The sequence below is a fragment of the Amblyomma americanum genome, chromosome 5, assembly GCF_052857255.1.
Source record: "Amblyomma americanum isolate KBUSLIRL-KWMA chromosome 5, ASM5285725v1, whole genome shotgun sequence".
In the NCBI taxonomy this organism is placed as follows: Eukaryota; Metazoa; Arthropoda; class Arachnida; order Ixodida; family Ixodidae; genus Amblyomma; species Amblyomma americanum.
Window position 1 is genome coordinate 84,034,165 of NC_135501.1, and position 71,879 is coordinate 84,106,043.

A 71,879-nucleotide genomic window follows, 5' to 3' on the forward strand; every position below is an offset into this window, starting at 1 on the left:
CACTTGGTTTTCTCAAGCACCATCTCCGCCTTGCCCTTCAACACATAAAATTACTCGCATATAAATCGCTCATCAGACCAAAATTAGAATATGCCTCTACATATGGAGCCCGCACCAAATTTATTTAATTAATGCATTAGAAGCTGTCCAAAACCGTGCCACTCGATTCATCCACTCTTCATACTCATATGACGTCAGCATTTCTTCATTGAAAGCATTATCAGGACTACCGCCCCTTTCGTTCCGTCGTCGCATTTCAAGTCTCACCCTTTATCACAAATTATTTCATTCTTCCCTCAATCGGTCACCGTACATCACAACTGCCGCACGCATATATTACCGCACCAGTCATCCCCTACAAGTTGCCCGGCCGCCATCGCATACTGCCACCTTTTCTGCTTCATTTTTATTTCGAGCAGCAACGGACTGGAGCGGCCTACCCCATGACATCGTCAACATCGCTTCATCCTCTACTTTTCAAGAACATGTAACCGATCACCTTCAGTGCTAAATAATATTCGCTGTTTTGTTTGCTCATTTCATTAAAATCCCACCCCTTATTAATACCCCCGATACAAGGGGGCCTTTAAGGCAAATAAACTGAATTGAACTGAACTGAACTGATTGCAAAGAAAGATCGGTGGGAGAAGAAAAATTACACAATTGCTTCAAGTACAGCAGTAATCATTTAATTAGACAAAACATGGGTAAAAACATTGAAATATATATTAGCAAAATACTGAACATGATTTCACCAGAATACAGCGTCGGTATTTTACTTATAAAAACTTATTTTTAAGCTTGCAGCTGATATCTTCAATGCAATGGCAGAAGCGTAATCACAGATAATCTACCAAAAGTCTTTTTTAGATTCGGCCCCGCTTTGAAAAAGAAGTTAAATTATTGGTTTGTCGAACGAAATGAATAGAAAAAAGCACATAACGGTAATGGGGTGTTACACAATCTACTTTACAATTACGTGGCGTGAGAAATGACGTACTGTCAAGGTCATGGAAGAGTGTAGCGCATCGATCTGTTGGTATCACTGTCCGTTAGAACGCGAAGGTGTCTTTATTGCAATAATATTATGTGATTAGGATATGTAAAATATATTATTCCGCATCTTCCAACTCTCTAACTGATATGACCATGAAAGGAAACAGTAAAATTTTTATTGCACGAATTAAGATGAATTATAGAGCTTTAATAGCACATTACAAGGGTGAGTCATCTACAAGGGTGAGTCATCTGAGTTATCTGAAGAATAAAACTGAAAGCTGGGAAAGTTAAACCAGGCAAACGCGTTGATTGACCCTTTCAAGGAAATTTGCACGAATCTGTAGGTGAACCACAAAGTAAACAGACAATTATAACGAGTGCTGCATTCATAAAATACCAACACAAAGTTAAAATAAATTAAACATCACAATCCAAAGTCTGTAGCTCATTTCGTTGGTCACACAATGAACAGCCAAATATTTCAGTGCAAGTGCACAAAATGAAGACCCGGCACCACAAATGACCACATTCAAGTGAATGTTCGAACCACTCAAGATAAATGTGTGGAACCTGAAGTTCGCATATATTCATGAGATTAAAATTTTAAGGATACGTCACCATAGACTTAAAAGCGGAATTTTAGCTTTTCGCCTTATCGCGGTGACTGCGAAAGGGCGCATGTCTTGTGAAAGCTGTCTCGGCGTCTGGACAGCTCAGCTAGCAAACATCACTAATTTAATATAGTTCTTATTCGGGCGACTTGGTTTAACACTGCAGTAAATTGCAGGCGCTGCATAGTTTTACAACAGGAGAGAAACCAGAGAAGACATTCAACACGGTCAGGCGCACGGTCTGGCGTTCCTCGGCCTTCCAGCAAAAAATTCGGTATTTCTTTAGTGTAACCAGATGTCGTCGCATCTGTTGACAATTCATTTCAGTTCAAAAGTCACCTTCAGCAGTTGAACATTTTTTTTTTAGAATAAGCAGCGACTTCAACAAATTTCGAATTATTTGTACTTGCCAACGAGTCGTGCCTGTAGTCCCTTTCGCAAACCAACTGCCTGGTACTTCTCATGTGGAACAGCTCTCCTTACAAAGAGATGGGAAAATGATGAACTTCAATGACACAGAGGTGACAGACGGATGGGCAGAACTTGAAATTTGTCACCGCAGCAAAGCTAGGTAACCGGGCTATATATAGTAACAAGGCAATGGTCACTTAGCCATCATTGAGCAGAGAATCCTCGCAGCTGCCGACTGAGCCGCACATGATATTGGCTGTCAAGATAACACGTGTTATCGTTCCGAACCTAGTGGAGTCACCCTTGCACGCAATCGTGATGATCAGAGAGCACACTGCAGTCACGTCATGCGAACATGGTCAAGAAAACACCAGCCACACAACTGCCAAAAATAAGAAAAATCTTAAACAGCACAAAAAATCACAGCATTCATTAAAAGAACATCAGAATGCGGCGATCACAATGAAAAAAAAAACTTCAACTGTGGGAATTCAAAGAAGGTCCCAGCAATGAACGTGTCTTATCGCCGCTTAACTTTGAATACTTATAAGTTTCGTACACCTTGAAGAACGGCGAAAAAATTACAACAGTCGATTAGATATAACCTTTCGATGATGATACTGAGTGCATACAGAGAGAAAAGGTGCCTCTACTCTCTGAAACGCGGAAAGCAAAAGTTTAGTTTAGGGCGGACCAAATCGAAGAAAGGCGACGGAGAGTTGCAACATCCGTCAGTTTCAGCGATATCGGTCGTACAAGGTCGAGAGCAGATTGGCTTCTTTCGTGTGAGTGCGAGGTTTAAAAAGCAAGCTATAAAAGTTACTCTGAAAAAGGCACAGAGAAAACAGATACGAGAGAACTATACTATCAGACAAATGCAAGCGAGGTCTTCCATGGAGGAAAAGAAACCCAACTTGAGTGCCATTCAACGAGGGCCAAGTTTTTAGGGCCATGGCCTTCTTTTCCATGAGCACAGAGGGCCCCAAAGTGCTAGTTAAATATTTATAAACCATCCACTTTAGCGCAAGCGGGAAGTCCGGACTGACTTCAAGATTTTGCTACTGGATTTCTGCCCGCCGCAGTGGCTCACTGGCTTTGGCGTTCGGCTTCTGATCAGATGGTCGCAGAATCGAATCCCCGCCGCAATTCGATGGAGGCTAAATGCAAAAATTCCCGTCAGCTGTGGAAGGACAGCGTATGCTGAAGAACCACAGGTGCCCTAAATTAATCCGGAGCCCTCCGCTACGCCGTCCCTCAAAGTCCATATGAGCCGCTTCAGCAGACCGTTTTGCGCGCGCAATGTTCCCGCTCTCGGAAGACAACTCGATTCTGCTTTTATTATTGATGCTAAATTTATCATCCATCTCGAACATGCCCGTCCAGATGGTCCTATCAGGGAGCAACCGAAGGGTAAGTACTTCTTTTTCTGCGTTATGTGGCTGGTGGTATTTTTTCGCCGTAATGCGCGCTTTGCGCGCTCCAGTTAACTCTTCCCACGCCATAGGGGAAACTAGATGCAATACTGATGCGGAAAAGATAAATTTGAGTTTCGGTGCAGGGGCACATATGGAGATATTACTGTACAAATATTACGAGGAATCGCGATTCGTTATCACAAGGAAAGCACTTTCATCTGCTTGCGCAGCGTTAGTCGACTTGGAGAGAATATTATCAGTTTTTCCCGCCGTACAGATCACTATTTCATAACTATGCAAAGTACAGTTTGAACGAATCGCACGTATTTCGTGTGAAAAAAAAAGGCTGAAAATATAAACGTTTAGCCAGAGTACAGGCGAGAATTATCATCAGCAGCGACACATCTCAATTATTTATTTCAAATGCAATTGTGCACTTGGCTTGAAACTTTGCTTGAGAATGTTATTGCGAAAACTGTCTTTTTAATTCAGCATTGCGATAGCTTTATTTGCCAGAGAAGAGGTCCCTACTTCTGCCTAACGCAGAGATCAAAACTCCTTGAGCAACTCCACAATCAGGAGCTTGATTTCAAGCATCACTTCAGGATCACTCAAGACTCCTTCCGAGAACTGGTGAATCTGCTATGGACCGAGCAACCTACAAGGACCCACGGATGGAGTAGAGAGGCCCACCTCCTGGTCTTCCTGCTCTGGCTCGCGTGCGGAGCCTCCTATCGTGTGGTGGGGTTTCTTTTAAAGTTCCAAGGGCCACCACTTTCCGAATGGTCACCTCTGAATTCAACCTAATGACCAGGCAGCTGGACAGAATGGTCTACTTTTCAAAACAAAACGAACTCACAAAATCTGAAGCGGGATTCAAAGCCCTTTCTAGGAATCACCGGTTTGATAGCTTTGTGGGATTAATTTATGGCTGGCATGCGAGGGTTGAAGCTCCTGAATCAATGCACCAAGATTATTTCTGCCGGAAACAGATTTATTCTGTTCAACTACAAGCTGTGTGAGACCATCGTGGCCTACTCTTAGATATAATCACTGGGTACCCTGGCAGTGTCCATGACGCCACAGTATTCAGGAAAAGTCAGATATACATTGGCAGCCTTTATCCACCTTTGGGATACACGCCCTTAGGGGACTCCGGTTATCCAAATTTAACTCTACCAATCACTATCACCACAGCCTACAAAGACACACGCTGAGCAATTGAGATCCGCTTCAAAAAGGCTCACGCAAAAGCGCGCAGTATTGTTGAGCGAGCTTGTGGTTTAATGAAGAGTCACTGGAGGTCACTATTAACTAAATCTCTTGAAGTCTCGGTGCGCCAGACGTTGTGACTGCTTGCGCTGCAATACACAATCTGTGCATGAAAACGCACGATGAAGCTGCTGAGGAGCTCTCAGACGATGATATAGATCCTGACACCTCTGAAGACGATATAGAACAAACGTACAAGCCATGAACAGCATGCCTTACTATTTAGAAATGACCTAGCTGCCAGGCTTTCCTGTCCAACAGCAGCTGGCGATCACGGCTATTACGTTGTGATTTAAGTCAGATTATTCCCCCTAATTGGTTTGTTCCGCCACGACAAAACGGTAGCTCTTAAAACTCAAATGTAGAAAACCAAAGTAATGTTCAACAGCGTCGCAAGGGAAGAGCAGTTCACAGTTGGTAGCGAGGTGCTGGAAGTGGGAAACGGCTGGTAGTGGCAGCTGATCCGGATCATGAAAGGGAAATAACTGGAAGAATAAGAATAGGTGCAGCGCATATGGCAGGTTCTCTCAGATCATGAATGGCAGTTTACCAATATCCCTCAAGAGGAAAGTGTACAACAGCTGCATCTTACCGGTACTCACCTACAGGGCAGAAACGTGCAGGCCAACGAAAAGAGTTCAGCTTAGGTTAAGTACAACGCAGCGAGCTATGGAAAGAAAAATTGTAGGTGTAACGTTAAGAGACCGGAAACGCGCAGAGTGGGTCAGGGAATAAGCATAATGAAATCCTAGTCGAAATCAAGAGGAACAAATGGGCTTGGGCAGAGCATGTACAGCGAAGGCAAGATAACCGATGGTCCTTAAGGGTAACGGCGTGGACTCCAAGAGAAAGTAATTAGTGTAGCAGGGGGCGGCAGGAAGTAAGGCGGGTGGATGAGATTGAGAAATATGCGGGGATGCGGTGGCCGTAGCTGGCAAAGGATAGGGTGAATTGGAGACATGAGAGAGGTATTTGCAAACAAGGAAAGAGCAGAGGCTAATTGGTGCTTAATACTAAGGAAATCACGCTAAGTGGAACAGAATGACGTGAACACCTGCGCGCTTCATCTGTCTGTGTTAGCGTCTTTCTGTACCAATTAACGCGACCCTCAGTAAGAGTTATTTGCCCTGCAGTGGGCATAGTAAGGCTGATGATAATTCACATTGCACACAAAACCCATTCAAATGTTTCATTTTCTTTTTTCAAGATTCAGAAATGAAGCTATTGCAGATTTGAAAGCAGCGAAAAAAGGAGTATTACAAACATTCATATCACTCCCTGCGCAATATATAGACGAACGAAGTGGTAGCTTTCCATAAAATTAATATCGGGACATTAACAGCAGTAAAACCACCAATAGGGTAGCACTGGACAGACTTATGCATAATTAGTTGCAGGATTTCTTTTAGCAGTACGGTGGTCGGCGACATTTAATAAGCATTTTAAAAGGTACTAATCAACGGTAGCTATAGTGAATGTAAAATATTGGGTGTAGACCGTAAATAGCAGGACACTGCTCATCTATGAAAAGCACAATTCTGTAATGGCACAATGCTCTCCTTGACACATCGCAATATGGAGCACGTGGTTTGTTTTCTCGGCTCAACTATTGCACAACGATCTTAGGGACCTCTACAACATTTTCAACAATTTATAATAGAACAGGGTACTACAAATATTTGACAATTACTGTATTTGCTCACACAATTTGCACACAAACATACAATATCTTTAGTATTTAGTAAAACAGCTCAACTTTGCATTTCAGGTGCCTTTCACCTGACGCCTCACACTGTGTCTTCAAATCTAGAGCTGGTACACACCAGAATAGGACAACATGAGAATGAAATTCTGACAGCGATTCCTAATCATCATGATTAGCAGCAGCCTGACTACACCCACTGCACGGCAAAGGCCTCTCACACGTCTCTCCAATTAATCCTGTATTTTGCCAGCTGCGCCAACCCTATGCCTGCAAACTTCCTCATCTAATTTGCCCACCTAACCTTCTGCCACCCCCCAGCTGCGCTTGCCTTCTCTTGGAATCCACTCCGTTAGCCCTAAGGACCAGCGGTTGTTTTGTTTTAGAATTACATGCCCTGCCCAAGCCCATTTCTCCCTCTTGATTTCGATTAGGATGTCATTAACCCGCGTTTTTTTCCTCACTCACTGCCCGCTTCCGGTCTCATAACATTACACCATTCTTAATAAACAGCATCAATTATGATATAGCTTTTTTGCTGTAGTGTGCATGTGTATTTACTCCTTCTTTCTTACCTTTCTTAGTCGTTTCAGCTTTTTACCTTATGGCTCCGATTTAAGTGTTGCTGCAATTCTTTTGTTATGCTTCACCCCTTCTGCACATTATCCAGCTGTGGCCCACCTAAAGTAAAACTAGGCCTGTGTGCCAAACTGCATTTCAGAGGTCATATCATTAGCCTACAGATGCGTCTCAAGCCTTCGATAATTTGTGCTGCAGTGCATTACAGGTGTTTGTAGTCCTGGATTAATAAGAAAATAAAGCGAACCAAAGTCATATACCTGTCACATGAAGCAATCTCAATGCTGACTGAGTCAAATGCCATCGAAATTTTTAGCGGCGATCCAGATGCAACGATGACAATTTCAATGATCACTGAGTAGTGATCTTTGCACATCGTCGACCCACTACCGCTGTCTGTAACTTGTGTCGAACTGTGAAGCATTTTAACAATTTTTTTCCGAGCATACTACCAAAATAGCATTTACTTCAATGTTCGTTTCGTTTTATTACTGCTTCGCTTCGTATTTTTACTCACCGCTACCTCTAGTGCCATCTGTCAGATCCCGAGCTCATTACTCAACGATCATTGGTGCAATATATCAGATCCGGAACTCATTACTCAACGATCATTGAAATTCGCCGTACGGAAGCGGTGCATGTGGATAGCACTCAAAAATTTAGACCGCCACTGACTCAATGAGCACGGAGGTTCTCTATGTCACAGGGCATTACATCTGTAAGACTGGCTTTTGGCTTTGGAATCTTCAGAGGCTGGCGCTTAACGAAGAAGACGATGAGAAGCGCCGAACGCTCCGAAGCTCGAGCGCCGAACGCTCCGTTCCTCACGCGTGCTCTGGACTGACGGCTGCCTCTGGTCTGTGCCTGGACTGTATCGCTAGTGGTTCGCGACGCTGTGCTTTGCAAGACGTTCCTTATTACACATTCTATAAAAATTTCAAGAATTCTTGGACATGAAAAAGTCACATTTTTCTACATTATTTCAGTCTGCCGTTCCGTGTTGCTGATACATCTGATTATTGGCAGCGCGTTTTTTCGTGGATTGCTCCCCACATGGTGGTGGCTCAAGAGCCTTGGCATAACAAAAAAAAGAAGCCACAAACCTTCATTAAGTTCAGAAGAGGCAGCCAGACAGGTGATGACCAGTGCAGGCGTTCCACCAGAACTTGGATGTACACTGCAGATATTCTCTGCACTGCAGACATTCATTGTAGGCTTTGATGGGGCGTGCAGGAATTCTAAAGCTTTGAAGAGGTAGGCTAAGTAACCAAAGCAACCACAGATATCCATTGGACAGCCGACGTAGATCCGTTTCGGATGTTCCGGACGTCCGCTGAGCATCCGCGAATAGCCAGCGGACGTCCTATAGGAGTCCAAAGGTATACATTTGACTCGCCGATGGACGTCCAAATGCGGTCGTTTGTTGCCGGACCTTTCACAGATATTCGCATATATGGCGTACATGCCTTTATCGTTCCCGCGTCACAGTGTATTGAAAAAAACAACTGAATGTGGAAAACATATTGTCACGGACTAGAAGACGACAAAGTGGGCAGTGGCGCGGCACGGAGGCGCTCTCGCTAAGCCCACCACCATTAAATCATTCCATCGCCGTCTGTCATGTAGTCCTGCTTTCACCTGCTTGCCGTCACGTAACATTTGCTGTGAGGTGCGGAGTGCATCCCTATCCTGGTCCTGGAGCTTCGGCGTCCTGCTTGTGCCAGGTCGTCGGTCGTATGTTGCTCTGCGCACCGTCCGGCAGTGCCCCAGCCCACCAGACCAGAACCGGCCACGCCATTCACCCCAGCCCCGTCCCCCGCCCCGACCGGAAAACACGACGACAGGACGATGCCGCCGTAACTGGAACCTATGAAGCCACCGACCCCAGAAGCCGCCAACATATTCGAACACAGCCCATGCCGTTCGGCGTGTTCATGGGCCTCGGCCGTCGGCTCAAGGTGGCCTACGCACGGCCCGGAAGCTTCCTGGACCAGCGCTCATCTGATCATGATCTGCTCCTCTCTTTCATCGTGACGGCAAGCCCTACATCTTCCCCTCTTCTGTGTTCATTCCTCCTGTCACGCCCGTCATCACGTCCTACGTTTCGTCTTCACGGCCGTTCTTCTCGTTCGCACGATCGGGACGATCGCTCGGTGGCCTCGGGTAGTGTCACAAACTAGAAGACGACAAAGTGGGCAGTGGCGCGGCACGGAGCGCTCGCGCTACGCCCACCGCCATTAAATCATTCCATCGCCATCTGTCATGTAGTAGTGCTTTCAACTGCTTGCCGTCACGCAACAATATTTTATTGTGGTTGATATACATCAGAACTGGACTGGGTTAGGTATGATTTCTGAATCTGGCTTCAAATATGACGGGAAATCTTGGGATGCACATTCATCTTCCCGCTTCCATAAAGGAGTGGCAGAAAGGGCCTTTTAAAAAAATCGAATAATGATTAGTTGTGAAGCCTACACCAGTATGCAGCCGATCTTTAAATTCACAAATGCTTTGCAACTTTGTCATGTACATACATACCCACTCACCCCAGTAGTCCCGCAAGGGCACCTTGATTCTGCAGGTGATAGTGCTTGGCGCCACCACGTACCCTTAGCCCCCATACCCAAGCTGTAATCCGGACCGAAGGTGAAGGGTAGAAACCATGAACGGTGGCAGTTGGAGCCATGGTCAAGCCCCGGCCAACGGGCTCCCCATCTGTATACCAGGTGGGGTCTCCAGGACTTTCTTGTGTCTATAAGGGTGAAGCACAGGTGACAGAATAGGAACCTTTAATCCATACATGCCGCATGAATTCTCACTTTGCAATTCTCAAAACAAAAAACGATCGGAACCGGTAACGGTTCCGCACCGAAGGAATCAAAGTTCCAAATCCGAAATCTGCTGAAAATTTCCCACAGTTCCTGATAGTGCACGCTGTTGAGCAAAACGCTCCAGTGGCCGCGCAATCAGTGTTTGTAATACAAAAGTGGCTAGTGGCTAACATAGGCGAGGAATATGAAGCAAAAAAACTATCCTAAATCTTCTTTTACCGGTCAAGTCCAAAAAGCAGAGTGACGCATTACTCAAACAAGAGAAACTTGCCGACCTTGACATTACTGCAACACCTCACAAAAGCCTGAACAGCGTTCAGGGAGTAATTTCTGAGCAGCTGCTAATGACAGAGGACGAAAAAGAGCTCCTCGAGAATTTGCGTGACCAAGGCGTAACGTCCCTTCGCAGTATCACTATAAGGCGTAAAGGAGAGGAAAGAACGACGCCTCACATCGTGCTAACATTAAGCAGCACCCATTTGCCCAAGTCTAACCGTAGGAGATGTTTCAAATGCCAAAGCTACGGTCATGGCAGTAAGACATGCAGAGGCAAGGAGACTTCTGGCAATTGTGCCGAAAGCGAACACGATACAGACAACTGCCAAGCAACTGAAACAAAATGTGCAAATTGCAAAGGTCCACACGGAGCCTACTCGCAAACCTGTGAAGTATTCAAAAAGAAAAACAAAGCATCAATCTGAAACTACGAGAAAACATATCTTGCCCTGAGGCAAGAAAAAAGTTCAATGAAGAGACATCCAGGCCATATGTTGACATCACACGCAGGGGGGCCGAGCGGCGCCTGGTGACAGTGGGCACACAGTACACCATTGTTGATGTGTGCCTGCCTCGTCCCCCACTCGAACGGCACTCCGGTGTCGGCACCATTGACATCCCAGAGGTGCACCTGACGGTGGCCTCTGGCACAACCAACGTTGCCGGGAGTAGTGATACTGCACTCCAAATTAAGGCCACTAACCAGGCAGGGCCATTCACACTTATGACAGGTGCAGCCAAGGCTGCCCTGCCATCTCAAAAGAAAGGTCCGCTGGCCCGCAGACCCGGCAGGCCGCACGGCCTCCCCCATCGGGAGAAGCCACAAACGCGTAGCGCCGCGGGTTCCCCGCGGAAATCCATCGTCTCACGGGAGGCGATGGATATAAGCAGTAGCCCGCCTTCGCAGGAGCGGCGGCACAACTCCCTTGAAATCAAAAAGGCTGGAAGAATTGCAATAACAGGCCACACAAAACCGGGAGCATAGTTTTTAAGTACATCACCAAAAGGCATCAGATATGGAATTCCTAATTCACTGAAGCTGTTGAGGCGTATTAAAAAACTACAGTGACGAAAAAGATATTCTTGCTTTATATTGCCCGATCATTTTGTGTCTCTAGGAGAGCAAATTGGCATCAAAACATAAAAATATTTTACGTAAATAAAAGTATTTCGCCACGACCGAGAGCGCACAAATAGGCTGTCTGGAGGTACTGCTATAGTTGTTCAAAGTGTTGTGGCCACTCGTGAAGTCAAGCTTCAGACTACTTTTGAAGCCGTTGCGGTATCTATGGTTCATTTTAAAACAACTACAGTATGTTCTGTATATCTTGAACCACACCTGACAGTAACACTCCATGACTTAGAAGACCTTTTAAAACAGTTACCATAGCCATATCTGTTAGTCGGCGATTTTAATGCTCACTCCAATTTGGGGAAAAGCGAACAAACGTACACTAGAGGCCGTTTTTTAGAAGATTTTACTCTGTGCAATAATATATGCCTGCTCAACAAGGTCAAACAAACATACTGCTCTCCAAGCTCAGAAAAATGGAGTTACATAAATTTGTCTCTTACATCGCCTTCTGTTTTTACTGCTTTTAAATGGGATGTATTGGACAACCCATATGGTAACGATCATCTACCCATTCTTATCAACCTAACATCTTCTCCGCAAATTATTTCTGCAAAACCACGACGTTGGAAGCTCCATTTGGCCGACTGGGCGCTGTTTCAAGAAAATGCCAGCCAAGAAAAAATAGTCCCACATAACTTATGTATTGATGAACTTAATGAAATTGTCACAAACTGCATTATTTCCGCTGCGCGCTTGGCTATACCTCAATCTTCTGGAGTGGTGAAACAACACTACAAAACCTGGTGTACAAAATAATGTAGAGTAGCAAAAAAGAAACACAAGAAAGTATGGGAAACTTTCGGAGGTGCCCCAGGCAGAAAAATTTCATAAACTTTAAAAAGGCAAGAGCAGAAGCCCGATATATCCGCCGTAGTGCCGAAGAAACTTCGTGGCAAAGTTACGTGACATCCATAAATAGCTCAACCACATCAAAATAAATGTGGGAGAAGGTACGAAAGCTGAATGGTAAATACTCCACATTCACACTTCCCCTTCTAACAGCCAGTGATATAGACAAACATCGAAGAACAGGCAGACATTTTAGGTGAATATTTTTCGGCAGTTTCCAGCTCATCACATTATACAGAATCTTTTCTAAAGTACAAAAACATAGCCGAGAAACAAAGGCTCCCTACAAGTGTGTTATTCCACGTACGCCTCGGTTCAACCCTCTCGAGAATTTTCATTTAGGAAAATGGAGTGCCTCAAGGTGGTGTTTTGAGCACGACCCTCTTTGTTGTTAAATTGAATTCAATTGGTAAAATAATTCCAAGGTACATTCTGTATTCAGTGTATGCCGACGATCTTCAGATAGCTTGCACGTCCTCAAACATATCAACATGCGAAAGAAAAGTGCAGTTAACAATAAACTTTCAACATGCGCTGACCAAAATGGTTTCCGGTTCTCCCCACAGAAAACAGTGGCTATTCTTGCCTCACTCAAACGTGGCCTACAGAGAGATCCTAGACTACACCTTAACGAAACCGAATTGCCGGTAAAGAGTGACCACGAATTTCTGGGCATAATTTCTGACAAAAAAACTGACCTTGTTCCACATAAAGAACCTGAAGAAGAAAGCGTCTCGATCAATAAATATCTTAAAGTTGCTTTGACATAAACTCCGGGGGTCTGATAGGACCTACCTTTTATACATCTACAGCAGCATAGTTCGCTCTAGCCTAGATTATGGGTGCACGTCCTACCTGAAGCAATTAGATCCAGTACATAACTCAGGTCTGCGCCTTGCAAGTGGGGCATACAGGACATCACCCATGAACAGTCTATATGTAGAATGTAACGAACCAGCCCTCGCAGATAAAAGAGTCATGCTCACATGTACATACGTCCTAAAAACCCGTTCACTACCAAAACATCTCTGCTACTCCATAGTTACGAAGTGCCCACCTAAGCAGCTTTTTATTAACGAACCCTACGCAACGAGGCCCCTTATCCTCGGTTTTGAAGAAATTTGCCAGGAATTAGGTATTCTGGACATACTACCTGGTGTTGCCCAGAGAGCCGAACCACTGTCACTTTGGTACACCTTTCTGCTGTAGGGGACTACAAACTGATAGAATTTCAGAAAAAGCACTCTCCACGCGAACACATATTACTAGAATTTTTGGCGCTAGACAAAAAGTACAAAGAATACACAGCATTTTATACAGACGGTTCTAAAACAGCACTTTACGTCGGGAGTGCTGTTGTGCAAGATAAATGGGAAAAGTAGTTAGGTTGCCTCAGTGCACGTCAATTTTCACAGCCGAATGTTATGTCATTCCGGTGGCTGTATCAAAAATAGTCAAAAAGAACATTGAACACAGCATTATCTACACGGACTCGCTGAGTGTAATCACTGCACTTAATGCGAGAACTGTAAGAGAACCTTTAATAGGAGATATTATGCGTAACATAATAACTGCTGACACACAAGGACTTGAAATTAAGCTCTGTTGGATACCAAGCAATCTCGGCATTCGTGGCAACGAGAGAGCTGACACGTGCGCTGCTCAAGCTCGCCATAAGGAAGTCAGGACCGTAAATATACCGTACGAAGATTGCATAAAGTTATTAAAAAAATACATTTAAAGAAAAATGGCAGTCTACAAGGAATACTGAAGAAAATAACAAACTATATTTAGTAAAACCGATTCTGGGTGAATAGAGGTAGAGCAGGCATCGGGAACGTTTTATAGAAGTAATTTTATGCAACCTGTGCATCGGACACGCACGCCGAACACATAACTTTCTACTGAAAAAACAAGACAGACCTTTATGTGAGAAATGTGAAGATGAGCTCACAGTAAATCGCATCCCATTCTCGTGCACAGAACTCGAACGGCTAAGGAAAAAAATTTACTCTATTTTACAATGAACGCATTTCCTTCCACCCCAATTTACTTTTAGAAGATAATCCACTCATAGGTACTTAACCTGTTTTTAGTTTCCTGAAAGAAGCGGCGATCTTAAGCAAAATATAATATCACAGAGCCATAAATTCTAAAAATTCTTGCCCTGTCCTTTGGCGCATTTTGCGATGCACCTCATCCATTTTCTCAGGTCTGAAAAGAAGGCCGAGGTCTACATTTGATTTGTTGGACTCCTCGGTGTCCTTGTCCGGACAAGGACTTTCGCTGAGGACACCCAATTTTTGAACTAAATTATACCGTGTGTTTGGCGCACGATAGCCTCAGTAGCTTATGCGCCAAGAAACCCAATACAATAACATTCACCCCACTAGTACTCACGTTAATGAATCCAACAACGGCACGACGAGGTGCGAGACGTGGCACGTGCAGCATATGCACCCCAATATATATTCATCCTTGACATGAGCACATCTACATTTTTGAAACAGCTGAGCCCAGGCGTACCTGAAACGAGCGGTTAGACAAGAAGTCTTTTATGGAGTTCAACATCCTGCCACGGATGCCAAGCTCGGCAAGGTATTGAAGAATCCTGAACGTTCATGTTGTGTCACAGGCCTTTTCTAAATCGAAAAAGACTGCAAGACAGTGTTGTTTGTGTACAAAACCTTCCCTAACGGTATTTTCTAGACGAACTAAGTGATATGTAGTAGAACATCCCTTTTTAAAACCACACTGGTTGATATTGTCACCGGCAAACGTAGCAGAACGTAGGAAGCACCGCCGTTTACTGGGGCCAGGCTTGCCGAACATCCGCGCTCATTCAATACAAAGAAGTCGTTCGGACACGCGCTGGGAGACAGGTTCGGCTACCAGGTGGCGCCGGCAGAATGTCAGCAGTGTCGCATTGCCCCCCTCTCTTCCAAGAGGCATCGACTCGATGCCACACGAGAGGGGGAAAAGTATACGTAAGGCGGAAACAACGGCACGAGTGTCTTCGTGGAAAGGGGCCAACGAGAGTAATACGGCTTCATTTGCGCCACGTGGACTACTTCGGACGTTGGTTGTCGAGACGACCGGACAGTTCCTTGAGGGAGCACCCCGTAGGTAACCGCGCTGAGGCGGCGTAACACCTGGTATGAACCAAAGTAATGGCGAAGAAGCTTCTCAGAGCGCCCTCGCAAACGGATCGGACTACATACCCAGACTTGGTCACCGGGTTTGTAAATCACCTCCCTGCGGCGAAAGGTTGTAGCGCTCGGCGTCGCGTTGTTGTTGGCACCGGATTCGCTATCGAGCAACTTGGCGAGCGGCTTCAGCGTCAGAAACAAATTGTTCAGCGTCCACGACAAAAGAGGAAGTAGGATCCGGAAGAAGCATGACGTCCAGCATGGTGAAGGCTTTGCGACCGTGCACCAAATAGAACGGAGTGAAGCGCGTCGTTTCATGAAGCGCAGTGTTGTACGTGAACGTGATGTAAGGCAGTATCCGGTCCGAGTTCGCATGGTCATCGTCGACATACATAGAAAGCATATCGGCAGTTGTCTTCTTAAGCCACTCAGTCAGTCCGTTTGTTTGCGGATGGTAAGCTGTAGTCTTGCGATGGCTGGTGCCACTGAGTCGAAGTACCTCGCTCGTAAGTGCCCACGTAAACGCGGTTCCCCTGTCAGTTAATACGACGGTTGGGGCTCCGTGGCGAAGCACAATGTTGTGAATGAAAAAAATGTGCGACTTCGGCGGCGGTACCACGGGGAAGGGCACAAGTCTCACAGTAGCGGCTAAGATAATCAGTGGCAACAGAAATATACCGGTTGCCCATGGATGACGCCAGAAATGGGCCGACTAAGTCCATGCCGACCTGCTGAAATGGGAGGTGCTGGGGATCAATAAGCTGCAGGAGCCCGGCTGGTTTAGTCGGCGGCGTCTTCCTTCGCTGACACTCACGGCAGGTTCGCACGTAACGGTGGACAACCGCAGCAAGCCTGGGCCAGTAGTACTTGTGGCGTATATGCGCGCCAACGTGCGGGAAAGGCCGAGGTGGCCCGAAGGAAGGTCGTTGTCGGCACTGTAAGCAGATAGACATTGTCCGTTGGGCCGTAGTTCTTTATGTAGAGGACACTATCGCGCAAGCAAAACGATGAAATTCCGAGCTTGTAGAGTCGAGGTGGAGATGGAGCGGTTCCTTCGAGATAGTAGATGAGGGGCAGCAGTTCAGAGTCGTCGCTCTGTTGGTGGGCAATGGTGGAATGGATATGGTGACAGCACCGAGAAAAGCGGAATCGTCGTCGGACTCGTCCCTGGGGCAAGGAATAGGAGCGCGGGAGAGGCACTCAGCATCACTGTGTTTCTGGCCGGACTTGTGCACGATGGTGACATTAAATTCTTGCAAGCGAAGGCTCCATCAAGCAAGCCGCCCCGAGGGATCCTTCAGCTTCGCCAGCCTACACAGTGAATGATGATCGCTCACGACCCGATACGGGCGGCCATACAAGTACGGTCGAAATTTTGTAACTGCCCACAGCACAGCTAGACATTCCTTTTCCGTGGTGGAATAATTGACTTCGGATCGGGATAAAGGGCGACAGGCGTAAGCAATCACGCGTTCCAGACCATCCTGCCGCTGAACAACGACCGCACCGAGACCAACGTTACTGGCATCGCTGTGCAGTTCCGCGTCGGCCTCTTCGTCGAAGTTGTTGTTGTTGTTGTTTGGTTTTATGGCGCATAGAAAACTAAGGCCATCATGCGCCAAGTTCGAGGTATAGGAGAAATCTCTGGATGATTTTATAGAAATGTGAAAATCGTCGGTGGTGCAGAGTGCTTAAATAGTTAAAATTACCTCATGATGATGCAAGAAAAAGATGCTAGAAATGGGTACTATTAAAAACATACAAAGGAGGTCGGGTCACCTCAGCGGCCATCCTTACCATGGGAAGGATCTTGAGGCTTCAAACCAATCAAATACAGACTTCACTCTATTTCTCAAGAATGAGAAATGGCTGAGGTATATTAGGCGAAGTACTGGATCATGATTTACATATTTTTAAGAAAACCAGCTTCTGTTAAAAATTTAAAAACGCAAGACATGTCCACAATTGCATTATTACTCAAGAGCAGTGCTGGATGAAAAGAGATGTATTGGTTATAAAACGGAGAAAAACACTTTTTCTGTAGCCTTTACAGTTTAGAACATGAAATTAAAATGTGATTGACTATAAGTTCATCTCCGCATGTACAAAATGGTGTCTTTTTTTAGCAGAAAGTTATGTGTAAATGTGTGTGACCTATCTGCAGACGGCAGATAATGACCCCCTTGAAACGTTTCTGGTGCACACATGACTTCCATTCACATAGGACTGGTTTTATTAACCGTAGTTTGTTATTTAGTTCCTGTTCCAAGTGGACTGCCATTTTTTCCTTGCATTACTATGTAGTAAGTCCATGCAATCTCTATAGGGCATATTATGTTTTTAATTTGCTTGTCACAAGCTTGAGCAGCGCACAAATCTGCTCTTTCATTTCCCTTTATGCCGAGATGACTTGGTACACAGCAGAGTCTTATGTTTTGTCCTTGAGCTAAGGCATTTGTGATGTGTATGAGGTCGCCAAGCAGCGGAGTTATTGCATTTCTAGAATTAAGGGCTGTGAGCACACTTAGCGAGTCTGTGTAAATAATACTGTTGGGGAGGTTCTCATTCACTATTCTTTCTATGGCTACACAGATGGCGTAACGTTCCGCAGTGAAGATGGAAGCGCACTGTGGAAGTCTTACTATTTTATTCCAATTTCCCTGTAAAACTGCGCTTCCAACGTATGCATCTGATTTTGAACCGTCGGTATAAAATGCTGTGAAAGTAGTGTACTTTTTCTCGAGTGTGAGGAATTGTTGTATTATATGTTGTTGCGGAATTTGTTTCCTACGGAACTGTGTAACAGTGAAATCACAGATTTCAGAAAAATTGTGCCATGGCGGCAGTGGACCTCGCCTTTGGGCGATGTTTGGCAATACGTCTAATATGCTAAGGTTCCGGCACATCTCTTCAAATCGCAAGAGGAGAGGCCGAGTAGCTTGCGGCTTGCTCTTGAAGAGTATTCTAGAAAGGCACTTTGTGGCGATAGGGTAACATAGATGTTTATGCAGTGAACGAATTTTTAGAATGTATGAGCATGTGAGTACGGCTCTTCTATCTGTAAGCGATAGTTCATTGGTTTCTACATGGAGACTGTTTATGGGTGATCTCCTATATGCACCAGTGGAGAGACGCAAACCTAAATTATGTACTGGATCTAGCCGTTTGAGGTACGATGGTCCCTCTGACCCATTCACTATGCATCCGTAATACAGGGTAGAGCGTACTACAGAGCGGTATATTTGTAAGAGACATCTCCTATCGGCTCCCCAGTGTTTTCTCGACAGCACTTTGAGTATTTGCAGGGATTGAGAAGCCTTCTTTTTCAACGCATTTACGTGAAGCAGGAAGGTGAGCTTTCTGTCGAATGTTATACCTAGAAATGTATGTTCTTATTTCACGGGTAAGTCTATTTCGTTCAGGTGTAGGGTGGGATCTATCTGCATGCCTCGTCTGAGTGAGAAAAGAATGGCCACCGATTTCTGTGGAGAAAAACTGAAGCCATTTTGGTCTGCCCATATTGCCAGTTTATTTATTGTTAGCTATATCTGTCGTTCGCATGTTGATGTATTCGAGGATGTGTAAGCTATCTGGAGATCATCTACATAGACAGAATACATAACGAACCATGGGATTATTTTCCTGATAGAATTCATTTTTACAATAAAGAGTGTTGTGCTCAAAATACATACCTGAGGTACTCCGTTTTCTTGGATAAATTTCCTTGAAAGGGTTGAGCCTAGGCGGACGTGAAATGTATGGTTAGACAAAAAGTCTAAGGCAGTTCAACATCCTGCCGCGGATGCCCAGTTCAGCCAGGCCCTGAATAATTCCAGATCTCCACGTTGTGTCATACGCCTTCTCTAAATCGAAGAAGACAGCGACACAATGGAGTCTGTGTATAAAAGCCTCACATAAAGTGTTTTCAAGACGAACCAGGTGGTTGGTGGTGGAGCAAGCCTTTTTAAAACCGCATTGATGGACATCCAGAAGCTCCCGGTCTTCTAACACGAATGAGTCTGATATTCAATACACTTTCCAAAAGATTTAGCTAGACAGCTAGTCAGAGCTATGGGCATATAGCTGCTAGGAAGGGTAGAGGGTTTTCCGGGTTTTAATAGAGGAACAATAATGACCATCTTTCAGGCTTCGGGAAGTTTCCCCGATACCCAAACTTTGTTAAAAAAAAATTTCGAAGTGCCTCCACAGCCAGTTCAGAGAGATGAGCCAGCATTTGATAATGTATTTCATCTGGGCCAGGGGCTGTTTGCTTACCAGCGGACAGTATTTTATTATTTCTTGGATTGTAAGTAGGTTATTATAGGGTTCATTTGAACTGCCACTTGTCGGCAGTCTGTTTTTCAGCTGCGTTTTTGTATTTGATAATTGATCCTCTGTAGTGAGATGAACTGGAAACTTCAGAAAAATATTCACCCAAAATATCTGCCTGTTCTTCTAAATTTGTATGCCAAGGATTGATAGAAACGGAACTGTAAATGCGGAGTAGCTGCCATTTATCTTTTTATCATCTCCCACATTTGTTTTGACGTAATTGAGCTGTTTATTGAGGACATGTAACCTTGCCATGAAGTTTTTTCTGCATAAAGGCGAATATATCGAGCTTTCGCTTTTGCCTTTTTAAAGCTTATTAAATTCTGCGTTGGGTACCTACGAAAAATTCCCCAAGCTTTGTTTTGCTTCTTTTTTGCATTTCGGCATTCTTGTGTATACCAAATCTTGTGTTTCTGCTTTACTACTCCAGATGACCAAGGAATTGCTAAGCGTGCAGCGGGTAAAATACAGTTTGTGATAGCTTCATTCAGTTCGTCAATGCTCAGATCATCTGAAACTATTTTATCCAAGCTTGCCCTTTCTCTAAAAAGTGCCCAGTCGGCTAAATGTTACTTCCACCGTCGTGGTTTCGTTGGGGTGACTTGCGGTGGGGATGTTAGGCTTACTAATACAGGGAGGTGGTCGCTGCCGTATGGGTTATCGATGACATTCCATTTAAAATCACAAAAGAGAGAGGGTGAACTAAAAGACAAATCTATGGAACTCATTTTTCCCGTGCTCTGAGAGCAATATATATGTATCTTTGCCGGCGTTTAGAAGGTAAACATTATTACTTAGAATAAAATCTTCTAAAATACGACCTCTTGCATCAGTGTGTGCACTTCCCCAAAAACCGCAGTGGACATTAAAATCACCAACTAGCAGATATGGCTCCATAACTGTTCTAAAAGGGATTCTAAATCATGAAGTGTTACTGTTAGGTGTGGTTCAAGATATAAGGTACATATTGTGAGTGTTTTAAAATGAAGGATGGTGGCTGCGACAGCTTCGTATTTGGTTTTAAGTTTGATCTCGCGGGTTGCTACACCATTCTGGATGACAATAGCAACACCTCCAGACAGTTTGCTAGCTTGCTCTCGGTCACACCGAAAGACATTGTACTTGTTTAAAATATTTTTTTGTTTTGGACCGAAGTTGATCTCGTGTAAGCATAAAGCCACCGGGGACATTGTGTTTAAAAGCTCTTTCAGGTCACCGTAGTTATTGATTAGTCCTCGGCAGTTCCACTGTACAAGGAACGCCATGTTTCATGAGTAGTTAAAACTTAGGATACCGGTTTTTGGGGTGTCAATACTGGGGTCTTTTTTTCTTTTTCGCTCCAGGGAGCTGTGCCTCTGCTGCAGCAAAGGCGAGTTCTGAGTAGTGTCCATCGTCTCACTAGAGGCTCTGGACTTCCGCGGTGAACCCGCGGGTGTACAGTTTGTAGGCTTCTCCCGACTGGGGGAAGCCTTGCGGGCGGCCGACTGAGGGGCCGGCGGGCCCTTGTTCAGAGGTGGCAGGGCAGCCTTCGCTGCGTCTGCCCGGGGCGGGGGTGGCCCTGCCTCAGACTTTGCCTGGGCAGTGGCCAAAGCCTGGTGTGGTGTGAAGCCCCTGCGCACCACATCGGCGAAATTTGTTTTTGCCGTGAACTGGAAGGCTGAGAGGAGTCTTTTTCGTTCTTCCTGATAAGTAATGTTTTCCTTTGTCTTTATTGTTATTATTTCCTTCTCTCTCTTCCAGGTCTGGCACGACCTTGAGGTTTGCGCACAGTGGTGCAGCATTGCAGTCCACGGATTCATGATTGTTTGACGAACATATGGCACATGTTTGGCGGCCACGACAGCTCTGTGAGCCATGGCCAAATCTTTGACATTTGAAGCAGTGTCTGGGGTTTGGGATGTATGGTCTTACATTTACTTTAAGATATCCTACTTCTATGGTTTCAGGCAGTTGGCTGGAGGCAAAGGTCAGGACTATGTGTTTTGTTGGTATTTCCTTGTAGTCTTTTCGGATTTTGATACGATGGACTTCTGTGACGTTCTGGTCTTTCAGACCCTCCAACATCTCTTCTTCAGAAAGGTTCAGGAAGTCATGCTCAGATATTACTCCTTTGGCTGTGTTCAGTGATCGGTGGGTAGTTACGGTTACAATGATGTCTCCGAAGGACACTAAGGTTGGGAGTTCTGAGTATTGTGCTTTGTCGCGGATTTGGAGGAGGAGGTCACCACTGGCTAACTTCGTCACCTTGTAGCCAAGGCGCAGGGCGTCAGTAAGAGATTTGGAAACAATGAATGGAGAGATTTTTCTAGCTGGTTGCTCTGCATCTTCACTATGTACAACATGATACCTAGGGAAATGTTCTTTTGTTTTTTTAGAAACACTTGGCTGTTATGTCTTCGGTCCGCACTCTTTTTAGGGCGCGATCATTTTGTGAGGGAGGGGGAGCCATAAAGTGTGTTTATTTTTCGGTCATGATGCCAGCCACCGACCATGGAGCCCAACTTGGGGACGGGACAGGAACTTGCAAGTAAGTCTTGCCCACGCCATCTGTACACCCCAACTATAACCCAATATGACACAACTCAGGGTAGTTGGTCACACAAGGTTAACGCTTCTCGGCAGGAAGAAGGAAAAAGTAATTAAGAGAGGAGAGGACAGGAGCGTTGTGTTAAAGAAGATAGGAAAGTGAAAGATAAAGGGGAGGACAGGAAAAGGCGACTGCCGATTTCCCCCGGTCGGGTCAGGCAGGAGGTGCCGTCTACAGGAAGCTAGGGCCAAAGTGATGTGTTGCCTCCGCCGAGGGGCCTTAAAGGTTCAAACGCTCGGCATCGGCTCAACCACCAGGATTCCCTTTTCTCCGGACACGGCGATGCCACGAACGGCTAGGCGCGGTTGCTCGGGCGCGTGGAGATGCACTATTCATCATCATCCCCCTGCGGGGATGTCCCTGCGGATGCTCAAGAACCCGTGGTGTCGCCACTCACCAACGCCTGCAAGCTGCAGGCGCCCCCCTGCGGGGCCCTAAAACTTTCATATATATCTTGTAATATACGTTGGTGACGCTTATCGGCCGATAAGAGCCCACCAACGAGCGCTTCTCCGGATCATCTGTTTTGGGTATCAGGACGATGTGTGAAGTAGTAAAAGACAGTGGAACTTTTTTTCCGCTCATTCCTCTGACACTAATGGGCATCTCAAGGCGCACCTTCACTTCATCCTCGAGTCTTGGCAATAGGGGCAAAAAATGAACCAGAAATCCTTCTGCCATCTCACGCTTATGACCGAGAAAGCCGTTGAAGTGGTGCATTATAACCTTCTAGATAACTTTCGTACCGCTAGAAACTTCAGCCCCATGCCTTATCTGCGTGATTTCTTTCTGGCGAATGTAACGTTTCTTGTCGGACAATGCTCGTTTAGTCGGCGTTTCACCGGTCCACAATTTCTCGGACCTAGAGCGAATGACGGCTGCTTTGTATCTGTGTCTATTTGGTCAAGATGGCTTTTTAATTCCCTCAATTCTTTCAACAAATGACCGGGCTCACAACTTTCCATCCAGGTCAGGAATTTTAACTGCTCATTCAATTCCTTTTCATTCTCTTTATGCCTCTTAAGACAACTCTTTTCTATTACTTTACGTTTCACCCATTCTATGAAATCCTCCCACTGAACAGCCAAGCTCTCAGGCTGTGTCTCTAGCAGTCTGTGCAGTTCGTTTGTAGTTTCATTTATGAAATCTTCGTCTTCCAATAGCTTAGCAATAAATTTCCACAAGTGTCAGTTAAAGGACGTATGTTTTTTTGGCGCCGAAGGTTGAGACTACAAGGCAGTAATAACTAAATGCCTCAGGTTGAACTTCATAGTTCATGCAGAGATGCACGAGTTCCGTAGATACATACAGCCTATCCAACCTAGCATGACTGTCACGCTGGAAGTGTGTATATTGAGGGCTATTACCGTAAGTAAACATTTTACCAATGTCTTCTAAACAATGTTCACGTACAATACTATTCCATAATTGAGCACTTTTTTCGCGCACCGGCAAGCGCTTCATACGGTCCGCCGCAACACACAGTTGAAATCACCCAGCACCAGCAAGGTTCTGTCCCAAACAAAATAATATTCAAGACGATTGAAGAACTCTTGGCGTTCAGATTCTACGTTTGATGCATACACACAGATAACTCGCCAACACAGATTAGAAAAGGAGAAATCAACGACAAGAAGATGTCCACTGGTACAAGCGAAAACAGACTCTACAATAATGCCTAGGTTGTTGCGCATAAAAATAGCGCACCCACCCGAGGTGCCAAAAGAATGACAAACACAAACACTGAACACTGTACTAAAGTGGGACATCATATGATCAGTAGCTTCCTCACTTTCTATTTTCGTCTCCTGGACAGCCACTATGCCAAGCACGTTGTCAGAAAGTAGGCAATTCAGCTGACATTGGCGCCTCCTTGCACAAAGGCCTCTGACGTTCAAAATAGCTACGCGCAGAGCTGTATCTAGTTAAATCGCCATGCACTTGGAATGAAAGGCCTTTGACACACACAGTCCACTCTACAAAATCGTGAAACATTTTTTAACTCATAGTGTGCAGTGTACATAGTCGCTGATCCAGGAATCCGAGTGCTGGAGTCTGGAAACCACACGGATATCCCTCGCCATCCTTTCCGGACCAAGGCACACTGTCTGCTGGGTGTTTCCCACGACAACAAAGGTAAAAACAAAAAAACACGAAACCTCATTCGGCAGCTACGGAGTCGGTTTCCCGCCTGCCGGGATTCGGCAGAGAAGTTCGGTCGGGGCTTCAGCGTCGAGTCCCCGCTGTTTTAGGCGGCGGCTCATCACCACCCACACAAGGCTGCGTCTTCTCGCCGACGCTCTCCTCATGGGAGCGCTTCCCAGCTGATAGACCAGCAGCTTCCTGGCTGACGTCCATGGCATCGGTGTGGTTGGCCTCCACACTCTCCGGAGGTTCGACCGCGGCTTTCGTCGCGTTTTCTGCCTTATCATCGCTTCCTTGCTGGAGTTCAAGACCCGCATCTTCACTCGGCTTAACAGCACTGGTCGTCGTCGCACCCCTTTTCGATAGAGGCGTCAGCGATGGTGTACCTTTTAAGCCAAAACTTGGCCAGTGCCCTGGCTGCCTCCTCTGCATCCGCCTCGTCCATCAGCAACTCAGATGAGTCTTCACTGTTCCCGGGGCCGGCAATGATCGCTAAGTACGAGCATACTGGCCGTCTTCATGCCCGAACCGTCGGCAGGCAGCACACCGAGGGACCATCACTCTTTGCGGATATGGCCTGTACCTTGACAGCGTAGGCACAATGGAGGCCTGCCCGGCGCGACAACCAGCGCTAACTCATCTCCGACGTTGAGCTGATGCGTCAAGTCATCAAGCTTCACGCCAGCTTTCAACTTCAGTGTGATGAGACTGGTAGTTGAGACCTTCTCAAAACGCCGTGTACTCGGCAGCGCTCACGGGCAACTTCAGAGACTTTTCCGTACGGCGCGAAGGCGACACGCATGTCCTCGTCAGGCACGTTGTAAAGCAGCCAATGCAGCTTCAAACGCACGTCCTGGTTAGCAGGGTCAATCACCAGGCAGCGCCGTTCTTTCAGACGCAGTTCACCGATGCCGGCAATCTTCTTCACTGTTCCGGGTTCCTTGAATGTGACGGCCCAGACGTAGCTCATGCGATACGCCCCCAGGGCGATAACGTCCGGGAGCAACGAATGCTGAGCTAACGCGTCCAATAAATCTTCCAGGCGGTACGGCGGGGCCGTGATATCCGCGTGCAAAAAAAACTGTATTCAAAACGTAACGCCCTGTAGGCCGCCCTGGTAAAACAAACTGATACGTACTTTCTTGTTCAAAAGACCTGTTTCCGCGGCCAGACATGGCCGCTGTAGTTTCTCCAACGGAGCCCGTCATCGCACGACCGTCACGCTCGGTGGCCGGAAGTCGAATCCCAGACCAACGAGCCGAGGATGACGCCTTGTGCTGGCCAATCAGTGTCATGGGATGCATTTGGTAGCTAAAGAAAAAAAAGACGGGCTCGTCCGGGACCTCTCGCACCCTAAGCAAGAATAATACCCCTAGACCAACGAGCTGAGGATGGCGCCTTGCGCTGGCCAATGAGTGTCATGGGATGCATTTGGCAGCTAAAGAAAAAAAAAAGACGGCCTCGTCCGGGATTTGAACCCGGGACCTCTCGCACCCTAAGCGAGAATCATACCCCTAGACCAACGAGCCGAGGATGACGCTTTGCGCTGGCCAATCAATGTCATGGGATGCATTTGGTAGCTAAAGAAAAAAAAAGACGGGCTCGTCCGGGATTTGAACCCGGGACCTCTCGCACCCTAAGCGAGAATCATACCCCTAGACCAACGAGCCGAGAATGACGCCTTGCGCTGGCCAATCAGTGTCATGGGATGCATTTGGTAGCTAAGGAAAAAAAGAGACGGACTCGTCCGGGATTAGAACCCGGGACCTCTCGCACCCTAAGCAATAATCCTACCCCTAGACCAACGAGCCGAGGATGACGCCTTGCGCTGGCCAATCAGTGTCATGGGATGCATTTGGTAGCTACAGAAAAAAAGAGACGGGCTCGTCCGGGATTTGAACCCGGGACCTCTCGCACCCTAAGCGAGAATCATACCCCTAGACCAACGAGCCGAGGATGACGCCTTGCGCTGGCCAATCAGTGTCATGGGATGCATTTGGTAGCTAAAGAAAAAAGAAAGATGGGCTCGTCCGGGATTTGAACCCGGGACCTCTCGCACCCTAAGCGAGCATCAGACCCCTAGACCAACGAGCCGAGTTCGACGCCCTGCGCTAGCCGATCAGTGGCATGGGATGCATTTGGTGGCTAAAGAAAAAAAAAAGACGGGCTCGTCCGGCATTAGAACCCGGGACCTCTCGCACCCAAAGCGATAATCATACCCCTACACCAACGATTTTTTTTCTTTATTGCCGATTCTTACATGCAAAAACTAAAGTAGAAATGATAAAAACAGCAGCAGCCTACTTGGCTGACATGGGAGAGGTTAAAATCTTCTCAAGACAACTAAGTCGTCCAGAACAGAGGTCCATTCGGGCGGTTCAGCTTGCGCACGATGCACTTCTCTCAGGCTCACAACACTTTCAATAAAGTTTTCTCGCACGGAACGGACATTAACATCGGCATGTCGCACTTGCATTCGTGTCCTTCAAAGGCTGTGGAGGCCCAAGAGCATGATTGAATCATATGGCACTCCTCCTTCGTTCGTGATCGGCAAAAACCTGATGCCGTATGGATGCAGGGGAAAATCTTTTTTTTTCTCGGTTCGTTGGAGGACATCCCAATGAAAAATTGGGTACCAACATTCAAGAAACATGTGCTCCACCGTTTCAGGCTTTTTGCATAGTAGGCAGTTGGTTGTCCATGGGACGAAAATCCCCTTTTCATGCAGCCACGTCTTAACAGGAAGTGTGTTACAATGTAAAAAAAAGAATGTTTTTACGGTTGGTTTAACCGGCATTCTTTTAATTCGTTTTAAGACGTCTTGTCCTGGGCCTCCACGGTGCGGTAAACGATAAATGGGAATCGGCAGCATTGTTTCCACAAGATTCTTATTCAACTCTTTTTTTGGAAAGATTAAGAAACTACTCAAGTGAAAAACGCGCGTACAGTAGTCGAAAAGAAAGTACAACTTCTCGCATGTACCCATTGACAGCACCGCACATATCTTCACAGCATGAACGACAAAAAGTCTGAAGAGAAAGCATCACCAATCTCTCTTACTTGGCCAAGAAGGTCGTTGAAGTACTTTTGAAGTGACTGCTGGATTACATTGGCATCACATGAAATTTCAGCACCATTTCTTATCTGCCCGATTTCTTTCTGTCTAACGTACCGCTTTTCATCTGTTAAGGCTCGCTTTGTCGGTGTTTCACCGGCCCACAATTTTTGTGCCCTTGCGCGTATAACTGCTGCTTTATACCTTTCACTGTCAAGTCTTTCAAGCTGGCTTTTCACATCTCTTATATCTTTTGCATATCTCCCGGGCTCGGAGCTTTCCATGCTGAATAAAAACTGCAGTTGCTCACGCGCTGCTTTTTCTTCTTGTTTTTCTTTGTGTCGGTGGAGCAACTCTTTTCTATGGCTTTACTTTTTAGCCACTCTTTGAAGTCTTCCCACTGAACGGCAAAAAGACTGGGCCGCTCCTCGAGCAGCCTCTGCATTTCATTTACGATGGCTTTTAAAAATTCCTCGTCCTCCAAGAGTTTGGCATTGAATTTCCAGAGATTCCAGTTGAAGCGCGTACACCTTTCTTTCACACCGAAACTTCCTATCACAAGACAATGATCACTAAACGCCACAGGTTCAACTTTGTAACCTGTGCAAAGGGGCACAAGTTCAACAGATGCATAAATTCTATCCAATCTGGCATGGATATCACGTTGAAAGTGTGTGTATAGCGGTCTATTACCGCAGGTAAATATGCTGCCAATATCCTCGAAGCTGTTGTCATTAACCAAAGCGTTTAATAATTGTGCACTTCTATCCCGCACAGGCGGACGCTTCACTCGATCGGCTGCGGCACACACACAGTTGAAATCGCCCAAAAGCAACAGCTCTTTACCACAAACAATGTAAGACTTCAATCTGTTAAAAAATTCTTGTCGTTCCGAGTCAACGGTCGGTGAATACACGCATATAATGCGCCAGTATAACTTCGAAAAAGAAAAGTCAACTACAAGAAGGCGTCCACTTGGACAAGAAAAAATCGACTCCACACTGATGCCTAAATTATTGCGATGAAAAAGGGCGCACCCACCCGAGGTGCCAACAGAATGGCAAACACAGATATTAAAGAACACACTGAAGGTGGACACCATACGCCCAGTAAACTCATCACTTTCAATCTTAAGTTGGCATTGGCGCCTACGAGCACCAAGACCCCTCACATTCAATGTTGCTATGCGCAAAGCTGTGTCAAGTTTCATCGCCATGCGTGAGGAATAGCTGACATATGATGTACAGTGCCCACCATTACAGACGAAACACTTCTTGACTCACAGTGTGCTCTGTGCGGCGTCGCCAATCCATTAGTCCATTTGCAGGCACCGGGAAAACCGCTAGGCAGTCCTCCGCCGGCCTTTCCAGACCTTGGAACTACCTCTGCTTGGTACTTCCACCCACAGCCGCGGAAAACAGGAACACACAAAAACACATTGCTGCGCTTGGGAGGTGGCTTCCCCGCCTGCCGTGTCTAGGCCGCAAAGTTGGGCCGTGGTTTCAAAGACAAACGCCGAACTCCCGGGGATTTCGACGGCGGCTCGTCAGCGCCAGCGCCTACCTGTGGCTTTTCAACGACGCTTTCCTCGTGGGAGCGCTTCCCAGCTATGAGGCCGGCAGCTTCCTGGCTGGAATCCATGGCCTCGCTGTTGTCCGGTCCTACGTTGTCGGGATTTTGGTAGGTCACGCTGCACTGGTACGTCCGCCGCAACTGCGGTGGACGTCTTCGCCCCTTGCTTCGTCAGGCGCGTCAACGTAGGTCCATCCCGTGTCGCTGGCTGCCCAGTTTCACGGGCCGCGTCCTCCGCGTCCGCCTCGTCCATTAGCCGCTCAGCCGAGTCTTCACTGGTCCCGGGGCCAGCAATGCTCGCATAAGTGTCGGCACATTGGCCGTCTTCGTGGCCGAACCGTCGGTAGGCTCCGCAACGTGGGACTCGACACTCTTTTCGGATGTGGCCCGTATTGCGACAGCGTAGGCACAACTGGGGACGGCCTGGTACGACGACCAGCGCCAACTCACCGCTAACGTTCAGCTGGTGCGGCAAGTCGTCAAGCTTAACTCCAGCTTTCAATTTCAGTGTGACGAGCCTCGTTGTCGAGCCTTTTTCTAGCACACCCCACGCTCACCAACGCTCTCGAGCGATTTCCGTGACTTTCCCTTACGGCGCAAAGGCAGCACGTACGTCTTCGTCCGGTACGTTGTGCAGCAGCCAGTGCAGCTTCAGTCGCACATCCTGATTGGTCGGGTCAATAACCAGGCAGCGGCTTTCTTTCACAAGCATCTTACCGACGCTCAACATCTTCGTTACGGCTTCGGAATCCTTGAGAGTGACTGCCCAGACGTGGCTCATCCGATACGCCCCCAGGGCGATAACATCGGGGAGCAGCGCGTGCTGAGCTAGGGCATCCCGGAAATCCTGGACCCGGTACGGGCGGGCTCTGATATCGGCGTGCAAAAAAACTGTATTTACAACGAAACGCCCTGTAGGCAATCCTGGCAGAACAACCTGGTAAGCATTTTCCTCATCAGTAAACCTGTTACCGTGGCCAGATATGGCCGCTGAAGCCGCTCCTACGGAGCTCGTCATCACACGTCCGTCACGCTCGGTGGCCGGAAGTCGAATTCTACCCCTAGACCAACGAGCCGAGGATGACGCCTTGCGCTGGCCAATCAGTGTCATGGGATGCATTCGGTAGCTTAAGAAGAAAAAAAGACGGGCTCGTCCGGGATTTGAACCCGGGACCTCTCGCACCCGAAGCCAGAATCATACCCCTAGACAAACGAGCCTTTTTTTTTTTCGTTATTGCCGGTTCTGCCGCCAACAACAATGCTTATGTACACAACCACAACTAAAACAATATAAAAGGCGCTTGCCGCTCTTTGGCATGCGCCGGTGTTTAAAAGCGCTTCAAATTGACAAGAGCGTCTAACACCGGCAGCCAGTCTGGCTATTCACTGCTTGCCTTACACGCTTTACGTATGAAAGCAACACTTTCAATGAAGTACTCTCAAGCAGGCTTTGGGTTCAGATCGGCATGATGCACAGCCATCCTAGTGCGCCATATGCCAATGAGGCATAGGGCCATAATCATATCATATGGCACCCGTCCTTCATTAGCGGCAGGGAGAAAGCAGATGCCGTACGACGTGATTGGCAAGTCCTTTTTTATGCTGTGTTGCAGTATGTCCGATAGAAAAACCGCGTCTGAACAGTCAAGAAATATGTGGTTGATGGTCTCCGGTCTTCTACAGTGCAAACAGTTTACAGTCCACGGGACGAAGACGCCTTTTTGCTCGAGCCACGGCTTGACCTGGAGCGTCGCAGTGTGTACTTGAAAAAAGAAGCTTTTCACAGACGGCCTAACCGGCATCCGCTTTAGTCTCTTCAAAGCATCCTCATCCTCTCCATGTGGATACAATGAACGATGCATTGGCACTGGCATACACACATAAACAAAATCTTTGCACAGTTTCTTCCGCGTGACATTGCTCAGGTACTGTACCGAAAAGCGTGCCTGAAGGAAGCGGAACGACAAAACGACCTCCCGTAAAAATCCGCGCACACTTGGCCTGTTGGCCATAGTAGATGAGACAACAAAAAACGGCAAATAATCACGCAGTCTGGTTTGAATAACTGTCCGCAAAAATCCATTAGTTTGGTCTCACACAAACAGAAACCTTGAAACCACTTGCCTCAAAAACTCGTGGGCTAAACCCAGCCCTCCAGTTGAGCTGAGTTGAGGTGTTGAATGCTACAGGTGTGGTTAGCCTTGCTTTATCTGCCGGAAAGTGCTCCACCGTAGCGTCCCTTCTATATTAAGAACGTCCTAAAGCCTTTCGCATCTACCGCGCTATACGCACAGTCTCTTATGATAGCACACATTCTCCCTGCAGTCACCATCTATGCACACAATCAATCCACACAGTCCACATCACAGTCCACTCCAGAAGTCACCATCTATGCACATATTCAGTCAAAGTAGAACATAGGTCATTGTAGTGCCACAATCCATACACACATTCACTTACAGTATAACGTAGTCCACTCCGGAAAACACCATCTACACACACATTCAATCACAGTAGGCCATAGTCCGTTCCTGCTGTCACCATTTAGAATCTAGATCCGTGTCATGCAGAAATGTTAAAAGAAGGCGTGCAGCCTCCCTTCTGCATGTCTGGTTTTCACTCGGGTAGACAATGTCCTGAACTGTATTGTGACGGGTTCCTGTCTTCTTGAAGGAAGCGAACATCACATACCTTTCCGCGTTGTACTCTGGACAGTACATAATATAATGTTCGATATCCCCGCACACACCACATAAAGAGCAGAGCGGAGACGATGCTATGCATGTCTTTTGCATCCATGCAGGAGTGCGAGCAGAGGCCATGCGAATTCGATGTAGTAGGGTCGCCTGAGAAGGAAAATGGTGCGGAATCGAACTTTGAATGAAGCCGCCGGTAATAGACCGCGCACTGCTTGAAATTTCGATCGCCAGTGGGATGTACGGCATTTTTCTTCTATCACCATGACCATAGTAGAACGAAACTTACCCAAATTTTTGTAGGTTTAAAAACAGTGTTGTATTTTGCGTACCAGCGTGTCAGAAAGCTCAAAATTCACGCAGCATGCATCTTTATTGTGAAGACTTCAGAATCATCGCGGCTCAGCTGCTGGCTCGTTTGCAGCGAAGCTGCGCGCAGAACATTGATATTGTGGTTACTTTTGTCTCGTAAAATGTTTGACAACGGTATACTTTGTTCAGCCGCGCACGATGCAACCGAGACTGTTACGCGCTGAGGCTGAGGGTTCAAAAGGCGCCAACGAAAGATTTTCGCAATGTGGAGCTGGTGCCGACATCTGTTGTCTGCAGCGGAAAGCGCCATGACGTGAAAGACGCCGAGGCGACCGCTGCAAGGTGCGCGGGTCCTTCCTTGGCGCCACCACTGCCCATCGGCGGCAACTTGGCTCTGGCGGCCTTCAGTTTATCCCGGCGCAGACGGTTTTCATCATGCGCGGCTGAATCAGATAAGTGTCGTTGTTAGACTTAATACGAGACAAATGTTACAGAAATACCTAAGCTTTGTTTTCAGTTTCACTATAAATGAGCCAGCGGTCGAGGCAGCAAAAAAATTTTGTCTTCATGATAAATATTCACAAAACAATATACTGCGTGTTCCGCATTGATCTGTCTGGGTTGAAAATTTCAGCGCGAACTACTGGCCTAATTGGGTTCAACCACCAACTACAAGGTAGCTTATGATATGCTGCGTTTTTCGGTAAATAATTTAACGAAGAACTTGCCTGGATTTTCTAAACTCGTCGAATAACTTCAGTTCGCTGCAACAGAATTGTTGCCGCGGCGCGCGGAGCAGCCGAATTGAGAGGCTGCTCCATCTGGGGAACTGTTATACACATGGCTGGGGTAGGTCTCGCCATGGTGTTAGGGTTCGATTCCCACGGCTGCCTGTCTACCCAGCCGATCAATCCAATGGGAACAGGCGGTCCCCACGGCCTAGCGCTCGGCTCTCCAGGGGTGCACAGCGCGGGAAGGACAGCCTGCGCCTCAAAATTCCCATGGAATGTGGGCACAACAAAGACTCCAAGCGGGGATAACCAGCAGTGAAAACTCGCGCCTTGTGGCAGTTACAAAACCGACTGAACGCGACGTTCGGGAAATGGCCAACTTCACAGGCCTCAAGAAAGATGTGCCGTACCACTCTCCGCTCACCAAATTCCCTCCATGGATGGATGGATGGATGGATGGATGGATGGATGGATGGATGGATGGATGGATGGATGGATGGATGGATGGATGGAATGGATGGATGGATGGATGGATGGATGGATGGATGGATGGATGGATGGATGGATGGATGGATGGATGGATGCATGGATGGATGGATGGATGGATGGATGGATGGATGGATGGATGGATGGATGGATGGATGGATGGATGGATGGATGGATAAGGCTTAACCCTTTAAATCGGGCGGTGGCTCAAGCCCCCTAGCCATGACTTACGACTTCGCCATTACCTAGCCATGACTTCGAGCAACGTAATGCGACCCGCCGCGGCGGCACCTGAGGTGAAAGCCCCCTAGCAGCCGTGACGTCACACGTCACGCCGCCGCCGCTGCTGGCCGTCGCCATCGTCGCTTTAGCCCATGTAGTTTCGAGTCTGCATCGAGTCTGCTGCCCATGATACTCAATGAAGCAGTCCGAGGCTCAGCTCGGCTGAAGGCTGTAAGAACGGTGCGTTCGGCGGAGACACACCATGTCACTGCTTTCCAAAGGATGCCAAACTGCTGCAGAAGGATGATGAGTTGGGCGAGTTGGATGTAGTTCATTTTGGCGGTAAATTCAGCGCGGAGAGACGAAGGACACTGGAAGAGGGACAGCGCTTGTTTTTTTCCCCCTTCCAGGGTCCTTCGTCCCTCCGCGCTGAATTTAGCGCCAAAATGCCAAACTATGACGGATATGCATGCGTGCTGCTCTGATCCATCACGACCAATGTGTGGGCACCTGACGAGTGCGATGTTCTTTGTTCCGACCATTTCGTCGATAGCGAGTATGAAAAAAGTCTCGTTCTGCTGCGGAGCCTCGGCATGTCCCTCAAACGACAGCGCCTGAAGCCTCTACGCTGTGCCCTCCGTGCTCTCGAGAAAAAGCAATCTGTCCGCAAAGTGTCAGCGCTACCATAAACTCCATGTACAATTTCTCGCGCCACAAGCGACCAAACTGGGTTTATGGACACCATATTACGGCGTCACAGCTGTGTGTTAGTACGTTGCTCGCAAACTGTGCAGCGGTAGATAGTGTGCCAGGGTGGGGCTCTTCAGTAAAGAAGTGGTCTTCGTTGCACTCCAACGCGTTTTTTTTTCTTAAGGCTACAGTATTTATAACATATTGTAAAAATAAAACAGCAAATGCAGACAACGCCCTGGCGCAAACATTCCAATATACCTATTTCATTATGTGGTAGGCACAGCTGGATGAAACATTATATTTGGAAATAAAATTGGCGGTTGGTCCTGTTAATCCGAGTGTCGATTTGATCTTGAAGCCGCTCTCCCCCTTTAGGTCCACTCCTGCTGAATTTTCGGGTTTAAGCAGGCACAGCTGCAAATAAGTACCTGATGATTATGGATGTGTATGGCGCAAGGGCATCTGTGGCCAAAGAGCGCCATGGCACAAGGTTCTTTTTCCTTTCTACTCAAAGCGGGCTCAAATACCGATTTCCCAAGCATTTCGCACTAAAGAGACCGAGCACCAGGCCAGGGCAAAGCTTGTAGCCTTTTTATCACCGGTGGGTACCCGGTGGCACTGGGGATCGAACCCCGCACCTCCCGCATGCGAGCGGATGCTCGAACGACTATATGCCACCGCTGTGGTCCTCAAGTTAGTGCCTGTGGTTTACGTGTTTTCTGCTGTTTTCTTTTTTTCTTGCGCTGTTCTACAAGATGGACGCTGACCAGCTAGCGCGACTGACTGCCTAACTCGCATTGTTATAATTCGAGAGTGAAGTAATTCTGTGAACATTAAGCTTGAATGAAATGCCAATGGCGAAGACGCGCCACGGTACTAAATACCTGCTCTGACGGAATGATCAAATTGTGATCCCAATTTCGTCATCCCATCATAGGTGATCCCAAATTAAAACAATGACTCCGTCGGAGCGGATATTTTTCATTGCGATCATTTAAGGTAAAACCACGCACCAATTGATCACTCGCAACGGTAGCAGCCCCTTATGTTCTCTATCCTATGGGGATATTGTCATTCACAGCGAGCTTTCGAGCGACGCACGTGACACTGACGTCAGAGTACGAAGACTACATTACAGCGAACGCCAGAGGTATATCACAGTACAAAGCGCATTCACGCGACTTCTATTAAAAAGGAAATAACCTTCCGCTTCTCAACTGCCGCCGATGCCGAAACGACGTCTTTATATAGCTAGCATATTGCAAAACTTACCCCCGACTCCCCTTCATCTCCTCACTCCTTGCTATCCAAAATTACGCTGAATTTTCGCCGCTGTTCTTCAAAAATTATAAAGCTCTCTAGCAAGAAAAAAATGGCGCAATAGTACACATTTTATTTCTCAAGGGAGACATATTATACCTACAGTTAGTTGCATTGCAATAATATTTTTCTCATCCCGAGCGGTAAACTGAGTTTACAGCCTGGCGAAGTTGTACTTTGCACATATTAAAATGGATTTCTTCAAGTGACACCGCTAGCATATGAGCACTGTTCATATCGATATACTGCACATTTACACTTCCGTCGATTCATTTTAGTACTTTTAGAACGCTATACGCAAGGTCTACCATTGTGCGCGAGGAGCGTCCGTTGCGAATAATGTGTCAATTCACTGTAGAAACACACAAGAAGTATCTGTTCGAAGAACGCATTGCAAAAATACGAGCCTCGGACGAGCTTTTCGGAGCAACGTCAAATTTATTAACATACATCTGCCGCATATCACTGTCAAAGAAATTAACGTGCATGCGCGACACTGTAGAAGTTGGATTAACCCAATTGGTTGTTCACTCTCAACGGTACAAATGAAGAAAATATGTTGAGAAAGATGGCATGCAGTTATAAGAACATACAAGTGTCAGAAACGTTGCAGTCATTGCAGCCAAAGTAGAAGCAGTGATTTGCGTGCGGACGCGGGCCGTCCTTCAACAGAAATCGAGGAATTCTAACATGTACTGAAAGGTAGAATAAAACATGGCCGAGAATATTCGATCTGGCTTATACCTTAAATTATTGCTGCAAAAACCGCCAGAACTGCAGCGATAAAAAGAAACGATCAAATCATCCAACGAAATAAAAACACCTAACTTCTGCGCGGGACTAATATGACAACGAGAACACTCATATGATTTACAATTGCTCCTTACCCGATAGCAGTAAACCAGATCTTTCCCTCAATTCCTATGGCGCGTAGAGCAACAAAAGACAGTATCAGCACTGAAAGCCTCGCTCGCACGAGCACAGTCAGCTGTCATCGGCAGAACTTGGTGAAGAAATCCACAGCTTCTTGCAGGCTTCCGCTGTAAACCACACAATCGATTTCACTACATTAGGAGGGATACGCTGTAAAACGGTGCTGGGCGATGCTAATGAAAGAAGCCACACTTTGCTGGCAACCCCATACTGGAGCCTGAATCGAATTGAAATGCTTCAGCAAATGGACGGAAGCTAATCATAGCCTTGTTACAATCTCCCGCTGAGTGCCCCCACTGATACTGACACATCCCGAGACACACGGTAATAAAAAAGACCTGTGCCTCGGTCATCTTTGGAAAAAGTTTGGGCGCCTGCTTCTTGGAAGCCCTGCGGTACGCACTGTACGCGACCTCTAGTGCGGGCACATCAGGGAAGATGTCACTGTCCACCGCACCGAAACACTTGACGCGCTTTTCATACCTGGACGCAGACGCCTCGGACAGCCATCGAGGCACAAGGTTTCTGAAGAGGTCTATGCTAGTCCCAGCGCCACCAAGAGCGCGCACCATTTGCCTCGCGTACTGGTAACCGAGGCTTCCGTACTGCATCGCCTGGGTGCCCGAATCGTTGAACAGCGGTGTCGCCAGGGCTGCCACGGAAACTAGCACGGCATTCAGGGCATGCACGTAACTCACTAATGGCGCGGCGATGTTTCCCGAAGCGTCCAGAACTTCAGCACTTCCCTCAGGATCCTGGGCGGTATAACTTCTTATGGCCCATCGTGTCGCCAGCCAGTACTCGCTGAAGGAGGATGCATTGTCAGGAAAAACGCGGTAGATTGTGGAGAGCCCGTCATTCGTCAGAAGCTCATCACGAGGCCAGAGCACAGTGTGCATGTCCTCAAACTTTGCAACAGCCATGCTCTTGCTACGCCATTCTAGCCAATGCACGTTCCTTACCAATTCCACTCCTTCATGATGGATGGCTGTTAGCAAGCCGCTGATGAATTGGCGCAGGTCAAGCGTCAAGCGCGACACGGTGAACAGTGCGCTGACTAATAGCTGGCAGCTGGCTTCCACCACGTGAGCGCAGTAACGGAGCGAAGCCTGGCTTGCGTTACGACTTCGACCGTGTGGAAGTAGCAACGAGGGGTCAGCTATGGGACCGTACACATCCCTAAAAAGCCAGCAGATGTGTATCAGCAATTATCGATTGTCATACATGCTGAACGCCGCGTTGATGCCTTCTAGCAGACTCGCTAGTTCAAAGATCATCAAGCCTTCTACAGAAAAATTCCTGCTTGGTTTAACACGTTCGTTAAGCAGAACCGTAAGGTTAGTCGCAATATTGGTGTGGTTAGAGGAGTCTCCGAGGAAAAACTGTGCGGTGCGTCGGTAGGCGTCGAAACCCTATCCAGGAACGAACGGAAGATCGTCATTGTTGTTTCGTAGCGTTGGAAGGTGACGCTGTCTTTGAGGCCCTCTTTCTCACTCCAGTACTTGCGGTACTCGTCCGCGCTGATCATTCCCTCTAGCGATGCCCGCCACTCGATCATCTCAACGTTCAGACTGAATAAAACTCTGCGTACACGATGGTAAGCGTCCTGGGGAAAAACAGCAGCCTGGAACCAAAGTGGTGCCTGCCAGTTGTACGCATGGTCCAGGAGCACCCCAAAAGCATTCGCCTCTGATTCAGACTGCTCGAGCCATTGCAATCCCAACGCGCTAATATACTTTTCCACGGCGTGTTTCGCCGCTGGCTTGCGAGTGAGGCAGCTGGTGTACATGACAGCTGCTTTCGTCCCGATGGGCAGCTGAACTTTTCCATCTTTTAGTAACTCCTGGAGCCCGTCTAGCCAGCGATGGCGCATGGACGAAACAGTGAACGGAGCGACGTCTGCGTCCGAAGCGTTTTTGTTATCTGTCTTACGAAAGGAGCAGACGTACGCCTCAAAGTCCTGGCAAGGGTCCACGCTGTGGTCGAGAGCGTCACTGAGGAGGTTCCTCTGTGCCACGCAGGCCGCCGTCTTGCACAGTGCTCCACCCTCGCCTCTGCCATATTTTGTGCTCATTACCACCACCACCAACCCGCACAAAGCTAGCAAGGCAGCGCAAACGAAAGCGGTACCTTTATATGCGTCCAGAAAATAGAGCAGTCGTGCCAGAGGGCTGGTTGGTGGAGTGAGAAACTGCAAATGAAAAACAATGACGGGAGATTAATCGGATTGATGCGGATTAAATTCGATAGCGTGCACGCTTCTTTCACAATCTATTCCAGTTCTGAGTGTCTTACAGTTTGAGTTCATTGCCTTTCACTCCTTTATATCTTACAATTCTGATTCTACTCCAATTCCGACTACGTAATTATGCGAAAATTGTCACATTGTTAGGTCGCTCCGATTCTTCATACCACTACCAGCGCAGTGGCGCGGCGGTTACGCGATGCGCCACTGCACCGGCAGGTGGCTGTTCATGTCGAAGCCACCGGTGCTGCTTGTGAGACCAAGGTTGCTCTGCCCGTGCAGTCCGACCAGGAATAGCTCAGCAAGGCTCATTTTTGCCCCGCCAGTTCTTCAGCAGACTGTATATTTTGCACGCAGCCCTGCTGTTGTTCGAGTCATTTTCTTAGTCACTTTCAATTTTGCTGAGTCTCGTGCGTCCGGCATATCTCTCTTTTCAATTACAAGCGGAAAGAGGGACGTTTGATAGGTGGCAGGTGGAGAGAGGTAGATCCTCATAAACACCACCTAGCAGGTGAAAGCTTCGCAAAGATGCCCACGCCGCCGGGCAGTTTTCGCCTTCACGACCTTAATAATGCTAACGCAATAAAAGAAGGGGACGGCAAGTGGAAATCTAGTTTCACGTGCTAAGTCCCTCTTAAGGAAAGGCTATAAGTAAGACGTTTAGCGATGTTAAGTAAGAAGGGGAAAGCTGGAATGAATTTAATTATGGTAGGTTTTTACTGCGAACACCTCAGCTTAGAGCGCCTTTTTTTATATAATGCAATTGCTTGCGGCTCGCTTGACGTCGATGTCGTCCACTGCGGGGAGCCCTGAAGTAAAACATTACGCGATCAGCGTGGCTCCCGTGACCACGTCACTGGCATCGAGGAGCCTCCTCAGCGGGTTCCGTAGAGACGTTGGTGGAGCTTCTTCATTCAGTCGCAAAATATTGGCAGCACAAACTGCGCTTAACAAACGAACTAAAAATTAATGCACATCCACGAGGGGTTTCTTTCTTCAAAAGATCCAGAAACCTTCGTGGTGGGTCGCATGTGCTCTGAAGCCTCAAAACGTGTAAAGCCGAAATTGTTACGAGGTGGCAAGCCAAGGAACGAAGTGACATGATGACAGATGAAAATATGATTTAATGGCTCAGGGTCTAGCGCGAGCGCTCCGTCTCGCGCCACTGCCCTCTTCGTCTTCATAACATTACCCAGGTCCTCCGAGTGATCGGCGCGATCGATTGCTTCAGTTCTGAATGGTGAAGTGACGATGAGCATGTCCAGAAAGGATATAAGAAGCTTAAAGGCTTGCAACCAAGATTAAGGAGATGATCTGATGAACGGTTGTCCCCGGAGATTCAGGCCCAACGGTCGGTCGCCCACAGCCGAAGGTCAAAGGTTGAGAAATCGCCGGACAGCTTGGGCGGGGTGCCGTCTTGGTTCGGGTCGTCATCTGGTCATACTGCGTCTGGTCCTGGACGTCTTGTCTTGTGGTCGGGGCTGGGGACGGGGCGGGGGAAAGCGGCTGGTCGGTTCTGGTCAGTTCGAGCTGGGGTTCAGACAGGCGGTGAAGTGTAGGTCTCCTTGGCCGGGGACCCGGATGACGGTGAGGAACCCGCACCTCACACCAAATGTTACGAGGTGGCAAGCCAAGGAACAAGACGACATGATGACAGATGAAACTATGATTTAATGGCTCAGGGCCTAGCGTGAGTGTTCCGTACCGCGCTACTGCCCTCTTCTTCGTCTTCGCAACATTTTGTCCTGAGGATTATCGTTTTTGGTGGCTCGGAAACAAAAAAAATTACTTCTCTGTTTCTTTGTTCCCATCTGTCTAAAAAGTGGTTCTCGCGTTTTCTTCGACAAGTGGTCATTCAAATTTTTGTATCGGCACTATTCCTTGTTATGTGTGCGTTTTCAGCCAGCCATCGTCATCATCAACAGCCTCTCTACGCCCACTGCAGGACGAAGGCCTCTCACATGTCTCTCCAATTAACCATGCCTCGCCAGCTCTGCCCACTGTATCCCCGCAAGGTTCTTTGTCATCCGCCTATATAACTTTCTTCCGCCCCCCGCTACGCTTGCCTTCTCATGGAATCCACTCCGTTACCCTTAAGGACCAGCAGTTATCTTGCCTTCGCATTGCATGCCTCGCCCAAGCCCATTTCTTCCTCTTGATTTCGACAAGGATGTCATTGGGACGCGTTTGTTCCCTCAGCCACTCTGCCCTTTTACTGTCTCTTAACGTTACACCTATCATTTTCCTTTTTATAGCTTCCCGCGTTGTCCTTAACTGAACCTTTTTCGTTAGCCATCACGTTTCTGGCCCTACGAGAGCACCGATAAGATACAGATGTTGTATACATTTCTCTTGGGAGATATTGTTAAACTGCCATTCATGATCTGGGAGAATCTGCCAAATGTGCCCATCCCTTTTCTAATTCTTCCAGTTATTTGACTCCCATTATCCGGATCTACGGTACTACCTGCCCTAAGTTGACGTATTTCCTGACATCAGGCGCCTCGCTACAAATTTTAAACTGCTGTTGTCTTCCGAGACTGCTGAACATTACTTTAGTTTCCTGCATATCAATCTTATAACCCACCGTTCTGCTCTGCCTGTCTAACTCATTGATCATGCTTTGCAATTCATACCCTTAGTGACTTGGTGAGACGATGTCATTAGCGAACCGCAGATTACTAAGGCGTGCGCTCACTCCTAGTAATCAAAGACTACTGAGGAGACTACAAAGACTACAAAGATTACTCAGATTACTAAGATCACTAAGGGGCGCTTACCTTCAGTAATCGATTACAAATGGTGAGCGTACATCATGAAATCTATCCCGTGCATCCGGCGCGATGCTGATTTTCGGCGGCTCAAGTTATTTCTCGTTGCTTTTCAAACTAAACGCTTGGTAGTTGTCTGGCGCTATAGCTGTGTTGCGTTTGAAGAAGATTTTACCCCGTAAGAAACGAGACAACGGCTCGCGCGTGCTGCCTCCGTGTTGCTACCAGCTATTTGGGGACTGCTCTCGCAAACGTTGCTGTTGCTATTCACTGACAATACTGTGCAGAACTATTTTTTTGTTCGCTCAGCTGAACAAAGCAGACCATGTGGCCAGAAGTCTATTGAGCAATTTTGTACAGGTGGCCATACGCGTGAGCCTCCATTGTACAAGCCACTGCCAATTCGTGTACAACGCTGAACGCTGAAGTATCGTGAAGTGGGGGCAAGATTAACGCTTCCTCCCAAGTGCGTGCAAGTTGATGATTCTCTTCGGAACCCCGCAGATATAATTTGCAGTGAAAAGATGTCGTTCATATGAGAACAGTCTCGGCCCTTGTTTACGCTGTTCCCTTCAAGTACAGATCATTGTGTAGAGGAAACGTGTGCATCGCAAATGAGCGCCTGAAAGATACGGTTCACTTTGTTTTTGAAAGTACCTTGCTTGTGATCAGTAAGTAGTTCTGAGCTCTTTTACATTGTCGCCGCTGCTGCTTTACCTGCTCGACGTATTGTGGAAGCATTCCCATCGAGAAAGGAAAACAAGAGATCATTTATTAAGAAGTACTTGCAACTGGGCTTGTTGGTGCATATTCGTGAAAGACATAAGAGCGCAAACTGGCTCAGTTTGCGCTCTTATGTCTTTCACGAAGATCATTTATTGCCGCGCTTATAATAAACACTGCGGTAGGAGGAAAAAGCTGAGCGCTCCCATACATAAGCTGCGCATACTTGCCTGGGAAAACATCAGTGTATTCCACGGAGGTAAATAACTTAATTAAGATTATTAAAAAAAAGGTACAAAAAATTTTCTTCAGTTCGCAGCGCTCGGGTGTTAAGACCATTGATTTATCGCACTGGTTGATATGGTTGTGTCGATCCTAGAATGGTTTCCTTTTGCCGACGCAGCGAAAATCTTATTCTGAAAAACTTAAGCCCGTGATGCTATTGTTGTTATGACTTCGCAACCACAAGTCATCATTTGAATGTGTAGTTTGGGCAGTTATTGCTGAGAACGCAGTGTTTGCATGGTAATCCAAAATTCGCTTTTCTCACATTCTGTATAAACACACCCTTCCCTTTGCTGTAATGTCAGATATGGCGCTAAACAGAATAAAGAAGCATTTTGCGCGCACAATTCCCGCGAACAGCTTGTGTTCGGGATAGTTGGTAGACAAACATGACAAACATTCTCTTATAAAAAAAAATGAATATTAGGAAATTCTAAAGTACCGTTAAAAAAATATTCAAGGTAATGGTCCATTCTTCCTATGTGCAGCAAAATCTTACTTTTAAAGATTTTCCGTCGCTCGCATCGAGCAGTTAAGTTTCCCGTAGAAAACCAATGGGGAACACTTTTGACGATAGAAAAAAGTTAATAGCAAAAAAAAATGAAAATCTGCCGACGGAATATCTGCGGAAATATTGATTGTTATTGTTAAATTTTCCAATATAGGAAAAAATTGTGTTCATGAACTCTTTCTCGTTAAAATATGCCTTTGTCGAGAATTATTGGGTACAAGGAAGCAATTGCGGGCGCTGCCGAGTCACGACAGAATACAGGTTAAGGAAGCACAAAAATCGAATTTTGGTCTTTTCTGTCCCTTCCTAACTTTCATTAAGTCTTCCCTACGCAGCGCCTGCAAATGCGTCCATCGGTTACCCTTGCCTCCACTTTTTTTTCTTTATTGCCGACTTCAGCACGTCCTTTAAAAACCAATCCACGCGAACACAACACAGATGCTAAAAATACGTCACCCGCAGTTGGAATTACGTAAACACATTAAAATTCGCGCATGTATAACAAAGCTTCCATTATCGGAAGGCACTCAGGCACTGGGTCTTGTATCTTTTGGCCTTCATTGAATCCTCCAACAGATGCACGAAATACTCTTTTATCGGCCTCACGTGAATGTCTGCATGTCTGACTGCCATCCTGGATCGCCAAATAGTGTGCAGACCCAATATCATGATCATGTCGAAAGGAACGCTATCTTCACTGTGAACAGGCAAAAATCTGATTCCGAAAGCATCCACCGGTAAGACTTTTTTAATCGTGCGTTGTAGAATGTCCCAAAAGAAAAAGGCTTCCCAACAATCTAAGGAGACGTGTTCAGTCGTTTCCGGCTTTCGGCATATGAAACAATGATTTCCCCAAGCTACAAAAAAACCCTTCTCTGCTAGATACGTCTTGACTTCAAGAGTGTTCATATGCAGCTTGAAAAAACAAACTTTTAACTTCACCTGGTGCAGCCATGCCTTTCAAACGTCTTAGAAGTGTCTGCCATGAACCTGCCCAGTACAACAATACTGACAAAGGGACCGGAAGAAAGACATCACACGCGTCCTTATAAAGTTTCTTTCGCGATACAGCTGACAGATATTCCATTGAAAATCGCTCTTTCAAGACGCGACTTGCCATGTACACCCTTGCCTCCACTTTACGACTCAACTTTCAGCGCCTAACGCGAGTTTTTTTTAATTGGTTTTTGGGGAAAGGAAATGGCCCAGTATCTGTCTCGTATTTCTTTGGACACCTGAACCGCGCCGTAAGGAAAAGGATAAAGGAGGGAGTGAAAGAAGAAAGGAAGAAATAGGTGCTGAAGTGGAGGGCTCCGGAATAATTTCGACCACCTGGGGATCTTTAACGTGCACTGACATCGCACAGCACACGGGTGCCTTAGCGTTTTTCCTCCATAAAAAGGCAGCCGCCGCGGCCTTTCCGATAAAACCAGCGCTTTTCGGGTGTTCTCCTCTTTTAATTCGAAAAATTAAATGGCTCATGAAGCGAAAAATCCGACGCTGTCCAGGCAAGGTGGTCGAAAAGCCACGTGACCTTATCGGGAAAGAAAGAAAACAACCTAAATAAAAATTTCTACCGAAGTGAGTATCGAGCCCAGGCCGGCGCCAAAAGCTAAACGCCGCTGTTCACTTCATTAGAGCACTGGGCCATCGAAGCAGCTCAGCACCCTATGCGCTGAAAGGCAAGTTTGCCGCGCTGGGTCTGGGTATCGTCGTCTTCATCAACTTCCAATCAGGCGGCACGAACAGATAAGGTTCGCTGGCCACGGAAATAGAGTACAACGCCATCGCCGCAGCTGGAGACCCCGCGTGCATGCTTTCGCATTCATAGCCCACACGTAATCTTAAGTGTCGTCCATATGTTGTTGTTTTTTTGTGCGCCTGTCTTGCGAATGCGCTTTTCGACTTCTGGAAGCTATGCACTACCCAGCCGGTCAACACGTTCTGCTGTGCCATAACTTTCAGAACAATGACCGGGTGCACTTTTACAAGTAAAAACTAAATCCAACGGGAACTGCAGGGCCTTGTTATTTCTAATCCCATTTTGCGCGCACACAAAATAAAGGCTGGGCTAGATCGTGCCATGCTCTGTCCTGGCCTTTTCTACGTGCTGTTTTTTACGCGTATTTGGCGAGATATGCACTGCGGAGCAATGATAAGCAATGGTAATATTAATTGGCCTTAAGTACAGGAAAAGGCGGAGTAGCTGTCTCGTCAGTTCGCGTTGTGCACCTAAACGATGCCGTGTGGAAGGGTACGGGGGGAGGGAATGAAAAAAACAAGGAAAGGGATAAGCGCCGTAACAGAGAGCTGTGGATTAATATCGACTTCTTAGGGTTCTTTAATGTGCACTTACATGACAAAACACATGGGCATCGTATTACCTATGGCCTCTTAGTGTAACAGAGCAAACTCCAAGGAAAGGGAACGAATGAGGGAATGGCAGAAGATGGGGGGGGGGGGGGGGATGTTGTGCTAAGGGAAGCATGGAGCGGATTTTGGAGAAGGCGCGTCGATGGGCTCAGCTGGTGTTAGACAGAGACGGCTGGAGGCCGCAAGTGGGAGAGGCACACTGTCCCCGCAGTGAGCCTCAGCAGCCCAGTGTTGACTCAGGGAGGCTGCATGTTCTTACCAACAATGTCGACTGACTGATCGCTATCGCGGCACCGGTACGAGTCTCTGAGGCGTCCATGTTGATGCTGGCGCTCTGCCTCCTCCGGATGGGAGGCTGTGGACGAGGATCTTGCATCGCTGAGAGCTCCGGGGGGCACTGGGAGGACGCCTTGGCTTGCGGGGCCGCCTGGAAGGACCCGAAAAGAGGTTTCCCGGTTGGAAGAGGAGGCGACAGCGTGTGCCTATAGACACAACGCAATATTCATTACAGCGCTACCTGTCTTAGCTAGTTGATACCTCGATTTAGCCCAGTCGTCGTCGTCGCGTCCCATTCACATTCCCTTTTTTCCTCAACTCTTCCAGACAAGTGAGAAGAAAAAAGATGGACCAGAAACCGAGGGAGAGAGGAGACGAAAGCCCAAAGCAACAAACGTGTGGCGGGTCAAGCCGAGGACAAGCGCTCTCAGGGCAAACAGGCTGCGGGACAAAGTAATTTAGTCCGTGGGGCCCACATATTTATCACACTATAAATAAACACATTGTAACTGTGCCATGATAAAACAGAATCGCCCTACCGTCATGCATGAGTCATCACTGCTGTATAAACAGTTCGAAAGCCAGGTAGCACTTATCACTAGTCGAACACTTGGGGTAAGAGGCTGTAATCTTTTTGCCTTTTATCCAGCCGAAAGGACAGCAATGCTTCAAGCAGTAACGGCATTTGCTGCAGTAGTGCATTGAAGGCACGAAAGTTTTATCATCACGACAAGGCTAGCCAGGACATGTTTATGCCCAAAAACAACACCATTTTCGTTGTAGCGAGAATCCTTGTTCTGAAGAATCGCAGTTCTGTTCTCAACATCGAAATTAAAATATCCCAATGTTACCAGTGTCACGTGTAGCGCGTTGTTACTGATTATAAAATCACCGTGGATACGCTCTGGAGCAAAGCTGTGATTCATCCACAATCTGTCGTCATCCTGCTGTTTGTGTTCCTATATTTGTCTCTTCACATCTAAAACTCCAAAATAAATTTTAGCCAGGTGATAAGTATAATCAACAAACTACACAGATCGGCAGGGAAGAAAACCGCAAGTTTCAACAAAATAAACAGCGGCAAAACACAACAGCGCGGTAGAACATAAATGTACGTAAATATGAAGAGATAGGCTAAAGCGTAAAGGCCGATGAAATAGGCACACTGAGCACACACAAAAAAAATAACCGAACTTTTGTTCGCAGCCGTACAAGCGAGAAACAAACAATTGCAAGGATGGCTGCAATCCGTAATAATAGAAGTATTGCTCCAGTCGCTGGTGGCTTCTTAAAAAAAAGTTAGTACACAAAAAGTGATTGTAGGTTTCCCCGGTTCATGAACACGAGCTTTGTTTTCCTTCCCTTTGTGCACCTCCTACCATGAACTCCGAAGGCGCCTTTTTGAGTTTCACAAATGTCTAGGCGTTTTTACTGAGGCAGCCTATTAATACCGTCTTCGTCATTTTTCACCAGAAACTATTCGCCACAAAAAAAAAATTATTTGCACAGAGAACTCGAGAACACCCCAAAAAAGTTAGGTTAAAAAGTAGTAACACACAATTTATAGCTCATATTGTTTTCTCGCTGTAAACACTGCGTATGGAAACAGTAACCTTGTGGCGGCGCGCGTTGGCTTAGTTACCGCCTCCACTAACCACGCAACATATGTACCCGTAATCAGTTCCCACAGATGTTACCTTCAAGCTGACCCACAATAGAAATATTCATTTAAACAGTCTATAGACTGTGCTTAGACTTTTGTCTATAAACTCTATATATGCACTTTCTATAGACAAATCCTATAGAGAATTCCACAGCAAATACAAACCCTATAGACAGTGTACAAACAATTTATTTATTCATGGCCATGCAGTTTCAGTAGACTTTTGTCTGTACTCAGGCTATAGATTATGAACAAATAAGTATCTAAAGAAAGACAAGAGAGTCATTAAGATGTTTATAGAAAGTCTATAAACCATTTTTATAAGGACAGATCTAGCAGATTATGAGGCATTACGACATTAAAGTTATTGCCAGCTTCGTGTGCCTTAGGTCTGACGGACCCTCGAAGGGCGAGAGGCTACCAGTAGTATTAAATACGACAAACTGCGATCACTCTCATGAAACGCAGGTGATCCATCTGCTGGCACTCCATGCCATCGTGCTTTAAAACTATCACTGGTAGCAGACAGGAAGCAAGACTATTCTCGAAGCACAAACTTCAACAGCAGTGAAGAGAAGCCTCAGACCATCAAACAAAGTCTTGATAAATGAAGCAAAACTTTAACTCTACTTGTCTGCTTTGCACAGACTGTACACGGGACAAAGAACGACCGCTTTCTCAGCAGCAGGGTAGACTGGATGACGGCGCTTGCGACAACGTCGCGAATTCTAGCGGCGTCCACGTAGAAGCTGGCCCTCCTCTTTGCTTTGGAGGAAGCAGCCGTATGGGGCCCTGGCAGTTTGGGAAGAGCTGGGGTGATCCCTGAGGGTTGCGTGCGTTGTGGGGAGGACTGGAAGGGTGCACAAAGGACGCATTCTTACTGTACATCGCGAAACGACAGGCGGTGTAGCCGCTTCCACTACTGGCACGAATTTCCTGGTAATGCATTTTAGTGAGAATCCTGAAGAATCTAAATTATTCGACGCTGTCATCGACGGCACATTTCGTACTTAACTACCACGAGTGCAGCGCGCGTGAACGATCCAATTTATGAATCTCCCGCTGCTGCACAACCAAGCTAACAGCTGTTCTCTGTTCTTAAAAGAACAAACACGAGAATCTTAACTCGAAAATAAAATACAGCCGCCAGCATGACGAGGCACACGCATTTACTGTGACCCACGATGCAGCAGTAGCGCGGACTGAGGCCTGCCTCTCTAGGTTCCATCGTCTGAATGTCTTCCCCCTCATTTACACAAGCGCCTCACGATGACAGCCGTATTTGATGTGAAATTTGTCGAAGTTATAGCGGTTCTGACATAGACAGTGTTTTTTTGTGATCGCGATCGCGCCGCGGTGCCTAATCTTATTGGCTGGGCGGTGCTTATAAACACATAAAAATATCATAGTTCCATCACGCTTACCGAAACAGCATCAGCGACAAAGTGGTCTCCAGGACGACGGGACCGTCGTCACGCTGCTGCGATGAGGACACAGGCTGGGATGCCGTGGGGCCATCGTGGAGTGGTGCTGGTGGGAGGGCGCCATCCGGTGGAGCGTGGTCGGCGGGTGGCAATATGTCTTCGCGCCTGCTGTTCCAGTGCCCGTCGACTTCGACGGCGCCCTTCTTGCCTTCATCCTCGGCGGCTTCGGAATGTGGAGGTTGGGACCTCTCTTCGTGTCTGTCAGCGTCGGAAGAGGTGGCAGACTTCGTCTTCCGCCGTGGTTTTCGTTTATGCAGCGTCGCCATTGCAGGCCACTACGCTGGCGTTCCAAGACTTCCACTTCTTTGTACGCCGCTCGCACAGGTCGAGGGAATAAGGTGATATGGCTGCGATGGCATCCGCGCGAAAACAGACTGCATCTACAGTAAAAACTTTCTGATTTAAGGGCGTGCATATCAAACATCCACATGGTAGCAGCCTGGTTGAGCCCGCAATCAGGACGCATTGCTTTTCGCCTAGAAATATTGAGAAAGAACTGTCTTTTCTTTTGTACCTTGTGGCTGGGTTCTCTCTGATATTAATAAGTAACTACTAATTTTAATTAAATCTAGTCTGCCGTTGGAAATTCCCCTGAACGACCAGGGCAGAGAGAAAATGCCATATATACCAAGCCAGTGAAATAGGCTCCAGGAAAGTGCAGTGTAGACGCAGTAATTAAGTAATTAGGATGGCAGAGAAAACACTTCACAATTTTACTATAAGCACTCGTCTTCACTGTGTATGTACCCGAGCGGCCAAGTTCTCCGTCCGCTTTGATTTTTTGCGCTGGGCAGAAGCCCGGGCGGATTACAATGTAGGAGAAGTGCATAATTGCTGCTGTGCTGGCTGATGGCAGTGCACGTTGAAGAACCCAAATGGTCCAATATTTGGAGTTCCTCCATATGAGTAGAACGTGTGGGGCTAGTTGCCACATTATAGATGCGAAAAGAGAACTACATGGACAAGAAACGGACAGCGAAAAGCCGTAGACGGACACGAATGCGTCTATCATATGGACCTCCTTCACCCCGCGACGTCACGAAGATGCGGTGGCGCTGATGTTAGCAGCGACTTTCGCATGGTAGGCAAAACAGGTTCCGCTTGCCCGTGCCTACCGCAGCTGCCGCAGCTACCGGCGGCAGCTTCAAGCCTGTGCACTGCAGAAACAGCATGTATTGACCTGCTGCGTCACTGCTGGATCCGCGTAGTAGCATAAAAATATTAATTTATCCTCGATAGGTTTCTCGCGCATAAATGCCGCATTCGGAAACTGGCTAACAGGCATTGGGCCACGGTATTAAAGCGCGAAGTCTGGGAGTCGATAGGCACTGACACTCAATGCACTTAATAGCATACAAGTTACTGCGTTCATTCACCTGAACTTCAGGATAGTAGGCTGATAATTGCTCAAGGAAAAAAAAAAGACATGCAGCTGCACACGTACTTATCACCTTGAGCCGGAGTGCACGGGGCGCCGACAGGTTCACTCGCCCCCAAGGAATGCGTTTTTTTGTTAATAGTACAGCACGTTTTAATGGCGCGTTTTATGACATTTAATATTTACTTGAAACTGTTTCTTGATATGACGACGTAATTATTTCATTCGAGTAGAAAGAAGTCTGGTAAGTTGTGTCAATCTTGCGCGGTCGCGTTGGTGTGCTTAGAATAGCGTACCTTAAGTGTGCTAAACGCCATATGCTTTTTCATTGCATCATGCATGTGTCAAGTTTCATGAGGTAGTACATGATCGCGAAGCTTGTTTGGAACGAAGCAGCCGCAGGCGTGCTACTAACAGACACGTGGCGAGATTGAGAGGGGACGCGGCAATGAAAAGTGTTTTCGTTATTCATGCATGCGATATGTAACTAAACTTGGTGCAAATATGAAATTCCTACGCTAGTTTCAGTAATTCCTTTTATTTATAGCTATACCTGGTGCAGTTCTGGGTAATTATAATTAACACCGTCGTCAAGTCCCCCCAAGGTCTCAAATAATTGACTATATAGTGCGCAGTTTTTTCATGCCAGCATGTACATAAAGCCCTGTTCTGTACGATGACGCGATTAGTTCTTTTTCTATATGATCAGTACTTATGCATGCATAGTTACATGAAAACGTTTCTTACAAGAAATAACTTACACAGTACTGCACGTGTAGGGAAAAAAATCGAGAGATTTATTACGCTCATCAACGTCTCAGGAATAGTTTGTGACAAATGGAATCATTTGGTTTTCATGCGAATTAAGAAGGTGAGTGATCCAGTCGCAGAAAATGTGAGAGGTCACAAAACGAACCTTAAAGTTTATTCCCTCGTTTATGGCATCTTCGCTTTCGCTTTGGTCAAAGAAATGCGCACTGAAATCAAAGAAATTACCTCACAATTTTTGACGACCACACTTCTAAAAAGCGTAATTTATAAATTTGTACTCAATATTTTGCTATAATTTTTCGTCACGAAACTAGACTTCAGGGCTAGGAAAGAAAATAATTCTAGAAATCAAAAATTTTCACCAAATCGACCAGCTTAACAAGAGGACAAGTCGGCCTGGCTGGTGTGTGGTCATGCGGCTAAAAACAGCGCTAAGCGAGGCAGGAGATCAGGGACACGACGCTGTCACCACTTTTCGCACAGCGCGACACGTAGGTATGTCAGCAGACGATGAGCGCATGTCTGCTCCGACGAAACAAGGCCAGCACTTCCCCTCACTATTGTCCCGAAGTAAAATCATTCCGGCTAGTGCAGTGTGTCAAAATTTGTTTTATTTAATGCCTAGCGCATAAATAAACGGCAGGAACGCTTTCTACATGTTTACTACTAAACATATATACAATACAGTGGCAAACTATTTCTCTTTATAGGCCGCACGTGGCCAACGCGAGCTCGTGTACTTCAACAAATTACTAAGTTGGAAGCATCGACCATTGCTATGATTCGCAGAAACTGGAAACGCGCCTACAAGCCTTGAAAACCCGCGCTCAACACGTATCCGCGACGCCACTCCCCGACCTTTTGCCTACCACGAGCTCGCTAGCGACTGCAGCGCCACCTCGTTTGTTTACAAACATGGAGGAGGTCCATAGCACACCTCTCCTCCTATTCGCAAGTCAAGTGACCTGCAAGGGGCGTCAAAGTAGCACTGTGAAATCTGGCAGCACTGCAGAAATGGCGGATCGAGCCAGGGTCTCGCAAAATTTGCCCCTAACGAAAGTAGTGCAGTCCTTAGAATACGACGTAACCTCTCGATGTTTAGTTGAGGCCGAGCGAGACCTTGGCCCAGGGGACATCATCTTAAGTGGCACAAAAATTAGCAGCGGTGTAACTACTGCTGAACCTGGTTAGAGAGCGAAAGCTGTGGTGTATCGGGCAAGCAGACGCGGCTTGGCGTCTGTAATGTTGAGTGATTTCGGCACACTGGGTAGGAAGCACGGCCACCCTGCCACCCTGGCAGGTGGCAGGTAAGTTAATGGTTCATTGCGAGAGTTTCATCACCCAAAGAACGTTTTTTATTTATTTATTTATTTTATTTATAAATACTGCGGTCTTGAACAACAAGACCATCGCAGGTGGGTACATAATTTGTGTAACACCAAAGGACAAAAAAAAGTAAATACAGCAGACAAGGCGTCACAGCAACGAAATTAGTACATCACACTGTACTGTATCGTTTCACAACCTCAGAATATATATACAGCAGTCATAGAGCCAAGCATATAATTAAGTAAATCTCAACAAATTACTCATCAACCGAACATTCAAAATTTCGTCACTTGTTGCAGCAGCGCCTCAAAATGGGACAAATTATTCTCTTCGACTATATGACCAGCAAGGTTGTTCCACTCGGTAATAGTTCTAGGAAAATAGAAATATTTGTAGCAGTTTGTTCTTGTGGATAAAGGTTTTACGGAAAGAGAATGTCTCAGGCGTGTTGCATAACCACTAGAGTAACTGCCTATTCTACCGCCCTCTACCTGCGAATCGAAAGGTAAAAGGTCAGGAGGTGTTTGGTTTATGGTTTATGGGCGTTTAACGTCCCAAAGCGACTCAGGCTATGAGAGACGCCGTAGTGAAGGTCTCCGGGAATTTCGACCACCTGGGGTTCTTTAACGTGCACTGACATCGCACAGTACACGGGCCTCTAGAATTTCGCCTCCATCGAAATTCGACCGCCACGGCCGGGATCGAACCCGCGTCTTTCGGGCCAGCAGCCGAGCGCCATAACCACTCAGCCACCGCGGCGGCTGGTCAGGAGGTGTGACACCGTGGTGGACCACATATGGTGAGGCCAATAGCCACACTTGTCTTCTGGCTCACTTGAAGGTCAACCGGCAACGCACGGCTAAATCGACTTTACCTAGCGTAGTGAAGCTTTTTAAAAACAAAATCGATAGATAATGCCGCGCTGTGTGTACAGTCGTCTGGCTTGGGTCCAGACCCGCGTGAAGTGTTAGTATAAGTGACAGGAGTTTTTCAATGGCCTGCGGTGGTCGACAGGACCTTTTCCTGCAAAGCTGTACTTTCAGCAAATTGCAAACCTCTTGCTGCAGTCTTCGTTCACCTGTACAGGTACGAAGAAGCTCTTTTTTATCTTTTCGCCAGACGATGTAAAAAATCGGTGTGGGAACGTATGACTTCCTGCTCTTGTATTGTGCCATGTGTGTCGAGCTGTCTCGCTGCAATGAAGAGGTGAACGCCCAGCGCACGTCTACGAAAATTTGTTTGACGGAAGCGTACATGGGTATCACAGTCATCATCATCATCAACAATAGCAGGGTTCCTTTGCAAGCACTGAGGGTGATGCATTCAATGCAAACGTTTGCCCAGCACACGACTACGGAAATTTGTCTGACGGAAGCGTACCTGGGTGTCAACGGTCATCACCATCATCAACAATAACAGAGTTCCTTTGCAAGCATTGAGGGTGATGCATTCAATGTAAACGCTAGCTCACAAAAATAAAATCCTCGATTCGATTCCGGTGCTCTAAGCATAAAGTAAGAAAAACCACGAAGCATCTTTCCCACTTCCGGACCAAGGCAGCTTTTATGGTGTAACGAGTAGCAACAATTTTCGTGTTATTCGAAGAGTCAACCACTATGAGAAAAGCGGTTGTGTTTGTTTTTTGTTTTGCACCTCCTCCAAGAAATGTTTTAATAGAAGGTCCGTAAAAATGACGAGACAAGTTCGAGATTACTAAACCTATATAGCAGCAGTGATGGCCAAATGTTACTTTCGTTCGTCATTCAGGGATTTAGTGTTTCGCTATAGATCTTCAGTGTCCAGCTGATCTCTAATGGCGCTTATCCATAACCTAATGAACTCATTTTCCAAAACTTTACTGACCTAAAAGTCGTTTTCGTTCTGCAGGAGAATGTCCCGCGTTGATAAGTAACGAATCACAAAAAAATATTGTTCTAATCAAATGGGTAAGAACACACTGAAAAAGTTGGTGGTAAACACAGATTGCATGATCTGTTTGAGTTATCCACACGAACTAGTTGTCCGTATTTGAATTGCTGAGATCGCTCCAGTGCATTGTGAAGCAAGGTATGTTGCTGGGAGAGTTGGTTGGCTACAATCATGCTTCGAAAAGCAGTCCTGGCGTACGACAGCCAGAAGTAGACACAACTATGCTTACGCAACTAGTTCTTACCCTCGTCCGCAGTCCGCCAACGCTGGTCTTCTCAGCTTGACTATATTCCGAAGCCGCAGGCGGCAGCAACATAGGACAGATATTGTTATTTACGTGGTCGTCACATTTTCAAAACCAGGTTATAATCCGGAAAAGCCTAAAAAAGGGCAGGTCAGACGTGCTTCACACTTGTTCCTCGTTAAAGTACCAGCCTATTTAACACCTATCCCGATCACCGCTTTGCAACCCGGCTCGTTGGTCTAGGGGTATGATTCTCGCTTCGGGTGCGAGAGGTCCCGGGTTCAAATCCCGGACGAGCCCGTTTTTTTATCTTATACACGTGCCACACGCACACGAGAAATTTCTTGAGGCATTAAGTTTGTTCATGGCATCAATTTGAGTCGGAGCTACACATCCACTTTTGATATCATTATACCAAGGTTAGTATAACACCTGCAGGGCAGTCAGACATTTCATCTCAATATAAATAGTTATAATGAGCACAATATCTCGTCGAAGTCCTTTTAACTTAATGTAAAAATTATTTCGTACAAAACGCCGCATGCTTTACAAGACGAAAAAGTAGCCATTAACTCGCATGTTCAAGCCGAGAGTATCTGCCAGAAGTAGAGGTAAAAATGGCACCCTTCGCATCAGAAATGCCGTAGAGGTACCTCATTTCACTGAAAAGTGTGAATTAAGTATTTGCTATTGGATAGAAAGTAATCAGTAACAAAATTGGATGCTTTTCTGCGTGTGAGATGGCAACGACAGTACGCATTGCTCGGACGAATCTGCCGAACTCAGTTGGTCCCAAACAACAGTCCGGCTAATGTCATTAAATTACGCGTGTTGCACCTGGCAAATTACATTAAAACTTGAAGGAGTTAGCACTTAATGACATTGAATTTGTCTGTATGCACGGGTATTAGAGGCTTGAAGACGAGGATTCCAAGAGGTGAACTCACTGGTTTTCTTGACTACGTTTTCAGTATTGCGCCCTGCGACACATAAGACGCGTGGATGTTAGGCCGCGAGAAGCTTCTGTGTTTTGGACCCGACCGTAAACCTGTTTTCCTACGTTATCAGCGTGTCAGGGCAAAATAGGAACCCGGAAATTGTCCCTTAGTGGCCATATGTGACCTTCTAGCGATGACCACTTGTGATGTCCGCGTTGCTAGTGATACAGGTTGTGCGAGGACGTGCCCCTTATGCGGCATAGTATCTTATTCTTCAAGATTTGCTCGTGATACTGAGAGTTCTCCAGCTATCGCCAAAGGTGAATTTAATGTTTATGAGCTCCACAATCTAAGTTAACATTTCGAGAACTGCATGCACGGCTGGCTTGGTTCTTCTAGCTTAGATGCCAGGATTGTCGCGATGAACTATGGAAAGCTGACAGGCTTCATTTGCGGAAAGGGTGCTGCTGATATTGAGTCTCTAGATCTTGTATACCGTGCTTTTCACAAACTCTTTATTTGTGCGTTGCCCGCTGAATGTGCTCAACGCAATGTTAGACCACGACCTCACCACGCATTCCAGTTCGTGTATATGAGTTGTCATTATGGATGCGTGCTCAACGATCTTTCAGGGGATAACCACTTCTGCTACAGGTAAGACATTTCTTGGAAACAGCAAAAAAAGGCGAATCTCTATTCTCGCCTCCTTGTGTGATGTGGACACTGGTTCAATGGGAAATATCTTTGCAGTTTAGAGGAAATATCTTTGCCCCAGAGACCCATCTATCACTTCCATGATGTCGTCATGTCGGGGACCAACGGAAGCTAGTGCCCTGCTGCTTTAGAAGCCTTAAACCTTTGCCGCCTTAACTTCTCCTGGCTGCGTTGCTTATTGTTGGGGTGTAATGCTTAGTTTGTCTTTACATGCGGACATGACCGTAGGAAGCACGGCTGGGGTCTTCTCCTGCAATGCACCGTCACTTGTCGCCACTCCAGCTTCTTTCGCGTTGGCCTCGTCTATGACTGTAGTTCACCAAGGCGGCTGCAATTGGGTGAATGCTAATGAGTAATTACTCCTTTATTATCAATCTATTCCACCTTGAGCGATTCCCACAAACACCTGAATAACTCACGTGCCTGCGAACGCGGCTGCTCTTCATGCCAGTAGCGGCGACAGGCACCACAAAGTAGAGCCTTGAGCTGTCAGCGAATGTGCGCATCGCTGTGGCGGTGCACACAGAGCGGGGCTCTGCACGGTACAACCAGGGGAGCCAGCTCACCACCAACCTTGAATTCATGGGGCTGGCCCTCCAGCTTCACAACGGCCTCTACTTTCAATGAAACCAAGCGTGTCGTTGACCCCCCTTGTGGGAAACTTCTTAGGCCTGCCACCGTTCGTTAATGACCTTGCTCACCTTGCAGTATGGAGCCAATACTACCTGCATGTCTCCGTCAAGCGCGTCGTGTAAAGACAGCATAGTTTCAGGCAAAAGCTCTGGTCGGTAGGGTCGACGATATGACAGCGGTGGCCCTTTAAATTCACTTTACTGGCAGGTAAAATTTTCTTAAGCACTTCTTCAGCTGTGAAAGTAACGTCACCCATATATGGCTCATTTATTTTAAGGCGATAACCACGAAGAACAGCATGAGTCGATCCCGCACGTCTGTGAAATGTTCAACCCGATAAGGGCACGACCGCACGTCGATGTGTAAAAAGACCATTTAACACAACATGTCCGGTAGGAAAGAATGGCAGAATCACCTGGTGTTATTCATCTGATGCAATAGACCTGTTTCCCAAAAATCCGCTTTAACAGCCCTGGTCATTACATGTCGGTACGTTGTGGCGGACGGAAGTGGAATTCTTAACCAACGAGCCGAGGGTGACAGATTGCGTTCACCATTCCCTCCGCGTCATGGGACACATTTGGTGGTTAAAAAAACGCACCCTTCCGAAATTTGAACACGGGACCTCGCGCACCTATCTGCCGCGGTGGCTCAGTGGTTAGGGCGCTCGGCTACTGATCCGGAGTACCCGGGTTCGAACCCGACCGCAGGGGCCGCGTTTCGATGGAGGCAAAACGCAAAGGAGCCCGTGTTCTGTGCGATGACAATGCACGTGAAAGATCCCGAGGTGGTAGAAATTATTCCGCAGCCCACCACTACCGGCACTTTCTTCTCTCAGTCCCTACTTTATTCCTTCCCTTACAGAGCCGTTCAGGTGTCCGCCAAGGTGCGAGACACTTACTGCGCCATTTCCTTCCCCCAAGAACCAATTTAGTTTAATTACATCATGCGAAACATGGTCAAAAGATTTTGAGAGATCGGGTCGCACCTTCGAAACTCGTTCAGCAAGTGGGTCAAAATGATTCCAGCACCTTTCGCGCTACGTTAACATGCCAACACTGCGTACGGATGCCTCAACGCCGTGAGAAGCAGACGGCGTGACTATTGGCGTCTCCATCTCGATAGCAACTATATAGTGTACTAGATTAGGGCAACGCCACGCATCTGCAGAGAGCAATGGGAGTGAGATCATCAAACTTACTTTTCTTCCTCAATGTGCAGGTGACAACAATCTCTCCCTATAAAGGCCGTCCGCAGAATTTTTGGCAGGGAGGGGGGGGAGGGCGTTGGTTGTTGGCGCCAGAAGGGATGGAGGGCAGCGGTATGTTCGCACCAAAAAGGCACACTTTGCGGAGTAAATTTATTTATTTATTTTAAATAAGCAAAGTACGCACATGAAAGAAAAATTACAAACAAAATAATACGTGGCTTGGAGAGACACATTGGTGTTCCTTAACGAACAAACAATTAAACTTAACAAAGAATGTAAAAAGATAGTCACTTCGTGGAGAAGAGTTCTCAGTCTTGCTGCATGCGGGTTCTCGACTCACCCGAATTGATGGCCAGCACACAGAACAATGTTCACTAACACGCAACTACAGTCACTCAGTCAGCCTTCCTGAAACAGCAACTGCAGACGCCTCGGATTTTTCCAAGCGAATTGCATGATCACACGGGTGAAAAAGTAATTTCTGTGCTTCATTCCATGCTCGCTCGGTGCACACTCATCATACAAAGGCCGTCTAGCCTGTCGTTTGCCATCGTTGAGCGTAGTCAGGTTTTCACTCTCCTCACTGTACTGAAGGGGCGTTCGACCGTGCAGCTAGTAACTGGCAAAGCCAGAGCCACCTCAATGGCTTTTGCAACACCGGGGAAGAATATCATGGCCTGATGTAGAAGCTCGCAGTGAGTTATTTCTGATGAGTCCCCAGTTTTAATTGCCCCACATCTCGTACCAAGAGGTGGCCTCTTCCTTGAAGTTGTCGATGCCGTAAAAGCATTGGAGTTCTTCGGCGAGGGCAGCTAACTCAACCCGGCTCAAGTGCTTCATTTTTTTTTATGCAGCTGGAGTAGTTTGAAACTCCTCTCCTTGTTTTCAGAAAAGCGGCGAGCTAAAGAAGCAGTGAAAGAGTCTAAGTACGGCACATATATTGCCACACGGCAGTATTCCTCCAGCGACTGAATCCCGTAGTTGTATCGGTGGGCCTGCGAAGAAACTTGTCTTGGTACAGAGATATCACCACATTTAAGTGATTGGCTGCCTCTCTTGCTGCATTCATGATGTGAGAGAACTCCTCTACAGCGTTTTTCCGGTGGCCGCGAAAAATACGTTGCAGCTCAGTGATGTGATCATGCCCAGAATGGAAGTCCATCAATGCACCTTGCAGAACTTTCGTAACTGGTTCGAACCGACCGCTGTACTTCGCTACAATGTGCAAGCAGACGATGAATGATGAGCTTGTTGCGCAGTAAAGGATGTGAGCTCGTTCTCAAACTGCAGCGTTCGAGCTTGATTCAGTCGACGCGAGCTCCTCGAGTGCTTCGACTATGGCCACGTAATGCTGAGAGAAGATCCTAATAGGCTTGTATTTTGCCGATCATCTTGTCTCACACAGCATCGGAATGTTTGGCACCAATTTTCTCCAGAGCACGCTCTTGCGGAGGAAGTTTATGGTTTGTTTGATTATCCCAATTGTGCTTCGAATTTCAGAGACGTCGTTCAAATCGTTGATGAGGTGATTTAGTTTGTGATTTGCGCAGTGGAAAAACAGTTCATGATTGAACTGCGCGAAAGAAACGGGGACCAAGAAAAAACACGTACACACACACAGCGCAGACTTCCAACTTTTATTTCGAAAAAACGCCTAGAGCATTCCTTTTATGCACACCTAATCACCACATGACACAGCCAGGAACCAACACAGCAGATAAGTTTAACAATTGGGTAGATCTGAACTAGGGAACCAATCTAAAAAACAATTTGTAAGCGTGTGCATGCGTGCCTGAACACACTTGTTACCTAGATAAAAGGAGAGAGGAGGAGGCAAGTGAACACCTGACATTGAAACTAAATGACACACCGCCGAACCATATAATACGAGCAAAAGAAAAAACTTAGTAAGCAAAAGGCGATGTGACATGGGACCAACAGTAACAACAGTAAACGATGAAGGTGCAAACACTAAAAAATAATCGAAAGGGCATAAAAGCGAAACCATATGAATGATACAAAACCAGAATAACAACGAGGTTGAAACCGAGAGTGAAAATGGAAACAACAAAAAACAAAGGTAAAAGTGACGCGATGATGAATAAAAAGCTAAAACCGGGCTAAAACGTAAAAAGGAAGGAAACAACAAGTAACAAGAGTAAAGGTGCAGCGTTACAAAGGACAGTCTAAAGTTTTACCTTCTAAAAACGAGATTTCTTCATTTGAAAGCAGAATGGATGGAGTGCTCACGAAATTGTTCGTATTCTTTGCAATTAAGAAGGCCTCAATTATTTCCCTTTCAATCTTTGTTCTAGCTGTAGCGAGGAACTTAGTACTTTCTCGAAACGGGTGGCAATCACTTTTTTTGCACTTCTTGCAATGTAAGGCTAAATTTCCTCCTGAATTGGTAGACAGGTTGCGAACGTGTTCAGCCGCCCTCTCGTTAAAACATCGCCCAGTTTGGCCGATGTATGTCTTCCCACAGGATAAAGGAACCTGATAGATAACTGCTGTGGTACAGTCTGTGTACTTAAGGCTGTGATTTAAGGTGCATTTTTGCTTTATATTATCCCTGTTCATGATAGCACAGACTTTAGCGAGCTTACACGGCGCCGCAAACACAAGCTGGACACCGTATCTTCGTGCCACTTCTTTTAAATTGTGTGACACTCGGTGCACGTAAGGCATGACACACACAGGTTTTTGTTGTTCGGTCACTTGGCGGTTCGTACTATTTATCCTCTGTAGCAAACTTTCACAAACACAGGTTATCAGTTGCCGGGGATAACCAGCATCATACATTCTGTCAATCTGGAGCTTAAGACGAACTCATTTTATGCTTACATGACTTTTCTAGGGCGGAACGGCAGGCAAGGTGAACGATCGCTCTTTTTACCAACTTTGAATGGGCACTGTCATAGGGTAGAAACTGCTTGTTCATTCTGGGGTTGTAGGACCAACAGGTATGTGAAGGTGTAAATTCTAAATTAATATCCAGAAACTGGATTTGGTTACCCTTAGGCAATTCATGAGTGAAATTAAGCCCTTTTTCTTCACATTTGAAAACATTGAGGACGCTACTCACCAATTCAGGCAGACTAGAACTAGCAGAGAGGTTTACCATCACAAGATAATCATCAACGTACCTAAATATGCGTAAAATATATTGGTTGAGGAGACAACATTGCAAGCGCTGGTCAAAGGAAGAAAGGAAAATACTACACAAAACGGGTGCCACAGAAGAACCAATGCATATGCCACTTTTTTTAATGCAAAACTGTCCTTTGTGGCAGATTGCGGTCGAGGCAAGGTAGAATTTCAACAATTCAAGGAATTGTTCCAATGACATGCTAACTGCGTTTCAGAAACTAACTTCACCATATTCTTCTATTTGCTGCTTGACAGCTGCAAACAAGGCTTCATGCGGAATAGAATAGAATAAGTCTTCTATATCTATCGAGAATGCCGTGGTGGCCGAAGTGATGTCATCCAGAGTGGCAAGAAGTTATTTTGAGCTCTTCACTAAAAACGGATCCGGTCCCACAACATTGTCCAGGTGCTCTTTTTAGAAAATCCCCTACCATACGCTGCCAGCTGTCCTTCTCCGAAACGATGACACGAAGAGGGCACTTCGCTTTGTGGGTTTTTCCTATGAAGAAAACATGCAGGAACCCATTTTGGTCTTTCTTTACCTCTTTGGCCATTGATTCAAGTTGTACCTTCTTCAGAAGCTTCCTGGCAGCCATCTTTTGTCTTTTTTCCCAAAATTCAATCGGCCTGAAGTTCTTCGTTAATGCCTGAACGGCCTTTTCTTCATACATTTCAACCGGCATAACAACAAAGCCGCCTTCTTTGTCGGCTTGGATGACTGTAAGGTCGTTGTCTTTCAGGTAGTTTACAATTTTCTTTAAAGGAGGGTTCTTTGGTGGACGTTCACTTACAGTGCGGATGAGGCTGTCAACTCCATCGCCGATAACACTTCCCTTGTCTTGGTTTGTTGTGCTACAGGCAATTTGTCGCACTGTAGCTAGAAGCTCAGAGCGGTCGGTCCTTGGTTCAAAAGAGAACTTTGGACCCTTCTCCAGGAGGCTCTGTATATTACCAGGGATGTTGACATTGCCTTCCACTACGATGGTCCTGGCTGCATTGCTGGTACGCATCCGATATGGAAGCTTCGGCCTCCCCTGGTGCCATAAAAATTCGGTGGAACTGGCAGCCATCTTTTTCACTTCTGAAAATCTTCGGTTTGCCGCGATGGGATCTTCTTTTTCATAGACAAGAGCGCGCAGCCAGTCAGTGTAGAAGCGCACTTGTCGCCAACATTCTGACTTCATTATTTTGCTCATTCTTCTAGCGTGACCCCATGAGGGTTCAGGCGTGCCCAGCATGGCTTGAACCTGCGGAGGAGGGATCTTCATCCTCAGGTAGTATGCTAGAACCCGGGAACGGCATGTGATGACTGCTATGAGTGATGTACAAAAGGTTGCAGCTTGATGCTTGGATGAAGAACATAGAATAGAGCCCATGGTAGGAGAAATATATTCAAGAAGGGTTTTGAGGCGGGCTAGTTGGTGGATTTCGTTCATGATTGAACTGCGCGAAAGAAACGGGGACCAAGAAGAAACACGTACACACACACAGCGCAGACTTCCAACTTCTAATTCTAAAAAACGCCTCGAGCATTCCTTTTATGCAGACCTAATCACCACATGACACAGCAAGGAACCAACACAGCAGATAAGTTTAACAATTCGAAAAACGCCTCGAGCATTCCTTTTATGCACACGTAATCACCACATGACACAGCCAGGAACCAACACAGCAGATAAGTTTAACAATTGGGTAGATCCGAACTAGGGAACCAATCTAAAAAACAATTTGTAAGCGTGTGCATGCATGCCTAAACGCACTTGTTACCTAGATAAAATGGGAGAGGAGGAGGCAAGTGAACACCTGACATTGAAACTAAATGACATACGGCCGAACCATATAATACGAGCAAAAGAAAAAACTTAGTAAGCAAAAAGCGATGTGACATGGGACCAACATTAACAACAGTAAACGATGAAGGTGCAAACATTAAAAATAATCTAAAGGGCATAAAAGCGAAAGCATATGAATGATACAAAACCAGAATAACAACGAGGTTAAAACCGAGAGTGAAAATGGAAACAACAAAAAATAAAGGTAAAAGCGACGCGATGATGAATAAAAAGCTAAAACCGGGCTAAAACGTAAAAAGGAAGGAAACAACAAGTAACAAGAGTAAAGGTGCAGCGTTACAAAGGACAGTCTAAAGTTTTACCTTCTAAAAACGAGATTTCTTCATTTGAAAGCAGAATGGATGGAGTGCTCACGCAATTGTTCGTATTCTTTGTGATTAAGAAGGCCTCAATTATTTCCCTTTCTGTCTTTGTTCTAGCTGTAGCGAGGAACTTAGTACTTTCTAGAAACGGGTGGCAATCACTTTTTTGCACTTCTTGCAATGTAAGGCTAAATTTCCTCCTGAATTAGTAGACAGGTTCCGAACTTGTTCAGCGGCCCTCTCGTTAAAACATCGCCCAGTTTGGCCGATGTATGTCTTCCCACAGGATAAAGGAACCTGATATATAACTGCTGTGGTACAGTCTGTGTACTTAAGGATGTGATTTAAGGTGCATTTTTGCTTTCTATTATCCCTGTTCATGATAGCACAGATTTTAGCGAGCTTACACGGCGCCGCAAACACAAGCTCGACACCGTATCTTCCTGCCACTTTTTTTAAATTGTGTGACACTCGGTGCACGTAAGGCATGACACACACAGGTTTTTTTGTTGTTCGGTAACTTGGCGGTTCGTACTCTTTATCCTCTGTAGCAAGCTTTCACAAACACAGGTTATCAGTTTGCCGGGGTTACCCAGCATCATAAATTCTGTCAATCTGGAGCTTAAGACTTGAACTCATTTTATGCTTACATGACTTTTCATGACGGCAGGCAAGGTGAACGATCGCTCTTTTTACCAACTTTGAATGGGCACTGTCATAGGGTAGAAACTGCTTGTTCATTCTGGGGTTGTAGGACCAACAGATATGTGAAGGCGTAAATTCTAAATTGATATCCAGAAACTGGATTTGGTTACCCTAAGGCAATTCATGAGTAAGCATGTAAGCATAAAATGAGTTCAAGTCTTAAGCTCCAGATTGACAGAATGTATGATGCTGGGTATCGCCGGCAACTGATAACCTGTGTTTGTGAAAGCTTGCTACAGAGGATAAAGAGTACGAACCGCCAAGTGACCGAACAACAAAAACCTGTGTGTGTCATGCCTTTCGTGCACCGAGTGTCACACAATTTAAAAAAAGTGGCAGGAAGATACGGTGTCCAGCTTGTGTTTGCGGCGCCGTGTAAGCTCGCTAAAGTCTGTGCTATCATGAACAGGGATAATATAAAGCAAAAATGCACCTTAAATCACAGCCTTAAGTACACAGATTGTACCACAGCAGTTATCTATCAGGTTCCTTTATCCTGTGGGAAGACATACATCGGCCAAACTGGGCGATGTTTTCACGAGAGGGCGGCTGAACACGTTCGCAACCTGTCTACCAATTCAGGAGGAAATTTAGCCTTACATTGCAAGAAGTGCAAAAAAAGTGATTGCACCCGTTTCTAGAAAGTACTAAGTTCCTCGCTACAGCTAGAACAAAGACAGAAAGGGAAATAATTGAGGCGTTCTCAATCGCAAAGAATACGAACAATTGCGTGAGCACTCCATCTATTCTGCTTTCAAATGAAGAAATCTCGTTTTTAGAAGGTAAAACTTTAGATTGTCCTTTGTAACGCTGCACCTTTACTCTTGTTACTTGTTGTTTCCTTCCTTTTTACGTTTTAGCCCGGTTTTAGCTTTTTATTCATCATCGCGTCACTTTTACCTTTGTTTTTTGTTGTTTCCATTTTCACTCTCGGTTTTAACATCGTTGTTATTCTGGTTTTGTGTCATTCACATGGTTTCGCTTTTATGCCCTTTCGATTATTTTTTAGTGTTTGCACCTTCATCGTTTACTGTTGTTACTGTTGGTCCCATGTCACATCGCTTTTTGCTTTCTAAGTTTTTCTTTTGCTCGTATTATATGGTTCGGCGGTGTGTCATTTAGTTTCAATGTCAGGTGTTCACTTGCCTCCTCCTCTCTCCTTTTATCTAGGTAACAAGTGCGTTTAGGCATGCATGCACACGCTTACAAATTGTTTTTTAGATTGGTTCCCTAGTTCGGATCTACCCAATTGTTAAACTTATCTGCTGTGTTGGTTCCTGGCTGTGTCATGTGGTGATTACGTGTGCATAAAAGGAATGCTCGAGGCGTTTTTCGAATTGTTAAACTTATCTGCTGTGTTGGTTCCTTGCTGTGTCATGTGGTGATTAGGTCTGCATAAAAGGAATGCTCGAGGCGTTTTTTCGAATTAGAAGTTGGAAGTCTGCGCTGTGTGTGTGTACGTGTTTCTTCTTGGTCCCCGTTTCTTTCGCGCAGTTCAATCATGAACGAAATCCACCAACTAGCCCGCCTCAAAACCCTTCTGGAAAAACAGTGTCTTCGGAAACTGCTTCTGTATTATTTTGTTCATTCCAGCTTTTTTCCAGCCAATGTAGAGCATCCATCGTACCCCTGTCCAACGAGGTTCGAAAGAATCAGCCCGGCATTCCTCAAAGTCTTCATGATTACAGCGGCGATGCAAGCGGAGTTTAATTGCTCCAACTCTACAAATCACAAAAAGTGCTCTCGAACGAACACTCCGGCTCCAGCCTTGTCAATAAAGTGAACGCCTACAGATGTCTGCTCTTTTCCTGAACTGTCAGCAGTTTCGTCAGCAAGAACAGAAAAAGTAAATGCTGTGTTAGCTTCGGCAGCTTTCTGCTCTCTCAGCATGTCGCCACAGGTTGTGAAGATCTCGTTCTGGACGCGGACAGAAGTGTGCTTAGCATTGCCAGCAGAAGAAGCGAAGTGCTCCTGAAGTCGAGTATCTCCAGCTTCTACCTGAAACTCAAGGAGATCATTGAATACTCCACTATCGGATTGCTTGCCGCGAATTGACAAGTCATGCGTCGCGCAAAAGACAATAGTGGAAACTACTGGAGATAGTTTCTCGCGATTCCTTTAAACTTGCTCATGCAGTGCTCTTTCCAGCTGCTGCACAATGAGCAGCTGCTTGCCTTTCATCACATCCATAAAGCTCTGTGAGGCCGTCATTGCCTCACGCCTCGTGCATTTTAATGTAGTTAATGAAAGCGCGCACGATAAAACTACCTTGAGTAACCCGGTGAAAAAGCGGAGGAAAAGTGACGCAAAAACAACAAAGGGCACCTTTCGCTGTCGCTGAGTACGCCAGCCAAGGGACGTAATCTCCCAGCCATTGGTGGCTAAAAGGACTCTTTCCAGGTGTTACACCCTTCATAAAGTCGTGTGAAACATTCAGCGTTACACCCTTCTTAAAGTCGTATGAAACATTCGGCGACCATGGCTAAGTAAGAAGACGCAACCTCAAAAATTCCGGGATGCCAGTGAGTTTACCTTTGTCCAGAAACTCCCCTAAGTCTTATTCTTGAGGCAAGTTAGTTGTTTCCTTGCTGTTGGTAGCTGGAGCTCGCTCTTGGTGGAGTTCCTTCCGTGGAGTCGACATCAGCTACTGTCTGGGGATGAAAGCTTGCATCACTCTGGTCAAATGCTACACCGTTTTCACATGTCACACCAGAATCTGAAGGGGCGCAGTTGGATAACACTTCATCAGGCCGCCGCTGACACTTGAAGAAGCGTCGGATGTCCATCATTCGGGACCGCGCGAGACAGAGCTGGCTATGGAGCTCCTCGTGGTTGACAGTGTTAGAAAATGCATACACATTGATTGAAAAAACAGTTGAACGTGCACGTTGAAAACAAAAAATGACTATATATCTATATATTGTCACGTGTGAATGCGAGAGGTCACTGATCACAAGAGACAGCGGCGGGCTTCGACGAACGTCTTGACCACAGCTTCAGACCGCTTCTTCTTTTTGAGACGGCGCGTGCTTCAGGTCAGCGCTAAGCGAACATGCGGAATGCACCATGTCACTGACCCTCCGGAAAGAGCATCGTCCCGATCCGTTGCCTGTGTGTTAAAAAAAAAAAGTTCCCTGAAGCATGATGTGCGCGCGAAAGTCCAACTCTACCGCTACCGCCTGAAGTACGGCTTGAAACGGACAACGTGTACCACCTCATGGTGCAGCGATCGCCGAGACTTCTGAAGGCCGTCAGGAACGACGTCATAGTTGAGGTCTCCAATATGCTTGATCACTTTGTAGGGTCCAAAATACCGGCAGAGGAGCTTTTCGCTAGGTCCGCGTCGGCGAATGGGAAACCAGACCGACACACGCTCTCCTGATATGTACCGAGCATCACGGAGTTGGAGGTTATAGTGTTGGGCATCTCGGCATTGTTGGCCGAGAATCTGCACTCTGGCCAGCTGACTAGCCTCTTCAGCGAGGTGAGGAAGGTGTTCCGGTTGATGTCGTCCACATGCGGTAACATGGTGTCCAGCATTTTGGTCATGCCGCGGCCGTAAACGAGACGGAACGGTGTCATGTTTATCGTTTCCTGTACGGCCGTATTGTATGCGAAAGTGACGTATGGGAGCACTTCGACCCAAGTTCTGTGCTGAACGTCAACATACATTGAGAGCATGTCACCTAGCGTTTTGTTTAATCGTTCCGTTAAACCGTTCGTCTGAGGGTGGTAGCATGTCGTCTGTCGGTGGTCTATGACTGCGGCATAAAATCTGCTGCAGGAGGTCAGCCATGAATGCGGTAACCCTGTCGGTGATTAGGATCTCCGGTGCACCGCGACGCAAAACGATCTGATGGATGAAAAATTTTTTCCACGTCAAGGAATGTGGCGCTTGTCATAGCTGATATTTCCGCGTACCGTGTCAGGTAGTCAGTTGCCACGATGATCCACTTGTTTCCCGAATGAGAAAGAGGGAATGCGCCCAGCATGTCTATCCCGATCTGCTGGAAAGGCTGCGATGGTGGTTCTATAGGCTTCAAGAATCCAGCTGGTTTTGTTGAGGGCACCTAGCGACGCTGACAGCCTCGGCATGTTCTGACGTAGTGTGCAACGTCCGACTAAAGGCAGGGCCAGTAATACTTGTCTTTGATCCTTGCAAGCGTGCGGGCTACACCCAAAAGTACAGAAGTCGGGTCATTGTGTGAAGCTTGAAGGATTTTGTCACGTAGGCTCGTCGGTATGACAATGAGGAATTGCTCATTGTTTGCAACGAAATTTTTCTTCACGAGGACACGATGGCGAAAGCAGAGTGACGCTATCGAGCGCTTTAAAACCTTCGGGACAGTCGGGTGGGTACCGGTAAAAAACTGCTTGAGGTGCCGAAGTCCCGGGTCGGCGTATTGTTTTCCAGGGAGGCTCGCTGCACTGACCGCATTTAAGGTGACGTCGTCGCCGTAGTTTCCGTCCTCCGTTGGGGATTCGGTTGGGGCGCGCGAGAGGCAATCGGCGTCCGAGTGCTTCCGGCCGGACTTGTACACCACTGTCATGTCGTATTCTTGGAGGCGCAGACTCCATCTGACAAGGCGGGCTGACGGGTCTTTGAGGGTCGCGAGCCAACACAAGGCATGATAGTCCGTAACTACAGTAAAAAGGTTTTCCATAAAGGCAGGGTAGATATTTTGACGTCACCCTCACTATCGCTAGACATTCTTTCTCTGTTGCTGAGTAGTTAGCTTCAGCGTGATACAAAAAGCGGCTGGCATAAGCGATAACTCGTTCTCGACTGCTGTAGGTTTGAACCATAACGGCACCTAGGCCGAGGTTTCTTGCGTCAGTATGAAGCTCCGTATCTGCGTTTTCGTCGAAGTTAGCCCGAACTTGAGGTGCTTGCAGGTGGCGTTGAAGAATTTAAAACGCTTGTGCTTGAGGGGCGTCCCAAGTGAAAGGCGTGTCTGTCCTCGTCAAACGCGTCACGGGCTCGGCGATTCGAGCGAAATCTTTCAAAAAGCGACGCTAGTAGGCACATAATCGTAGAAAGCGGTGGACTGCCTTTTGGTCCTGCGGTGGAGAGATATTGGCAATAGCTTTGGTTTTGTCCGGGTCCGGCCGAACTCCCTCGCAACTGACGACGTGACCCAAAAACTTTAGCTCAGTGTAAGCAAAGTGGCATTTCTCATTTTTCAACGATAGCCAAGAAGACTTTACGGCTTGTAGAACAACTTCGAGACGCCGAAGGTTCTCCTCGAACGTTGGGGCGAACATAACAAAGTCATCAAGGTAGACGAGGCATGTCTGCCACTTCAGGTCTGTCAGAACTGAGTCCATCAGCCGTTGGAACGTTGCTGATGCAGAGCACAAACCGAATGGCATTGCCTTAAACTCATAGAGGCCGTACGGAATAATAAATGCGGTTTCTTCTCGGTCCCTTTCATCTACCTCGAGTTGCCGATATCCTGATTTGAGGTCCATGGATGAGAAATATTTTGCATAGCAGAGACGATCCAGTGCATCATCGATTCAAGGAAGGGGATAAACATCCTTTTTATTTACTTTGTTTAGGCGACGGTAGTCAACAGAAAACCGCAGTGTACCATCTTTTTTCTTCATGCAGACGACAGGTGCCGCCCAGTGACTACGGGAGGGCTAAATGATGTCTCGAAGCATGTTCTAAATTTAACGGATGATTGCGGCAGGTTCAGTGGAAGACACAGGGTAAGGCCACATTCTCACAGCCGGCTTTTCGCTTCCTCCGTCACCTCCGTCGCCGCCGGAGCCGACGGAGGGGGATGAATTTGGACCGGTTTTCCCCCCCCCCCCCCCCCAAATCGGGCGGCCGGTGCCGCTGGGTCCTGCTCTACGTTTCCGTCGAGCGGCGGCGACGGAGCCCCGCCCCACAAACAACGTGCCAGTCACAGCGCGAGCTCGCCTCACGTGACCCACGGCTTGCTTGCTGCGAGCGAGAGATGGCGCTGGCGAGCGTCGCGGCCAAGACTGCAGGCTTGGGTGGAGAACGAGGGGGTGTTAGGGAAACTACAGAATGGGTTCCGGAAACAAAGGAGGTTGGAGGACAATCTATTTTCATTGACACAGTGTATAGAAATTGCGGAAAAGGAACATAGGCCCTTATGGCTAGCATTTCTGGATATTAGGGGAGCCTATGACAACGTTACTCAGGAGCATTTGTGGGACATACTGGGCACATTGGATGTGGAAAATGGAGTAATTAATCTTTTAAAAGCTAAATATAGAGGTAACAGAGTGCTCATAAAATAGGAAAAAAATGTATCAGGGCCTGTAGAGATACAGCGGGGGCTTAGACAAGGATGTCCTCTGTCCCCTTTGTTGTTCATAATGTACCTGCAAGGGTTGGAGACCAAGCTAGAGGGGAGCGGACTAGGCTTCAACCTATCTTTTTTCAAGCAAGGGGAATTGATTAAACAGACATTACCGGGACTAATATACGCGGACGATATAGTGATAATGGCTGACAACAAGGAAGACCTGCAGAAGTTGTTAGACACATGCAGTACAGAGGGAGATAGATTAGGCTTCAAGTATAGTAAGGAAAAATCTGCAGTCATGATATTTAATGAAGAGGGCGGCGAGCATAGAATACAGGAGTTCGTGCTAAAAGTAGTGAATGAGTACAAGTATATGGGGGTGTGGATAAATAACAGTGCTGAGTATCTGACAGAGCATGAAAATATGTAATGAATAAAGCTAGTAGCAATGCAGCTGTCATGAAAAATAGGGCACTGTGGAATTACAATAGGTATGAGGTGGTAAGAGGGATCTGGAAAGGGGTGATGGTTCTAGTCTGACCTTCGGTAATGCGGTCCTGTGTATGAGGCCAGATGGTCAAGCAAGGCTGGAAATTAAGCAACGTAGAGTAGGGAGGTTAGCTTTGGGAGCACATGGCAATACACCAAATCAGGGGGTGCAGGGTGATATGGGATGGGCGTCTTTCGAGAGCAGAGAGGCTAGCAGTAAGATAGCATTTGAGGAACGATTGAGAAAGATGGAGGAAAAGCAGTGGGCTAGGAAAGTTTTCAGATACCTGTATATAAAGAATGTTGACACGAAATGGAGAAAGCGAACTAGAAAATTGACAAGCAAATATCTGGACAGCAGTAAGGGGGCAAATCAGCAATTATCGGTTAAAAAAAAGGTTAAAGAAACAGAAAGAGCTCTGTGGAAAACAGGGATGCTGACGAAATCGGCACTGGGAACATACCGGACCTTTAAACAGGAAATTGTCAAAGAAAATATCTATGATAATTGTAGGGGAAGTTCTTTGTTGTTTGAGGCCAGGACTGGAGTTTTGCGGACTAAGACGTATAGAGTCAGGTACCAGGAGATAGACACTTTGTGCATTGCGTGCGGAGAGGAGGAGGAAACGGCTGAACACTTGATACTTTTCTGTAAAGGGCTTCACCCTACAGTGGAAGGCAGCGGGGCTGACTTACCCAAGGCATTGGGGTTTAGGGATAGTGAAGGAAAAGTGGATTTTAAGAGGTTAGAAGTAACCAAGCGAAGGTTATGTGATTGGTGGCTAAAAGCAAGACAGGAGTAAAATTTCACAAGACATGGCTAGGTGGCTTGAGCTACCGCCCGATGTAAAGGGTTCAGCCGTATCCATCCATCCATCTATCCATCCATCCATTCGGCGGCGGCGATGCGCGGGTGCGCTGGCTCCCAGTGCCTGGACAAGCAAGCTCCCTGTGCCCGGCGCCGCCGCGGCGGCGCCGAAGCCCGAGGACGGGGCATACCAACGGCTCTTGAGAAGTAGGCCGGGTTAACGAAACGTAGGTGTACTTATAAAAGGGATGCTGACGCACGTTCAGAGGCAGCAACGACAGGCTGGCGCCGCTTTTAAGATTTTGGGGGGACGCCTGTCAACAGTCGGCATGAAGACGAGTAGTTTGTTACTTGCGGCTGTAGCGGCTCGGTTGAGATCGATAATTGCCGTAATGCTGGGAGCCGCCAGGTCACGGGTTCTCAAGAAGCCGGCGACACGTGAGAGTGTCTTTGATGTATTTTCTTGTGTTTCTCTTTTTACTTGGTAAGGGAGAGAGA

At 46.8% G+C, this 71,879-nt stretch overlaps 1 protein-coding gene and 6 non-coding genes across 7 annotated transcripts; 1 reads left to right on the forward strand and 6 right to left on the reverse strand.

The window, feature by feature from the left end:
* Nucleotides 1-25,749: 25,749 nt before the first annotated feature.
* TRNAP-AGG (transfer RNA proline (anticodon AGG)) lies at nucleotides 25,750-25,822 on the reverse strand. The gene has a single exon. It is a non-coding gene; the product is annotated as a tRNA-Pro (tRNA).
* A 69-nt stretch (nucleotides 25,823-25,891) lies between these two features.
* TRNAP-AGG (transfer RNA proline (anticodon AGG)) lies at nucleotides 25,892-25,963 on the reverse strand. The gene has a single exon. It is a non-coding gene; the product is annotated as a tRNA-Pro (tRNA).
* Nucleotides 25,964-26,173: 210 nt separating this feature from the next.
* On the reverse strand, nucleotides 26,174-26,245 carry TRNAP-AGG (transfer RNA proline (anticodon AGG)). Its single transcript has one exon. It is a non-coding gene; the product is annotated as a tRNA-Pro (tRNA).
* Nucleotides 26,246-26,315: 70 nt separating this feature from the next.
* Nucleotides 26,316-26,387, reverse strand: TRNAP-AGG (transfer RNA proline (anticodon AGG)). The gene has a single exon. It is a non-coding gene; the product is annotated as a tRNA-Pro (tRNA).
* A 3,679-nt stretch (nucleotides 26,388-30,066) lies between these two features.
* Nucleotides 30,067-30,138, reverse strand: TRNAP-CGG (transfer RNA proline (anticodon CGG)). Its single transcript has one exon. It is a non-coding gene; the product is annotated as a tRNA-Pro (tRNA).
* A 17,700-nt stretch (nucleotides 30,139-47,838) lies between these two features.
* On the reverse strand, nucleotides 47,839-48,931 carry LOC144134015 (uncharacterized). The gene is made up of 2 exons (XM_077667033.1): nucleotides 48,585-48,931; nucleotides 47,839-48,010 (listed from the first exon to the last, which is right to left on the reverse strand). The coding sequence occupies exons 1-2, from the start codon at nucleotides 48,908-48,910 to the stop codon at nucleotides 47,839-47,841; spliced, it is 498 nt and encodes a 165-aa protein (XP_077523159.1). The 5' UTR covers nucleotides 48,911-48,931.
* Nucleotides 48,932-54,523: 5,592 nt separating this feature from the next.
* TRNAP-CGG (transfer RNA proline (anticodon CGG)) lies at nucleotides 54,524-54,595 on the forward strand. The gene has a single exon. It is a non-coding gene; the product is annotated as a tRNA-Pro (tRNA).
* The last annotated feature ends 17,284 nt before the right edge of the window (nucleotides 54,596-71,879 follow it).

Coding starts and splice junctions, on each gene's coding strand:
- LOC144134015 (XM_077667033.1), bottom strand. CDS start 48,910: ATGGCGACGCTGCATAAACGAAAACCACGGCGGAAGACGAAGTCTGCC. Junction 48,011..48,584: donor TTGTCGCTGATGCTGTTTCG/GTAAGCGTGATG, acceptor GCACCCTTCCAG/TCCTCCCCACAACGCACGCA.